Below are 72,089 nucleotides of genomic sequence, written 5' to 3'. Positions count from 1 at the left end.
ATTAAAAACGTAATATAATGCATGTATGAACACAATTATGCTTCCCTCGCCGCCCAGTTTCGATGTTAAAAAACAACATCGATTTATGTTGAAAAAACTATGGAAACCTGTAAGTCCGCAGCAATTGCGAGGTAAACAAACTAACGTAACGGTCATATATTATAATGTACAATTAATTGACTAGTTAAAGTAAAACCTATGCAAAATGAATGTAAGTTAGAACTATCTGTAAACACATTTCTACTAAATGTAGCTACTTTTTACCATTACACAACAATCTTACATTTATATCAAATTTTACATAAAATTATCTAAAGCGACTGAGCAAATTGTTTCCCATCTTTGACAAATAATCTGTTGTGTACAAAACTTTTAATTTTCTTGTAATGAAAACAATAACTTTCTTTATTAAACAAAATACAAGTAAAAGGGTGAAGTAATTAAGTAAGTAAGAGGGTGGGTAGGTGGGTGTGAATGTCGCAAAGCAAAACCTTCGAATGGGTTAAAACGTGATTAAAATGAATACCTGTTCACCTGTTCTACAGGTATCGACCTTTAAATACTGACCAATAGCTGTTGTCCCTTTTATTAGCACATAATAAACAAAAGCACGTGTTCCAGCTGGTACATATGATAAATAAATTAATCTTTACCAACAGAACTAGAAGAAGGTCTTCCGTTGGAAACGGAAGACCTTAAAAATGCACAATAATCATATCTTTTATATAAATAATGCATGGGCGTCGGAAGCAAATTGAAAGGGGGGGGGGGCTAAACAAATAAACTAAACAAGAAACAAACCGCTTCGATATGTGTAAAAAGGCATGCATCTAATTGATGGAAACGATAGTCGCAAATATTTTTAAAAACTTAAAGTCGGATAAAAATCAAAGAAAAACGATACCAGTTTAAACTTGATCAATTCCTCAAGTAAATGTTGGCTGCATAAAATATAAATTGAAGTAAGACACAAGCATCATTTATATTTAAAAATGTATTAATTTTCAATTTTAGAATATAAAACACGAACTGTGCAGAGTACGTTTTTATCTGAGAAGTAAAATTCGATCTTCTAAAAAAGGGACCTGTCGTTGTTTTGATAGTAAATGATAAGTAACTTTATATATTAAATATGAAAAACATACATATTTTTACAGATTCACTTTATAGAAGTAAATATATTATGTATCTCGTAATTTATAGACGGAACGAACATTCTGATTAACAATCTTTTCAATGTTTAGAAAACCTTTAATTCTACATAACTACTCCCACCCTAATCCCCATACACCAACACTTAAACTTATATGTATAGTGCAGCCCGGTCCTCCGGGCTGCAATAAATAAAAACTAGAGCAAAGTTCATTGTAAAGCAACGAGTAGGTCTTCCGTCCTGTTTGACCGGTAGTAACATTCATTTATAAAAAATGAGTAATTGCGTCAAAAATGGTTTGAATCCTTGAAATTTGTGTTAATTAATTTTGCTACTTCCGGTTTGACCGGAAGTGATGACGACTGACAGAAATTTAAGTTTTATGCTCCCAGTGACAGATGTTTCCGAAAAACGTGTCAAGATTGACAAAATTCGCATTTTCTGACTACTTCCAGTTTGACCGGAAGTGACGTCGCCGGACGATTTTTGACAACCTCAATAGATTAAGCTAGATATTTTGAACAACATTGTTTCTTTAATGTATTCAGCACTGGTTAGGCCTACTATGAGAAATCAACGGAAGATAGAAGTGCAAAAACAGGAATTATTTTTTAAAAACTAAATTTATTTTTATTCAGCTGTTTTAGTATCACAAAACTTAAATACTTATGGAAGTAGCATAGTATAACTTACTCAGTACTATATAAAGTTTGGTCTCATCGATGGTTAGTCACGTAATGAATGCATAGTACGTGTGCTGTGTTATAACGCGAAATGTAATAACAACGCGAAATGTAATAAACCTGAATTATTACATTTTGTGTTGTTACATCTTGCGTCGAAATCAACGCAGAATGTAATAACGCAAAATGTAACAATACACTTTTTAGGATTTTTTTCATTTTGCGTTATTACATTTTGCGTTATTACATTTTGCGTCAAGATCAAGACCATACTGTTCCATGCAAATCACCAGCATTGCAGACAAACAAAAACGAAATTATTTCTTTCTTCCCATCCAATAATAAAATGGATTGTTTCTGCATGTCCACAGTAATACAATAATAAACTTACGAATTTAACACTCCTCCCTTTCCTTACCCCTTCTTGCTTTACACACACATACACCTCTTATTTGTTAACCAAAGTTCACATGCCGAACATGCATTTCAAGAGCTTTCAATAAACCTAATTAAATATGTGTTATTGGTTAGAAATTTTATAAGACTATTAAAAAATATGACAATAAAAGTTAAATTAATACTTTATAATTAAGAACAGTGTATTTAAAATATAACTAAATTCAGAGTTAGAAAAAACGATACATTAAGATGTATTTATGTCTGTAAAACCCCTAACGTTGGTCACATTGTTCTAGTTCTAAATATTTTGAATAACGTGATTCCCATGTTGGCTACATATATATATTTGAATCAATTTCATGTTTTTTTGTTAAACTTAAAAAAATTTATTATATTTTATTTTATCACATATTGTTTTATTACGTTTTGCGTTGTCTTCAGAGTAAAAATAAAATAACGCAAAATGTAACAACGAAAAAAGCATGTAATTACATTTTGCGTTGATCTCGATGCAAAATGTAATAACACAAAATGTAATAATCAAAAAATTGTGATATTGAAATTTGTTAATGACTTATATTCAGCACTGTTATAACGCGAAATGTAATAACAACACAAAATAATAAATGTAATAATTCATGTTTTTTACATTTTGCATTGTTATTACATTTCGCGTTGTAACAGTGCTGAAAGTAAATCATTAACAAACAAATTTCAATATCGCAAGGGCATACCTTAGTTGAAATTAAAAAGTAAACCAAATAACATTTTTCATGTTCATCGCAAAAGATAAAGATCTCATAAAGACAGAAAAATCAAGAATTTGAATTGGTGAAAGACCATTTCTGAAATCCATTTACGTAATTTCTTTTAAAAATACATAAAGGCTTTTGATTTGTAATTTATCTTTAAAAAAGGATATTAATAATTTTTTCTTTGCTCAGTTAGAAAAATATTGAGTTAAGTAATAACAAAACAAAATGGTGAAAAAACTATACTTATTTTCAATATGCTAAATATATTCTTAGCCAATAATATCCACTTGTTTGAATGACTACATGTAGTTTGTCTCTTACGTCGTTTCCAACAAACATGTAAAACGTAAATTTTCAGTAAATTTTGATTTTATATCAAATAGTAAATCATTTAATTAGGCCAAGCTATTTTTTCCAATATTATTATTTGTTAGTGTGTTGTTAATTTTTGCGTCCTTGCCGTTTGCTTAATCTCGACGCAAAATGTAACAACGCAAAATATAATGATCCAAAATAATGTTATTACATCTTGTGTTATTACATTTTACGTTGATCTCGACGCAAAATGTAATAAACATTAAAGCGTAATGTTACATTTTGTGTTTTTACATTCTGCGTTGATTTCGACGCAAAATGTTATAACGCAAAATGTAATAATCCAGGTTCATTACATTTCGCGCTGTTATTACAATTCATGTTGTAACATGGCATTATGTGAATGAAAGAATCTGTGAAGTATCATCAAATTGTATTTAGTGGTTTAGAAAGACGTGTGGATAGTATAGAAAGGTACCCTTCAATATTAAAGAAAGAATGGTAATGTCCATGTTTTGTTATTGGAAGTTCAAAATATGTGTCGGATTAAAATAATTACGAGATAATTAAGTGCGCCTATACCTGTCAACTTGATATAATGTGATGACATAAGGTCATATTTATTTTGAGAAGTACTGGTTGCTCTTTATTTTATATTTAATTCCAAAAAGTTATGACTATTTTTTGACATGTTTTTAGTCATCTCTAAAAATCAATTTTCCCACTAGAAAGCATTTCTTAAACAAATGATGAATTTCAATATCACCACTGACTGACAATAGGATGCTTTTTAGGACGCTTAAAAAGAACAAGCACCGTCCATATTGCAGAGCAAGAAATAATGTGAAGACAAACGTGACGAAAAGAAAATTTAGGAAGCAAAAGAAAGCCTGGGAACATCAGTATGAAAGAAGCAATAAACAAAAGATGCGACGCACACAATGCACAACTTCTCCACTACACCACATCCACGCTGAGCCGATGGTTAGAATTCATTCCTAGGCTCCTACTCCATCATCTGTGAAAATTCCACCATATGCGCCAACATTGTCACTCTAAACAATGGACACAAACGCCCCCAAAGCCGGTGAGTCAGATTTAACCCAACCCCAGGTTGTCACGATTTCCCGGATTTACACGTCCCCAAAATTAAAACAAAACACTGGCGGCCAAAATTCAAAGATTTCTCACAGTTTATTGATTAACCGCTTGCGAATTTCAGGATTATTAAGTTTAAGGGTACTTTTAAGGCAAAGAACGGCGACTGTGCGTTTTAACACCCAAAAGCAATACCTTTCTCACGATTAATATGTGGACCTCCTCTTTAATCATTATTTTACAAACATAATGTTAGAGGAATTTCCTACACTGGCACAACCATTACTCAAGAATTTTACATACATAAGTATTGCTGCTGCTGCTCCGTTTTAGAATGACTAACCTATTCTGGTTATCGTAGGGCCATATTTATCAATCAAGGAGTGAGTACTGCAAAGCCCTAAGCCAACTTAGGTGATAGAATACTGATGAATACAATCCTGAATAAGTATGCGCTCTTTCGAAAATTGTCACAATTCTACTTACATAAACATTTTCGAAATTTAATCAAGATTGTTTGATTTTATATCAAATAGTAAATTATTAATTTAGGACAGGGTTTTTAATGTTTGGTAGTTGGGCCGAAGTGTACACAAGGTATTACATCAGGAATATACAAAGATGTATTACGAGTCAAACTGCGTACTAGTTAATCATAAATGTGCACCGGAAGTTATCCCCCTTTTCAAACCAGCAAATTGTTGAAACCAGACGCTTTTTTCTAGACTAAGTAATCAAAGGCCATCACGTCCACAGAACCGAAATTATGCCACCAGTTAGAACGTCAGTGACCAAAAGAGCGTCCAGGAAGCGGAGGGAGACTATAGGAACCCCATCGAGAGGCAGAGGGCACCGGTGCAGGCAAAGCACTAGGCCCAGGACAAATCTCTCGCCAACACGCCGGGCCCCGGCCGAGGCAACAGGCGCTGATGGAATTCCCGCACTTCCTCTGCCATCCGATACTATACAACCGACGTTGACACCACAAATAGAACAAAGCATCCCTGGAATCCCCAGTGGAAGCGGTGAGTCAAATTCAAATTTTTCAAGTCAACCACTACAAGATATCAGTTGTTATGATTCCGTAGGTTCACACGTCCCTCAGAAAATTAAAAAACAAATATGGGAGTGCAAATTTATAGATCTCTCACTGCTTACTAAAACAGCTTGTGAATTACAAGATTATGAATCACAAGGGGACATACAAATTAAAGAAGGGCGGCTATGCATTGTGAAACCAAAAACAAATACCATTCTCACAATCGATAAGTGGACATCGGCTTTTATTTATATTTACAAGCATAATGTTGGAGAAATTTCCAACACGGGCTCAAGAACTACTCAAGTATCTCAGAGATATCAGAATCGCTGCTACTAGGTCAAATAATTGGTTTAAATATGACGAGCAATTTCGTTTAAAAATGGCCAACCAGCCCCAGTTGTCATGGGGTCAAATTAATCAGGAATTTTGGCTTTTATACATATCTAACAAGGACGAAACTATTCAAACGTATAATCGAACCTCTTCTCAAAGTCAAAGTTCTTACCCAAGCAATCCAAACCGTACTTTGGCATTTTATTGTAATCATTTTAACAAGGGAGTAAGTTGCCCTTTCTTCCCTAAGTGCAAGTACAGACATGCATGCAGCAGGTGCGAAGCTAACCACCCAAGTATCGGGTGTTCAAAGTAATGGTTCAATATATTCTTTGGGTACAACACTAATCAAGTTACATTTGTACAAAATTTATGTAAACATTTAGTTGGATACTCTGATTGTGAATTCATATTCCAGGGTTTAAGTATGGTTTTAATCTTCAATATTTGGGCCTCAGGACAACCCACAATTCTTCTAACCTCCCTAGCCTCAAGGCTAATACTGCTGCTCCGTTTTAGAATGACTAACCTATTCTGGTTATCGTAGGGCCATATTTATCAATCAAGGAGTGAGTACTGCAAAGCCCTAAGCCAACTTAGGTGATAGAATACTGATGAATACAATCCTGAATAAGTATGCGCTCTTTCGAAAATTGTCACAATTCTACTTACATAAACATTTTCGAAATTTAATGCCGATCTAGTATGTATAAGAATTTGAAAGAACTTGGGTGAATAAAGCGGGTGAAGTGCCTATAGTGCAACAATCAGAAAAAAAGTGAAAATTTTAAATCTCCATTAAATGCATATAAAGATTTTCTTTGTTATTTTGATATTTCACCTTTCATTAAAATGTACTTTAGGTAAAATTTCTACAATTTTCAAAAATATCACAAAGACTGAAATTTTATGCTTCTGAGAAGCATTCAAACAGTACAAACGAAAAATATATATTTTAATAAAATTAAAAAATTACGAGGTTTTTTTTTCTTTTTTTTTTTTTTTGGTCTCAAAAGTTTTGTTAATAATAATTTTATACATTTGAAGAAATGGGGATTGAATTTGAATACATTATCACACATGGAATATTATCTTAGTACATTCAGAATGGCGTGTGGCTTTGTCATACCGGTATTCATGTTAACTCACTCTTTTGTTGATTGTATCAATGTTCATTGATGAACAGGATACTGTATACAGGTATACACCTTACTCTTTACTTGAAGTTCTTTACTTCATAAGATGTGACCGTTTTGTCAAGTGAACAAAAAAACATCCCAATCAATACCTTATACACTGTTCCTGAAAATTGATTTTATCATTTACTGTGCTATCTGGCAAAGTCGCTTCATTGCTTTTTAAAGAATATAGGCAGCCGGAGAAAAAGTGTCAAAGCCAAAACAATCAAACAATATTGAAGAAAATAATTTTGGAAGCCTATTGCATAGAGGGAGGCTCTTTTTGTCGATAAAAACAAAATTTTGGTCAACCTGCCATGCCTTTTTTTCAATTATCGGTGTGTATTTTAAATCATCAATTGATGCGTACATTTTTAGGTCACCTGAGTAAGCTTAGTGCGTCGTGCGTTAACATTTTTAGCTTCTTCTCTGCAACAATCCAACCAATTTCAACAAATTTTAGCGCAAAGCATCTTTGGGTGACGGGAAACAAAAAAAATGAATTTCATGGTCCCTGTCCCCATGAGGCCTGTTGGGGGGGATTAGGTTAGAGCTAAAACCACAAAATGCAATCTTTAAAAACTTTTTCTTTACTCCTAGACATCAAACAGTCAATTTGTTGGAATGATTGTAATCAGCATGGAGTCCTCTATCAAAATTGTGAAATTCGTGGCTACAGATTCAGGGATTCGAGTGCGAGGGCAGGGCTATATAGATTATATAGTGAAAATGCAATATTTCTTTGAAATTTTTCATCGCTGCCCCTTGGCATGATTTAAATTTACCAAGTGCATAGTTTTGTTGAATAAGGCTGCTTCATGGCCCCAGGGTCAGCGGTTCTAGTGTTATGGTGGGGCTCTATTGATTATATAGCAAAATGCTTTATTCTTTGTAAATCTTCTCGGCTCCTTAGTGTCAAACAACCTAACCAAGTACATAGCTATGATTAGCAAAATGTCTCTTCCAAAAATGTGAATTTCATGGCCCTTGGCTGGGGGTTTCAGGGTTAGGGTGGGGCTCTTATGTTTGTATAGTGAAAATGCATAAATTCTCTGAACATCTTCTCTGCTTTTTGGGTTTGTTTCATCAAAAGTCGTTCATTTAATACTTAAGGATTTCCATTCACCATTGTGTACAAACATGTATTTGTAGTACATGAACGTCAAAGTACAGAATAACACAATTAAATTAAACTTTGACGCCCCCAATTGTTGCACCATCCTACCCCTGGGGGTCACAATTTGAACAAACTTAAATCTGCACTACCTGAGAAGGATATGGAGATAACGTACAGTATTCAATCTCAAAGTCCATTAAACAATATACAAAATCAGAGCAGAGCAAACAAGGACCTCCGAAACATCAGAGGTGAGATCAGGTGCCATGGAGGAGTGAGCATCCCCTGCAGACCGGTCACACCCGCCGTGTGCTCGTTGTCATGATCAGGAAATAATGGAAAAATCCGTCGTCAATTCAGTGTGAGGATGCTTCCACACGGGTTTCGTCATTCCTGGCCTAGTGGTTCTGGAGAAGAAGATTTTTAAAGATGTTTCCTATGTATTCCTTTGTTATACTTTGAACCCTCCATCATGGCCTCACCATACCCCTGGGGGACATAATTTGAACAGACTTGTATCTGCACTACCGGAGGATGCTTTCACATGAGTTTTAACTTTCCAGTCCCAATGGTTCTGGAGAAGAAATTTTTAAAAGATGCTATTAATTTTTCATTAATTCATGAATATCTCCATAGGGCTTGGCCCTTCATTTGAAAAAAAAACTTGAATTACCTTCACCCATAGGTACCTTGTAGCAAGTTTATGTGAAATTAGCCCCGTGGTTCTTCGGAAGAAAATGAAAACGTGAAAAGTTTACAACGACGACGCCGACAACGACAACAACAACAACGACGACAGACAACGGACAAATTTTGATCAAAAAGCTAAAAAAGGTTACACCTGGATAGTTTTTTGATTCAGAACTACTTTCTCGACCAAGCTTCTAGGCTATTGTAAAAAAAAAATGAAAAAGGTAACGTCTAATTTGTTTAGCCAAATCATGATTACAAGAAACTTGAAATAAAATAAAAACAAAACTGTCGACAAACAGGACCGAAATAGATAATATTATGTTTATGTCACTGTCGTATCACGAGTGTGAATTTTTAAAATCGCCCGACGTTCGATCTAAAACGAAGCAAATGAGCTCATTTGGTATCGTTGTACAGGTACGTGAAAGGGCAAAGAAACGTACCTCAGACTCTTGCCTTAGAAGTATCAAATTCATTTTTTTACATCCTAGGCTTATATTTTTCCTCAATCTTTTAACAAACCAGAGTAAGCTGAGGACGTCTTCACTCTGCAATTTTCGCTTTGAACGTTGTCGTTAATGTCAACATGGCAATGGTCAAGGACGATTTATTCTGGAGTATACTCTTATTGACGATAGTTGTTGACCTAAACAACAATCGATGAGTTTTTATGTTTATTTATTGATTGTTTTGATAATTTAGTTGAATTTTATCGATATCCATCTCGATTACGTTTAATATTTCTTTACGGTATAAGTATTCTTATACGCAGTACATAAATAAGTGATTTAATGGAGGCCTCAAAGTGAAATAATTTTAATAATTTTTTAATAAATTCGTAATTGGAATTATAAGAATTAAACGTTCTTTTCAGAATTTTGCGATGTGTAAACTCATACCATTTTACTCACAAACTTTGTATAAAAGTGCTTCGCAGTTCGACGATGTATTGTCAATTAACAATGGTAATTTCCATTCCTTATTCGATACGATACATCCTGGTGAGCTTGATGAAAGATACCAATAACTCTGACACATCTGTTTCATACTTGGATATTTTACTTGAAAAAGATATTAATGGTAATCCAACAACCAAGCTCTAAGATAAACGTGATGGCTTTAACTTTTCTATCGTCAACTTTACTTACTTATGCAGCAATTTACCTTCATCACCTGCATACGGAGTTTACCTCTTTTAGTTGATTCGATACGCAAGAATGTGCTCAAGGTATGAACAATTTCTAAATGGAGGTAAATTATTGACAAACAAGTTAATGAAACAAGAATATAAGCAGTCTCGTTTGAAGTCATCATTTTGTAAGTTCTGTGGTCGACAATGACCTTGTAAACTAATACAATTTATCATTGAGTCAAATGCTGACTGACGCTTTTTATACTTATCGTTAGTCCATTATTTATACACTGAATTGACGACGGATTTTTTTCGTTATTTCCTGATCATAACAAGGAGCACTCGGTGAGTTTGACGGGTCGGCAGAGGATGCTCACTACTCCATGTCACCTGATCCAACCTCTAATATTTTGGAGATCCGTGTTTGCTCTGCTCCTACGTGTTTATTGTTTTACGGACTTTGATATTAAATACGATTCGTTATCTCCATACCCTTCCATTATGCCTGTGTGATTTTTTTATTCTTCTGAATGGTAAATTAACATTCAGATTATCAGATTCAGAATTCAATGCACAATTTTATATTGTATTTAAAATAATTGAAATTGTTAGAATTTATATCTGTACAAATTATGTTATTAAATCAATATCAGCAGATTGTATTTCCAAAAAATTACTCACACCATTTATATTCACAATAGGATTTTCCACCCAGTGTAAAATACGACAGTGTTCACAGTGCAACAGGGACGCAGGATTCTTTTGTACAGAGTGTAAACATGACTTTTGTTCACAGTGTAAAGAGAATCACGCGATTCATGTAGATTCTATATCCCATTATGTTGTGATTTACCGTGAGAAATATAAACACTTTTTCAAACAAGAAAAGTGTAAAAGGCATCCGCAAGAGTTCTATAAAACGTATTGTCACTCATGTCAACTTCCCGTCTGTGACCAATGCATACTACATAGAAAACATCAAATACTAGACATCAGAATAGCATATGAAACAAGCCGTCAACAACACAGAGAAATCATTCAAAACATAAGAAGTAAGAATCTCTCTGCCAGCCTTTTTATCCTGAAAGAAATCAAAGCTAATATAACGCTATGTCACACAGAGATTGCCAACTGTCGAACCAAGATGTCGACAAAAACGCAGAAAGTAATGAATCACATTTGCACTTTTGAGTATGCAAAAAGCAAATTCAAGATAGCCCTTGATAGTTTACAAGAACAGAAGAGACAAATGAACAATTACATTGCTTTTATAGAAAAGGTTGAGCATAAAATTGAACACTTAAGAAAGAGATCTAGACCGGTAATATTCCTTTTATTCCTGAAGAAAACAACTTTACCTTACGTAAAGAATTTCAATGATTCTGGCATCTTTGATGTTAAGACAAGTAATAAACATGATTGGATACATAGATCAAAAGAACTAATAAGAAAAATATACAGATTCTTCGCCAGAAAAGATGTCGATGAAAAGAAAATCTTTGTCCCCATGATGAAAAACACCCCTCATATTACACATCAGTCCTTACGTTTCCTGACTGAGGAAATCAAAATGGAGGATGTGAAAATGTTGATGTGTGAATTAACAATCACCATCAGTAAAAATAGAAAATTAAACAATGAAATTGTGCGAACAGCGATTTCTTCACCCCGGTTATACACACATTTCAGAGTTACAGATATTGAAAGTGTAAATCACATTTCCTTTGTCAAACCAGATCGGGTCTGGATAAGTGGAAAAAGTAATTTCATTTTGATAAACACTAAAGGAGAAAAACTAAATTATCTGCCAGATAAAGGTGCTGTATGGGGAGGACACACAGTGAACATTACTGGTGATCTTATATATATAGACAGGAAACTTAACATCTGCAAACAATCGAAAGATAATAAAACGAAGTCTACATTGGTACAGTTCACAAAGCCATGGGAACCACGCTGTGTGTTCTGCTCCCTCATCAATGCAAACTTGCTAGTCGGAATGTGTTATACTGTTGTACATACATACGCGAAGGTTACGAGATATAATGAATTTGGACATCTCATACAGACTATACAAAATACAACAGAGGGACAGAAACTGTATTGTAAACCTTTTTACATCACAGAAAATCGCAATGAAGATATTATTGTGTCAGATTTACACCTAAATGCCGTAGTGGTGACAGATCGTGAAGGAAGGCATCGATTCTCCTACAAAGGACATCCATCCGGATTTGAACCAGGAAATATCTGCACTGATGAGCTGTCACACATTCTGGTGTGTGATTGTTGGACCAGAACGGTACAGATGCTTGACAAAGATGGGGGATTTCTGACATTGATACCGATAGACCAAAAAGGAATAAAAATACCCGAGAGCGTGGTTTATGATAGCAAATCTCATCTTCTTTGGGTTGGGATAAAAAACAGCAATGAGGTATTTGTATACAGGTATTACATAAGAGGACAGCAGGCCAATCTAGAAGGTAATTTGATTAATAAATCAGAATATTTACTCAAATGTACAGACAGAATCTCTCTGAAATGCCTTTGTAATTAGATATGTAGATACCTGCGTTGATTTATATATATTTCCATGTCTAATTTTTTTCTCTGCGATAACTCTTTGAAAGTTGTCAGAGTTTATTTCTTGATAATTCTGCCGGAATGTAAATTAGGCAGGTCGATAAGTCAGGAGCTAAGGAGGCCTAAAATGCATACAAAACTCGTGCGCATCTGTCTCTGTGTCTGACGCTAAGGAGGCAAAATGTGCATGTAAATCTCGTGCGGCTGCCTAGGTGCTTGATGTCATTGGGTGAGGATTATTGAAATTGACATGGAAGTCCTCGTGTTATTTAAGTCTATGTATACATTTTTAAAGTTTAAATCTACCATTTTATGCAAATTATCCCATGTTTCCCACTATTGTTGATGCCCTGGCATACTCTCCTAACTAGATGATTCCTTAAGTACAGGAATAGGAGTATGTGATTAGTTATTCCTGAGAGTTAGGTATATGAGACAATTGTACATTTACTTTTTACACAATACAGGACTATATGGTTATCACTTCAGAAAGTCCAAATACAAAGACACACTATAATTTCAGTAAATTCACTGAAATTTATCAGATAGATAATTATATACATAACACAAAGATGCAAACAAGGGCTATCTGACAAGTATTATTATTTGTTTTAAAATAAATATAGCCAAATTAAAAATATATACTCGAACAAGACTCATTAAACATTTTTTGCTTTAGATAGAAAAAAATTCAAGTTTGCTTTTTTTTTTTCTAATTCACATTTGCAATATTTAACTGAAAATGTATTTTACATTTTCATTTGAGTTTTAATATCATTAATATCATTCATTGTAAACTCTTTAGAGGGGTGCGATAAGCAAGAAAATCCTAAAGACAACAACATTTCAACTTGGTGGAGTGAAGAAGAATACATATAAGAAAATACCTCCTTTAAACTACACAAAATGAAGATAAGAATATTGGCAAAAAAGAAAGAAAAGGTGAATTTTAATTTGTGAATCAAAAAATAAAAACAAAATTTAATATATAAATATATTTGAGAAGTGGGTCATTCAGTCTAAATCAACAAAAAAAAAAAAAAAAAAAAAAAAACAATGAAAACTATATTATGCTGTTACTAAGTATATTTCGATTCTTATATGTTATTGGGCCAATCTGGGTGTTGATGAGATTGGTAGGGTTTAAATCTAAATGATTTGATTCGCATTTCACATAATGGTCTATGGTAATGCTCCCTTTTGGTCCCTGATTCGGGGGGTCTTTTAAGATGATGCACAGTTTATCGATAAAACCTTGTTGTCACATCTGCCACAAAATGAGTAATTGACTCTAAATTATGGGTTACATAGAGATCCCAGGAAGGTGAGAAAATATGTCAATTTCGATTTTTTTTTTTTTTTTTTAATCAATTTTCTTTGATTTTACGGCATCTTTTGTTTCAGACAATATAGAGATTGCCTATTTACCTAATTTATATATTCTATATACATGTACAAGAATTAAATGCATCTTGTGTATAAATAATCTAAGATGGGCAAGATTGTGCTTTATGTTTTGCACAGTGAAAAGTACCTCAAATTTAACAGAATTCCACCAGAATTCAGGTAATTTGGGGTAAAGTCCCATTTATACACCCCCTTGTGGCCACCATTTAAGCTTTGGATCAAAACTGCTTGCCAATAAATACCTCAAATATTTCAAAATATAATATGGGGGAAAGTCAAATAAGTTCACATGAACACGAACGACTATTTATGGCACGCCACATTCACAAAAATGAGCAAAACCTAGTTTCACAATTGATCGTAAACTATAGTTAACGATTCGTTAAGTATAGTTTTCATCTGTAAAACTATATTTAACGGTCGTTAACTATAGTTTACGTATGCTAATCTAAGTTTATCTGTCTGAATAAAGCGTTAACAATAGATTTTGTTGATAAACATAGATTCACGTTTGTATCTATTTTTAATCGGTTAGTTGTATTTACTGTGCCTTAATTTTGTTCATCTCGGTAAATTGTGCATTATTATTCATTTAACTATAATCTCAGTAAAAGGTTTTTATGATTTAGTATACCTTTGCACTAATATTCAATTTCACTATTTATGATGCAATCTGTATTTTAAAAGTTATTGACATTTATGTAATACATGTATTGCTGAATATGTTAACATTTATTATGTTATGGGTAAAAAAATCCTTATGGTCCATGTTTTCCTATCTTGTTCAGTGTTAATCAAGAGTCACTTTTTATCAGCAATCTTACTTAACTGAATCTGCAGACGCTATTATTTTTTTTAGTACATGTACATCATAATTTTAGGATGTGTTATGTTTTATGTATAATATTATTTGAGGTATCATGTATTTAATTTATTAGTGTATTTTAGTATGTTTTATGTAGCAAAGTGCTATTCGTAATAAATCATTTGTTTTTCAACGTATTTCTACGTCACGTACCACTCATATCGTCATCCTCATCATTAAAATCATTTACAATGTGCGTTCTTTCCTTTGTCAGGCCCTAGGTCACGGCCAGGAACATGTTAAGTTCCAAGACAGTACCGTTGTCAGAAACCTTTAAAGTTAAGCACTGAAAATGGCTCGTTGTCATGAAAATACAGACAAGGTTATGATAATATCCGTCCGTTGTCATTACAAACATACAAATATTTATACAAAATGCATAAAATATGACATTTTTGACGAATTTCGAGGTTAAATTTACGTTTTAGGGAACAGATACAACATTCAGTATTCCACACAAAGATTAATGTATTTGATATCCATAATACATTTCGAGAAGTTTTGGTTGGCACTCACATACCGAATGTTGAAGTCATGATCGTCAGCTTGAAAATTAAATATTTATTATGTAAAATTTATCAAAATGGTCCTTTTGTTTTGAAATATGAAGAAAAACTTAATTTTACATGCGTTAAGCAACTGACAGCCTATTCTTGATAACAGACTTAAGAAATCGCAATTTATAAGCAAAACGTCCGTTGTAAGTACATGTTAAGTTTTTCTAGTCCGGTGTCTTTTTCTTAACATATAAGTTTATCAATAAAACAGTCTGAATAAAGCCAGTCCCCACTATTTCACTTTGTTAGAAGTGAAATAGTAAGGGCGGGTATTAGTCTGACTGATCAATAAAATACATATAACAAAACACTACTCCCAAGACGACCCCCAAAAAGTTTCAAAATTTATTGAAATATGCCTTCTCTTTCTTAAGAGTACATAAACATTTGATCATTTTTATAGAACATAATATTTGAACATATATTGTACTCCCGCTTACCGCAAAAGTGAACAAATTCAAAGGATTTTTTATATATATTTTTTTAGATAATTATATGAATTTTCATAGAACTTTTGAAAATTACAAATAACAAAACTTTTACTTTTGTTATCTGGGAAAGCAAAGAAAGATAACTATAAAAATTTAATAAAACTTGTGTTTTCTACAATGGAAATTAACGGAAAATACTTTTACCCCCCCCCGTGAAACAAAAATTCTTTTTCACAGGTAATATGGACTGTTATTTCAAAAATTCAAACCAAATCTTTTTGTGTTTCACGAGGGGGAGGGGGGGGGGGGTGGTGGTTATGTTTATACTTTATAGACAAAAACGACAAAAACAATATTTTCACAGATATTGCCTTTCACACGCTTATGTACATTTTTTATCCTGTTTTGTTTAAAATCAGGTGATCCCCCTTAATGGTTTGTTATTCATTTTACTTAGTGCCATTCGAGTAAATGACATAATCGACACAACTGCAGTTATGTGTTTGGTTATTTTTTACTGCACTGTCAGGCTGATATTTCTCATAGGAGGCATAAATGCTTATTTTTTCACCAATCAAAAGCAATGTACAACAGAACAATATATTTTATTAATTTATTTATTTATTATAATTTCTTTGCCTAAAACATAAGAAATGATACTAGTACTATTAGAGAACACCAAACACGCAACGAACGAACGTATCTCGACGATATTAACCGTATTACTAGTTTATAAATACCATCGCTTGCTTTATATTTGTAATTATTTTAAAGGTGGACCCAGCACCGGCGCGCCGGGCGTGCACACCCTTCCCCATTTAATTCTTTCATTTTGTTTGTATTATCTTCAAATCAACAAGAAAACACCTCTAATTTCTTATAGAGTTCCTCAGTTTCCAGGGGCTTTGCCCCTGGATCCCCACCAGGGCTTTGTCCTGGACCCACTGGGAGCTTAAAAGCAGCCCTCAGACTTCCAAGTCTTCTACATCGCCCCCCCCCCCATGTTTGTTTTGAAATTCCTGGATCCGCCGCTGAATAAATATTTAGACAGTTTAACTGCTTGTACATATTTCTCCACTTCCTAGTTAGATATGATCATCTATTGTTAAATTGTTCTCAGCTCTTTCAAAGCGTGGTATTGATAATTGTTACAACCTATAAGTATGGCACGCCAAATTCACAAAAATGAGCTAAACATAGTTTCACACTTCATAAACTAGATATATCAACTGTAAACTACAGTAAACAATTGGTTAACTATAGTTTTCATCTGTAAAACTATATTTAACAGTTGTTAACTTTAGTTTACGAATGCTAATCTAAGTTTATTTGTCTTTAAAAAAACGTTAACGATAGATTTTGTTGATAAACATAGATTCACGTCCGTAAACTATAATTTCAATCGTGAACTAAAAGTTGTTAATCATAGTTTCACAAATCGTGAAATTATAGTAATCAGATCGTGAACTATACTTAAGAGCTGTAAACCATAGTTTACAAATCGTGAAACTGTATTTATCAGATAATCTATGTTCTGCAACCGCAGATGATTGTTTTCAGTGTTTAGTTTACGATTTGTAAAACGTACATTATTGCGTAAACTATGGTTTACAGATGTAAAATATAGATTAACGTTCAACTTGTTAACTATAGTTTACAGTCCGTAAACTATAGTTTACAACCGATAAACCTAGTTTATCGACTGTGAAACTATTTGTAGCTTATTTTTGTGAATTTGGCGTGTCATATATAAAACATTTATAATTTATCGTAATAAAAAAAAGGGGGGGGGGTCCAGGTCGATGTACCCTGCACTCATGCATAGAGTCACACCATGGCCACTTCAAGTCCGTAGCTTCATTTATAAAAAAGAGGGGGGGGGGGCTCCAAAAATATTGACCAAAAAAAAAAAACAACATACAAACATAATCAAAACAAAAAAACATACAGGGGGGTAGAGGGGGCTTCGTGTCATTTTTCTGTTCGGTACATTACTTTCAATCTTGAATCTGCGTATTTTCCAGAAACAAAAAATGTGGAAGGAGCTTCCAAAAAAAATTTTTTTTTTTAACTGCAGCAAATGATTATTCTCAGAAAACATGAGCCCCCTCCTTCTGCATACTACAGAAACATTTTAACATTTATCTATATTGATTAAAAATATTTAATATGCATACTTCTAAAAGTTAGTTACTTCTGAAGATGGTCCAAAAATGGTATAGCCAGAGTTTGATGGAATCTTCCTTGCATGTTACTTGTGGATGTTAGGAGCCCTTCGACGGGGTTGTGAAGGTACACGGAGGAAAGCAAATAATCTACAGATCTAGCGAGCAGAAGAGACAGCGATTTTTTTTATCAAATGATCATGATGATTAGACGTATAAATATCTATTACAGAAAATCTATTTCTCTCTCTCTGTCTCCAAAAATAAGTGTGGGTTCAAACCCCCGGAACCCCCCTCTGGTCTGCCAATGCTTTAATATAATATGGATTAATTTTCATTCATTATAAGTTAATTAAAAGGAATCAATAAAAACACACCTGAACATATGCATATATTTATATCATACTGGTACATGTAACACAAAAACGTTTGTATTATCAAACTGACAAACAATTTTAGTTTATCTATACGTTTATTCATCCGTACGTTCCGTCAGTTACACAGCTAATCACAAGGTAAATAAGCTTACCGTTCGTTAAACCGATATGCGTTCGTTACGTGTTTGGTGTTCTCTATTAAGAACATTTAATCATATCCAAGACTATTTCATAAATATGGTGATCTTTTAATGGAGAATATCGTCTACCCCCTTCCCTTTTTTCAAGAGCTGGATAAAAAACCGATTTTATGGCCAAATTGCCATTAAGGTCAGACGACACGTTCCTCAAAAATATATAATTTTTCCTAAGGCTTTGTCTTTGGAGTATAGGTACTTAAACAATTTCCACACAAAAAATCAGGGTACCTTACCATGCATTTGGACAAGATACCACAGGGGCATACTTCTTATATAACTCTTATGGGTAATCTTCTGAATGCCCTAAATCACAATTTTTGGTGTATTTATGTTTAGAAACATTTTGAAAACAATGTAAAAATCGGAAGAGAATGACAAAGAATGGGTGGACTTAACGCCCTATTTTGGATCTTTTTGCGACTCCGCTACCAAGCTGTTAATGAAGTGAATCCAAAATATATAACGAGCAATGGAAAGAGCAACATATACTTGGTTATATTAGGTGGAACATTTGTACAAAAACAATGCCATGTTATCATGTATCAAAATTGAAGGAACGATACATGAGTATCGTCTTCCGGAATTCGACATGTACCCGGACTGGTTTTTATGTCACACAATCAATATTTATAGGAGGCGGAGTTATCGATCGGCGTCATTGTTGACATCTCTCTATCCCTCTCTCTCTCTCCATAGATTCGAATACGTGTTAAGCATATTACAGCGATGTCATTATTTTAAAAATGTGATGACACGCAAAATTAAAACAATACTTATTTTGCAAAATACGGAAAACGGCAACAAAACGCGCTCAAAGACATAATTTATATCGAGGTCAGGTTGAAGAATACAATGTAACTGTTTTCACGAGTACACTCGCAGGTGGACATCACGTGATGATATGTAATATTAAACAGGTCAATCGAAGACATAACAATGGAAGCTAGAAGTTTCTTTCGAACATGTTTTTTTGTTAAATTAGGTGTGAGCACACTTTTGTCGGCTCTTCTCCTTTTAATATAACATTATTCTGTTCAATATACAACTACAGTATTCTTAAGAACAGCCGACAAGCACGTGCTGACTATGTATTCATACGATGTAAAATGCGTGACCCTGATTATCTATTGATATTCAAGAAATCTTCAGGCACCATGCCTTCGATTTTCATTTAATTTACCACTAAAAAGCGTTTAAAATTCACATCCGTACCATGAATACACGGTTAAGATATCGGGAGTTTATGTGAATGGAAAAAAATAAACATTTTGTGAAACTTAAATTTACGGCATTTTTTCTGGCCAGTTAAGTCCACCCATTCTTTGAATATTTTTTATAAAATACCAAGGGATACAAAATGTATATTTGAGGAACGTGTCGTCTGACCTTAATATTGAATTAAATGGGTGCAAAATGTAGGCGGCAATCGAGATTTCGGGCGCATATTTCTTCTTTCACTTTGAAATTAATTTTTAAGGAAAAAGACCGAAGCCGTTATGTATGAAAAACAAAAGCTGAATACTATATGAAATATAGAAATAGCATACGTTTACAGTATCGTAGCATCGTTTTTGAAAGTGGGGGCCAGCCAGAGAAAATTTTTTTTTTACCTACCTGAAAAAGTTGACAACCCCCCCCCAAAAAAGGCAATTGTTGCCCAAAGTCGAAAATCCTATTTCGGGGGGGGGGTATACTTTTTCTCAATGTCAACTTCTTTCAGCACCAATTCTAATACTACATTTTTGGCATATTACTAAAAGTGTGTGTGGGGGGGGGGCAACCAGGCTTTCAATTAACATTTCCTGTAGTATAAGTAAGGTTGGGGAAAAAGTGGGGGGATGCCCCTGGTTTAGTTCCTTGTGACAAATAGTTCACCCATTTATTGAAGGCATGCTTAAAATTTATCAAAGCATAAAAAAACTAAAATCGACCTCCTTCATAGTGTATTCGTACAGTACAGTAGCGAAAACGGACCGATGACAACGGACTGAATTTTCGTATCTTGTTATGACAACGGACATAATAGTAATAAATCAAAATTTTCAGTTTTAAATTGTTCTATTTTTTTCTGTAAAGGCTTATAACATGCCTTGATACTGACTGCACCAATTGGTAAATATAATATTCTATTTACAAAAAATATAACATTTTAGAAGGAAAATGAATGAAATCCACGTTTGATTTCACCAGGGTTTAATATCGCTAACGCAAACTTCTCTTTTATTACTTCATTTTAACGGCTGAAATTCATACAACACCAAAAGGGGTGTCAGTCCTGTTCCCCATTGCAATTTCAGACATTGGTTGAAATGATTTAACTTAAAAAATTAAAAACTGCTCACGGCCTGCCTTCTAAAGGCATGACACCGGACGGATTTTGTCATAACCTCACCTGTAAATTCATGACAACGAAGCATTTTCAGTGCTTAACTTTAAAGGTTTCTGACAACGGTACTGTCTTGGAACTTAACATTTTTTTGCGGACAGACAGTCAACTAGAGGAACAGGGCAAAAACTACGATATGCCCCCCCCCTCCGAATTTTTGATTAAGGGGCATAAAAAACATTTATTGCTTTTTAAAATTTTCTTTTAAATTCTAACAATTCGAAGGTTTTATTTTGCTAGTCAAAAATCTGATATTAAAATGTTCTACGTGTAATGTAATTGGAGTTTAATATCATTGTTGCTAAACCAGATTGTCATTCTAAATAAAATTAAAAATATATTCAATATCTTATTTGTCTTTTAATTAATATTCGTAGGGCAGTTTAGATGACATTGTAAGTCAGTTACTAGTAGCCAGTTACTAGTAGCTACCTTTTCCACTTGTCGTATACAGTTAAGTATAGTAGCTAACTTACCGTCTTCTAGTAGCCAATCACTAGTACATGTACCTAACTTTATCTTTAAAAAAAGTTAAAGTTCTTTAAGGTATCAAAGATTGTGTACTGCATTTAAAAGTATTGCAGACATATATCAATCAGAAAAAAAATTAATGTATCAACTTACTTATCTTCTTCGTCCCCAATGGGATATAAGGCTTCAACAAGCTGTCGCCATCGTCCTCTCTGTCCTTTGCCATATGACATTAGACTGTCAAGAGCACTGATTTCTCATATTTTTCATACAATTGAAATTGTTTGTTTTCATGTTTCTAAGATTGTTTCAGGACAATTTTACCCTCTTTTAACTTGGTGTGACGCGAAATTTTGGCCTCAGGCGAAGTTCAACGTCACTTTCGATTTGGTTATATTTTGTTCAAAGCTTAATTTCAAATTGTGTTCAATTGGCGATGAAAATGACGCACAGTCTATAGAAAAATGTGTTTAAATGGGTTTTGATACCAGTTGTTAATTTTTAAATGTGATATTAAGGACAAATAAACATTAAAATAAAATTGAGTAAAACGTGGTGCAAGGATGGTCCAGATATTAACATTCCAACTGCTCTCCCTTCTATCTCAAAGGTCATTTTGACAATGTCTTTTTTTTTTAAAGTGAAACCAGTTTTTAAAATTTAATTATGATCAAAAAAATATTTTAATTACACAAAACACGTGCCGCAAAGTACAGATTTATTGTTTTTAAGCTTTGTCACGGAACATTGATATTCATCGGTGATATTTTATTTTCTTTTTACAATTATTGAGAAGACTCATTTGTTGTAATAATTTGAAAATATAGCATTCTATAAAGTAGTTTTTAAATAATCACATTTATTAAAGTGAAAACTTCGAAGTTTGGTTAATATACGAGTTGCATCTCGTATATTTCATTCCATGTTGGATTAGATTTTATTTGTGCCTTTATTATATTTTTTTATTCCAATTACTTACCTGTAACCGTTTAAGATGTTGTCCTGTCCATTTTTTTTTCATAAATGACTCGTTTTGTAAAAATTTATTTGACAGTTACAAATAACTTTTCGTGGGCTTTTCAAGAAGTAGAAAGTATTAAAAGAACCAGAAGTCTCTGGTGATATTATAGCTCTTGTGGTCTGTACGAACGACTGATTCTTAATGTAGTCTAATTATGTACCTTAGTGTAGTATATATACTCGCGTGCAAAATTATTTCAAAATCGGACTTAAACTAAAAGAGGGATTATTGCGTTTAAAAGGAATTTTAGAAAAAGTTCTTTTTTTTCAGTAAGAATGGCAACAACATTCATCTAAAGAAATAATTGATGCAATTGAATAAATAATTTCGTTTTATTTTATTCGACTGTATGTCAAAATATGTAGAAGGAGTAACGTTTTAAAGATTTTCACATATATTTCTATTTACATGTACTATGGAAACAACATTGAGCGAAATCAATTTTTTATAAAATGAAAGTATGCATTTTAGTTTAGTTTACTTGTTGTGCCAAGTTATATATTGAAATCAGATCAAACCTGTAGGATGAGTAGCATTTTAAAGGAATTTCTCAGAAATTTCTGTTTTAGTAAACACGAGAACATCGAAACCGAGGCACTTAATCATGTATTTCAGTGTATGCTGCTTGTATGCAAACTTAAATATATATTGAAATCAGGCTTTTAAAATAAAAATAAAAATGCCCTAAGTTACAAGTCTTCATTAATATACTCTACTTGTGTTCCAAGTTAAGTTAAAATGGACCAAAACTAGTACGATTAGCGATATAAGATTTTGTTGAAAGCCAGACATACGGACGACGGGCACCTATGACATAAGTACAAAGAGACTGCACAGTGAAATATTGGATTTTGATGAACGGTGTTGCCATGGATCTTAAAAGTAGAAATTTCATAGCATTCTTTCTTTTTAGAACGCTACTTCTCCTACAGTGTTGTATGAAATTTCTTCAAAATGATCCTCCTCCTATCATGGTTTTGATTTCAATATAATTAAAGTAAATGATAAAGTAGACTACACTATCATACTGTAGTGCGTTAGATTTTAAAATTAGTCAAACGTTGTTGCCGTGGATTTTATATATACAGAAAATATAATATAGAATTTTTTTATGAAACTCCTTTAAAATGCTAATCCTCCTTCTGTTTTAGTCTGATTTGATTGAGTCATTTGTTCGACAATACACCTTTAGTACTGTTTACAAAATATTTTGATTTTAATTCAAAATTAACATTTTCTGTACAGCCAACTGGTCTGAACAATGTGCTATACGACACAGGAAAAACGTTAAAATGGCTCCAATGACATGCTGTTTTTCGATTTTGTGAGAGCTGAAGAATGACACATGACTCGCTTGTATATTCAAAATGACCAAAGATATTATACTAAAAACTAATGACAGAACATCATGAGAAGCATAATAGCAAATTAAACAAGATTCAATATTTTATTTTTTGATATAACAAAGGTTAAAGTTCAGCATTTGTTATATCAAGTATAAACAAGTAGAGATAGCTAGAGTCTTATCAGAGACGTGTTTTTCTTAATCGGACACACTTTTGAAAATGTTACTCGATTGGCTTTTGAATTTTTAGTCAAAGGCCTAATTCATTGGAAATTCGATTAAAATGAAATAGAACCTATATGGGATGTGTACATAGTACATATATTTACTCTTATATATTTGGTCAATACTCTGCAGGATAGTAAATATATAATTTTAATGAGGATATACACAGGGTTACAATATTGACAGAACTTCAATTCACGGGTGAACACTCGATTAAAAAACAAAAGTTAACTGTTTGAAACATTACGCTGACTTCTTTATATATTTTATTTTCAGTTCACATCAATATTATAAATACGTGGACCACATAAGCTTAATCGTGTTAATTATAAATGAGTCTCTCAATAATCCCACATGTAGAATTAAAATACCAATGCAGTTAAGATTCTTCTATTTGTACAGTATTGACAAAAATATAATAAGAATTGCTTCCCGCAATGCTGTGGCATACATATTGCGAAAATAACTAGTGCTAATTGTAACGGGAACCGTTACAGATGTTCCCCAAACGCCCCCAAACTCCCTTTCGGTGCCATATTTCCTGTAAGCTTCATTAAATAAGACAAACTCTGTGCATTTTTGACTTTAACAACGTTTTCCCAGAAGGATACCAATTATATTCAATTTTTAGCATTGCACCCAAGCGCATGTGAATGCATGTGCGTTATGACCATATCATCTTGTCTACACTATTTATATATTTTAATATACTATATATTAAAGCATTCAGTCCAAAAGTAATAAAAATCACTCATTCAAGAGTATTTTTAAATATACTCGTTTCAAATGCACGCACGTGCGTGCACGTGCATGATGATCATACCTTCTTGTAGGAGTCCCTTACATCTATCTATGTTCTAAATCCCATCCTGTTTGGTTGAAAAACAAGGGAGTTATAGCCATTTAAAGTTTCAGCCAATCAGATTGCAGCACACATGCATGCGCGTAATTTCATGATTTTTTTTATATCATTTTGTAGGATATCCTAATGCATGACTATATTTTAAATTTCAAAGAATTTCGTCAAAAACAAAGGAGAAATAGCCATTTAAAGTTTCAGCCAATCAGATTGCAGCACACGTGCATGCGCGTGATTCCATGATTTTTGTTTTCTATATCATTTTGTAGGATATCCTAAAGCATGACTATATTTTAAATTTCAAAGAATTTCGTCAAAAAACAAAGGAGATATTGCCATTTAAATTTTCAGCCAATCAGCTTGCAGCACGCGCACATGCGCATGCTTTCATGAAAATTCTTATATATCATGCGGTAGATCTTCATAATGTAGGACTATGTTCAAAATTTCGAAGGATTATGACAAGAAACAAGAAAGTTATTGAGACTTTAGTTTCAGCCAATCAGAGCGAAGCGCACGTGCATGCGCGTGAGATCTTGCTATTTTGACCATGCTATCTTGTATATACTACTAATGTATCCTTACATTAAGAGTTTCAAAAAAATTCATCAAAAAATAGAAAAGTTACGGCAATATCCATTATATTGGTAATTTCACCTGTTGCACGTGCGCGCTCTTGCAAGCACGTGCACGCAAAATGACCTTTGTTTGGCAACTCTACATAACATGCCTACTGACCCTAAAAAGGTTTCACCTAAGTCGGATGTGTAGTTTACAAGATCACTCGTGGACAAAATTTTCCCAGGAAGAAGAAAAATAATAATAAGAATAATAATAATAAGAAACAGAGTAAAAACAATATGTTCCCCAACTTCGTTTGGGGAACATAATAATATATCCAAGAAATCAGGCCATACATAATATTCCAATGGACTCACGCGATCGGCGTCGACATCAGAGCTCGCTAAATCGCGCGACCATTGACTCCATCACAGGAAACAGCGGTACTTACCAAACACTTATACAGATGTAAATATTGCCGGAGGGAGAGGGGAACCTCATTCTGATCCGATATACTGACGATGATTACCCTGACGATGGAATGTCATCTGATCTTTCTCGTGACATTAATTGCGGTAAGTAATCATTATGTATGTGTTCTCAGAGATTCTTAATGAAAATAAACAATGTCTGATAAAGAAGCTAGGGTGCTATCATGCATGTCTTTGTGTCTCCCTCGCTGAGAAGGGAGGGGGCTGTAAAATTGCATGTACTCAGAAAAATAACTAGCAGTTAGGCATGTTTCTCAATCTTCCTCTAGCTGCTTGAATTATCATGATAATAAACATCTGAATAAAAACGCATTATTGGTATTTATGCTTTTGTATTATTTATATACATCACACAAATTCCTAAGGAATGATTTACAGTTAGAATTTGACATAAAAAAAATGACTCACATTATGGCTGAGGGGAATCAATCAATATTGAGAAGCAGCTAGTGCAGCCAGATTTATGTGGGGAATTCTACAGGGAGAGCATCATCAAATGCTGTTGGTTTTATTCTGTTACGATGCGACATTTCAGCTTGATTGAAATACAAAAAATGTTACGCGTAATGCTTATCTGCCAAGATAAACCTATTGAATAATCTTTGTGCATTGTTGTGCGAAGACATGCATGTTTATGCGTATTTCTTCATGTGTGTAGGAATAAACAACTATACATTGTGGTATCTTGTAATAAAGAACACGTTCAGTGTATCACACATGTTCTTGTTTTTCTAACACACTTTATATCAGCCTCATATACAAATTTTCTTTAAATTTGAGAATTTGACCTGGCCACTTAAAAAACTTCTGACCAGTATATTTTACATGGATGTAAGACTGCATTGATAAGACATACCACGGCAAGCTAGGATTGTGTGCTTTTTATTTTTGTCGTGTTCTGTTTTAAAAAATCTCTGGAGAAAAAAATTCCAACGCTTATCACATTATCCCATCTTTTCCCTTGCTTACGAAAACAACCAAACGCAGTAGTTACAATGTGTTTTAAAGTCAAACTAAATAAACAGGTCAACATGGAGATTTAAAGCCTTTTTCCACTTGGACCCTCTTTTATCATCTAATGACACTCTTGTGAGGATCTAAGATGTAGACACTCAAATCACTGAAATATATATGTCATTGCATCGGTAGGCTACAAAACATACATCATCGAGTGCAGAATTCAAATGTCAATCCAGATACATGAAACTACGAGCTCAGTGTACTGTTGGTTTTTAAAATACATATATATACCGTGTATCATGTATAAAAAGAGTATAGTATATGATATTTTCCTCTATTTCTTTTATTGGCATTCAACCTATATCCGTGTATCATTTATTAAGAAGAGTAAATTATATATTCTTCTCTTTTATTGGTATTCAATCGATACATTTAAGGAAGTATCGAATTGTCGACGAATTCTTACGTTATTTCACGATCATGACAGGGGGCACACGGCGGGTGTGACAGGTTGGTAGGGATGTTCACACCTGCATGGTACCTGATTCCACATTTGATGTTTTAAGGTCTGAACGTCTTTGCTCTGATCTTGATTTGTAATCTATTGTAGACGTTTGAGTTTGCCTTCAAATATTTTACTAATGCCCGTACTTTAGCCTACTCTTTATATAATTCTTAGATTTTGACTATACCTTGTATCTTTAAAATCGTATAAAATAATATTTGGTCATTAATTGTTCCAAGTTATTAGTATAATTGTTAACGCAACACAGATTGGCTAAATCTCCCTGGGTAAATTAAAAAGAAAATAATACTCAGCTTTAGTAGTAATTAACGGCTTGTTTTCTACGTTGTTTATTTTGGAATCGGAACAGCTTTAATAAGTAATGTATAGTATTTGTTCCATTCATTACAAAGGATGGTGGAGGAGAATTGAGAAACATTATAATGAGAGATATATATCGTTAGTTTCCGGATTAACAGCTTAATCTTCCGATAAGAACTCTATACCACTCGAATGTAACAACGCAAAATATGATCATTAAGTTAAACAAATCAAACATTGTCATTATTTTAAGGATTAATTACGAGGTTATTGAACCGCAGTGGTCAGACAGTTTTAATAATTGGACTTTTCCACTTTATATGTTACATGAGGGTTGTCTTTAAAGCTTGATTTTAAGTTATAAAAATTCAAGCAGAGAAAATTTTTTTTTTACTTACCTGAAAAAGTTCACAAGGAAAAAAAAAAAAAAAAAAAAAAAAAACCCAGGCTTTCAATTAACATTTCCTATAGTGTAATAGTGTAAGTTAGGTTGCCCCCCCCCCCCGGATACTACGCCCCTGCACAGAGGCAAAGACCCATGCAAACCTGGGAACAGACATAATGCTCAAATTTGCTGAAAATTTCAATTCATTATTAAAAACATGTATTACTTTCAGAATTTTTTTTTTCAGTATGAAATTTTGACATTAGTCTTTTTTCAGTTTTTCTTCTATATAACTTGGGTTTAAAAGACAAGCTAAAATCATCAGAGACATGTAGTGCCCCTGAGTCAGCGGCAAGCAACATTACGTGTTTACATGTACACAGGAAGTGGTTGTCCCCCTGATTCCAGTGGACACTCATGGCCACTTAGTGACCACACAATGAATAAAACCCTTAATGTGTCTGAACAAACAGCAATTTTAAAAGAGATTATGCGTGACATGAACAATGTCATTTTCATATCTTAAATCCTCTCTACTAATTATTTTAAGAAATAAAGATAAATTGCAACCTATTTGGGATTGTTTCTAAACAAGATGCCAGGCGTGTGTTTCTTGTCATGTTCGATGAAAAGACGGAAAAATCCGTTGGGAACTCAGTGTGTAAATAATGGACTAACAGTATGAGACAGCATTAGACTTAATGATGAATTGTATTTGCTGACAAGGTCATTGTATCAACCATAGAACTCACGAAATGATGACAGCAATGATGAAATGATGAATTCTAATGCAATTGTTTTGTAAAACACTCTTTGATTGGCTAATGCACTGATGTTTGAAGCAGTAAAACGAGCATTAACGAGCTTGAAAGTATTTTCATTGTGACGTCATAATAGAGCTACGCAAATTTCATGTAACAAAATTCAACAAAATAAGACGAAACAACAAACAAAATGCATGGATTGCATTAGAATGGGAATAACTAAACTTTTAATTTGGTATTTGCGACCGTTAATGCTGATTTAACGGTCGCAAACATCCGTTTTACCGGCTCCGCTTGCGCGTCGCCGGTAAAACTCAGTTTGCGACCGTTAAATCAGCATTAACGGTCGCAAATACCAAATTAGAAGATACTTAGATAGTTATTCCCTAAATTAAACGAGACAGTTGATATTCTAGTTTCATCGAATTGTTTCTCAATAACTTACCTCGTTTTAGAAATTCATGCATAAAACCTGCTCTTCCGTATCAATCAAATGAGAGATATAAAACCCATGTGAAGGTGATGACGGTGTATTGCTGCATAACTATAAAGGGAAATTGACAATTGAAAAATTAAAGCCATCTCGTTTTTCATAAAGATAATCATTAACGTCAGTTTCTAGTAAAAGATCCAGATATGAAGCAGCTGAGATTGGGATTGTACTTTTGCGGATCTGAATTCAGAAATCTGTTACAAAAATTAACTTTCACTCGTGTAACTGGATAATTTTCTGCTATATCTGTTTATATCAGTTCTAGCAAACAAAGGAAAAAGACATGACATATATTACTTTTCTCTGTATAAAATCATTGAAATAGGATTTAGTAGATGAAATATCGTATATTAATTAATATACTCAAGTATACATGAGTGTATGTTTAATTGATCATGTTGATAGAACAGCCTCTGCAAGAAATCTGTACATAGCACTTGAGGGACTTGCTCATCGGTGTTTACTGATTGATAAACGGCAATGGAACAGAAATATACTTTTCCGTTTATGTTAGAATTCAGAATTTTCCAATGTCTTCTTTTTTATCAAATGTACTTTATCTGTGGTGTATATTACTTTCTGCTGATGTGTAGGCTAGTGTGACGTCACAGATTAACCTGAGGTGCAGTGTGGGTAAACAATATCAAGTGTAGGAAGACCATTATATAACATTGAGAACTTTTAACTATTTTTACTCTGCTTAGAAAATAGGGAAGTCTCCTTTCTGAATAATCGAAATACGATCAATACATTTAACTTCCAAAAATATTTACAGTTATCAATTTGACATCCTGCACTAATCCTGTGACTGTCGATCCTTTTGAAATTGTCTAAAAAGACTTAAAGCTAAATGTGGCGTATTTGAGCTAAAAATAGAAATAAAAGAGCGTAGATTTACATGATTGCTATTTTACATTCAAATTAATTTTCTTTTACCATTTTGGAGCTTTATTACTCCCACTTAAATAGAAAGATTTTTTTTATTTCAGTAACAGTCTGAACTTATTAAAAGCAAATTAATATAACACTTGAATTTCGGCTTTAAAAGTGAAAAAAATTACATGTGATATAGGTATAAAAATGTGAATTGCTATGTCTGCCTTTTTTGTTTTTGCAACTAAATGTATTTTATGGGCAAGATTTATTAGCAAATCCTCTTTCCCATTTTTTCATCTGAATTTTTATCCCTGAAAAAATGATGTGTAGGCGACAGCCTTTTTGTTTAATATACAAAATATACTCTACGGTATATACTACAGCTATAATGAAATTACTGCAACATTTTATATTTTGTTGACAGCTATGTGAGGGGTCCGGACACATCTCTCTGACTATGGTGCGTTACTACAATCCAGGGGGTCGGGGGAGAAACGGACACCCGTGTGACGGGAAATTCTTCTTCAGCGGAAGTGACTGTGACCACAGATTTACCATCTGTCTGGACCAATCAAATGGGTGAGATGAAAATCAATGTACTGAAAGTACTGATATGCTCGATTACTGTACTGTCGAGTACACAAATGGGTGAGATGAAAAAAAACCATTTAGGTTTACTTGAAAAGACCATTAAATGCTGTAATGCATAACATAAGTTGTCTCTTCTTTTCTTCAATTAATATACGACATGGGCTGAATGGCAAAGAACACCAAAAAAGTTTTGCACAATATCAAAGAATTTTTGTTTTTGATTTTCAGTCTATACACAAATTGCTTCTAAAATAAATTCAACACAGTATATCATTTGCATTGATTGTATTGTAGACCCAACAATGTATACAGGTGTCCGTTTGGAAGGAAATCAACAGGCGAAGTTTCCAACAATAACAACAACTACTTCGGCGGAAATGTAGGAGGCGTGGCCAACCCAATGATATTTCCCTTTGCCTTATGGCCGGTAAGTCTTAATTATAAAATTATATACCTGTAATATTTAATGATGTATGTATTGGTGTGAATTAAATAACACCGTTTAGAATTTTTAATTATAAGTTCCTTTGCAGGGTGGCATTAAGATTAAGGTAGAAGTATGGGATGCTGACGATAACGACGATGATTACGTTGACTTTCTGGCTGCTATTTATAGAACTATTCCTGGTTTCAACGTCACTTCCGCTTCATTGATACCGTACACACTCGTCTCACGCACAACGTAAGCTTTTAAAAGTGCCTCCTTAGAATATGCGAACCATGTACATTTGTGATGATATACAACTGAAATGAAACAAAAAAACTTTTTTTGAATAGCTATACATCCCTAGTCTTGACATTTTTCAAAAGTTGTCGATCATTTGGCGGCCATCTTTGAGGAAAAACCGAAAGATAACTTGCAGTACCTTGAAAGGTTTTTGACAATGTCATTTGACATGAAAAACTTGACCTCTTGTTTATTTTTATTTTTTTTTTTTTTTTTGCAAAGTTTGGTTATGAAAAGATGGTTATTGATAATTTAGTATTATAAAACATCCTTAGAAAAGAAGGGGGATGGTAACTAGTTTTTATTTCTATTTTTGGGACTAATTCATGCGCAGATAAATGATAATGCAATATTTTGATTGAGACACTTATTTGATAATAAAGTAATAGCTGGCGGCCTATTTTCTCTCTCAAAACAAAAAAAAACCATCTCCACATTTTTAAATAAGTCAGATATATTCCATTGGAATTTAAATTTTATCAAATTAATCTTTCAATTGCAGGTTATGGTTAAGGTTGAAGGTTTACTGCGACCAGGACTATTATGGGGAATACTGTGCCACCTTCTGTCAGCCACGTGACAATCATTTTGGACACTATACCTGTGACCCCAACACGGGATCTAAAATATGTTTGAAAGGTAAATTATCTTTTTGTAGTACATGTACTTAGTGTAAGATACACGTAAGATACATGACAATATATAGCTTGAGTGAATGGGTTAACCCTTTAGCTCAATGGATACAGCACTTGTCTGGCAAGCTAGAGCCCTGAGTTCAACCCCCAGCAGAGGCACAAATGTGTCTCTGTTACATTTGGTGCCCACGTTGGGACCCTGGTTTTCTTTGACGAGTGAGAGTGATTGTCCCTAGAACTTTGTCCGAAAGGTGTCAGCACTCCAAACGATACTGAAAGCCACATCCCTAGGTTTAATCTCCTGCAGAGACACAAATTGTCTCTGTTACATTTGGGACCCGGGTGTTCTCTGGCAGGTGTACTGAAATGTGTTAAAAATGTAAATTCTGTTTTTTTCCGGGCCTCGAATAGTTCTTTCTCTCACCGAATGGACAGTTTTCGGACTTTACAGAGTAGACATCGGTTAACTTTTATCAATGAACACCGTGTGGTATTTGTATCATATTCGGGGTTGGCTATTGTTAAATAGATGACAACTATATTTGTTACAGGCTGGCAAGGGACATTGTGTCATGTCCAGATTGACAATTGTCAACGTTCACCTTGTCTTAATAGCGCCACCTGTGTCAACTCTCACGGAGGCTTTCTTTGTATCTGTGCAGACGGATTCAATGGTAAGTATATGTTATTATCATAGTACGATTCAATAATTAAAATGAACTTTAATTTGTATCATTAATTTTGCGAATGGAAATTTATGTGCAGAAAAATGTGTCTCCAATTTGCTATTAATCCATGTGTGTTATTATCTTAGTGAGGAGAAAAGAAAGATGGTAGTTCAAAATCATTTTGGTTCTCTTGGATATTAAAAATATTTAAAACTGGCATATGATTTTTAACTACCATATATCTATTGGATTCCCAAACTTCATAAGAATCCTTACAAACAAAGATACATTGCGGGTTCCAGAAAATGTTCAACCAAGCCTCTTTCGTTGATATTAACAGTAGTGAAGGAGAAACTTCAAGAGTACTGTACAACAATATATTCAAGAAGTGGTGTGAATTAGATGTGGGTACTAAAAATTCCAAAGAACTTTTGGACATGCAATTTGAAATAATCAGATTTTACCAAAATTAAGAGCTTAAAAGCTTTTCAACTTTATGCAAAACCATTCCCCACGATAAATTAAAGTCCAAGCCTTTTTTTTTTTAATATCATTGACAACTGCTTTTTCAATAAAAATTAGAAATTGTAAATTTACTTACTTTGCCATTGTTCTTTTGCAAAATTTTATTGTTAGAACATTAATTCCGATTGTAGACACAAGTACTCTGAAGTTGACCTAAAAATGCTTTTAAAAGTTTCTGATGACACGATAATATCTATGTTGTTTTTGGAGACCAGGTCTTCCAACAATCTATTGGAATTTGGGCCATGGGTGTCTATTGTGCCCTGTAATGCGCAGACCTTTTTACCGGCCGCCAGGAGGCGGTCGGTTATTTGAAGTCGCTGTGCGTTTCTGCGGAGTTCAAACAATTTTAAATAAAAATATTTAACATTAATAAAATAGTATATTAAAAAGAGCGTCTAAATGTTTAACAAGAACGCACAGTTAACATAAAATTATTTTTTTTAATTAAAGAATGAGGTAAATATTTCATCCAATCCTGATTGAGAAACTTAGACATGTTTGAGGTGCGGAGAAAATTAGGACATGTGTTGGGCATAGTCTAAAGCAAAGACCGCGTTATGTATATTGCACAACTTCCTCTATTTAAACAGGATTTGTTGTACGTATTTATTTTAAAATGACGTGTACACATGTACATATATAAAAATTTTCAAAAATATGGTTAAATGTTAATTCATCAAAAGACCTAGCAGGATACAGAATATTACGAGATGTTGCCCTAGCACACGAGGATAATTCACGTTTTACAATGTGCCAAGAATTTTCCCGCTCCAACTCAAAGAAACTGAAAAAAGAGAAGAAATGTAGTGGCGGATCTAAGGGTGCGCTCTTTTTTTGTGCGCAATAAATATACAGTTTTTTCAATGGGTGGCTCCGTAGCTCTCCGGTCTATCAATATATTTTTTCGGAGAGCTACAGATCTGCAGCTAATCTAGAGGAAGTTTAGTTTTTTCCTCTAAGAGAGAGCATATTTGTTGCGTTTTTATTAAATTAAAACTACACTGCATATCTAGTTGTAGATCACATTAAACTTTAGTTTTAAACTTTTAATGTAAATGCCTCTTAATTATACAGGCCCGCAGTTTGTTGACGCAGAGGACCAGGGGTACTTTGCGTATATATACATGTAATACTGGACATGCATTATATAATTAAGAAAATCATGCAATTTCGTGCACAAGCGTTTACTGCCACTAGGATATGTATTAACAGATAAATATAATATATTTTAAAACATATCACCATTTCAGTCTTCAGTTGCTTCATAAAAGGAACAATTAATTGGTTTGCGGTCGATTTTTGACTCTTGCGTCAATATGTTTCTTGTTTGTATTTATATGAAGCAGAATTAGTGCAAAATCTTATGCGTGAAAAGAAGAAAACATTTGATGTGGCCTTCAAATCGACATTAAGTTATATCGACGACGTATTGTCAATCAACAATGGTAATTTTCATTCTTATGTCGATACGATACATGTATATCCTGGAGAGCTTGAAATAAAAGATTAGCATTCAACTAATGGTCAACTGGCCGTTTTATGCAAATCATTTGATCGCTTTTCAGAAAAGCATTCAACTTCGAGTGGTCAACTGTTTTCGCATTATCAGTTGACGACTAGTTGACAGTCAACTACACATTTTCGTACCACAGAGTCTGACACAATCGTCTCATATTTGGATATTTTACTTGAAAAGATGTTAATGATAATCTAACAACCAAGTTCTTTAGTAAGCATGATAACTTAAACTTTTCTATCGTCAACTTCTCTTACTAATATGCAGCAAAATAACTTCATTCCCAGCATACGTAATTTATATATCTCAGTTGATTCGATACGCAAGAGAAATCACTACACATGAACAATTTGCAGAAGGAGGTAAATTATTGACAAACAAGTTGATGAAACATTTCAGAAGTCTCGTTTAAAGTCATCATTTCGTAAGTTCTATTGTCGATACAATGACCTTGTAAGGAAACACAATTTATCATTGAGTCAAATGCTGACTGACCTTTTTCATACTAACTGCTAGTCCATTATTTACACACTGAATTGACGACAGATTTTCCGTTATTTCCCGATCATGACAAGGAGCACACGGCGGGTGTGACCGATGCTCACTCCTCCATGGCACCTGATCCCACCTTTGATGTTTTGGAGGTCTTTGTTTGCTCTGCTCCTATTTTGTGATTTTTTTTTAATATTAAATACTTTCGTTATCTCCAAATGTTTAATTGAAATTATTCGAGTGTCCATTTGAACTAAAAGAAATGCAATTATCATTAAAAAAAAAAAAACATTTTTCAATTTTGCACAAGGATAGTTTGACAACCTTAATTTTGCACGTTTATCATAATTTTCATAATTCATCTTATTTAACGAGTTTTCGTTTGATCATTTTCATTTGAAATAAGTCATTTGTGTACCAAATAACTAAACCCCTCATTCATATGATATTCAAAAATAATTTTGCATTTTTTAAAAATATTTGTTTTACGTTGTTTGCATGGGATGTTGTTTATTTTAGGCACACGATGTGAGATTGATTTAGATGAGTGTCGATCCTCCCCTTGTCAAAATAATGCAACTTGCACAGACCTTATAAATGGATTTCATTGCACGTGTTTGAATGGATTTTCTGGAAGGACGTGTTTGGAAAATATAAACGATTGTTTGTTAACCCCTTGTAAAAATAATGCTACCTGTACAGATCTGATTGGAGGATTTGAATGTCAATGCAGAGGGGGTTGGTCAGGTATGCATTGTGACGTCAATATTGATGAATGTAGCAGCAGTCCATGTCATGGGAATGCAACATGTGTAGATGATATAGATAGCTTCCGGTGCATGTGTCCTCGAGGTATTACTGGCAGACTTTGTGATTCTGATGTAAATGAATGTCGCAATTTTTCATGTGGAAACGGAGGTACCTGTGTTAATACAGTCGGAAGCTTTTACTGCGCATGCCCTGTGGCATGGATTGGGGAAACCTGTGAGATAGATGTAAATGAGTGTGATGACAATCCTTGTATAAATGGAAAATGCACTAATTTAGAGGGAGATTTCTATTGTAATTGTTCCAAGGGGTGGATTGGTGCTTTATGTGATGTTGATGTTGATGAATGCGTGTCCTCCCCCTGCTTTGGATCTGCCACCTGTGTAAATAGTAATGGCAGCTTCTCTTGTGTCTGTCCACCAAGTTATTCTGGTAAAGTATGTGAACAAAATATTAATGAATGCAATTCCAATCCTTGCTTACATAATTCCACATGTAGCGACGGAGTGAACAATTTCCATTGTGCATGTCAGTCTGGTTTTTCTGGTAAACGTTGTGAGAATAACATTGATGAATGCATTTCCAATCCTTGCCAACATCAGTCCACGTGTATCGACACATTTGGGTCTTTTGAGTGTTTATGTCCGCAGGGCATTCAAGGAACTGTATGTGAGGTTGATGAAAACGAGTGTGAATCAAATCCATGCTTTGGATCCGCGACTTGTGTAGATGAGGTGGGTGGGTACAGCTGTGTGTGTCCTTCAGGAATGGAAGGTGATAACTGCCAAACTAACACCGACGATTGTGCTACGTCTCCCTGTGCTTCAAGCGCTACATGTGTGGATGGACTTGCTTCCTTTAGTTGCATTTGTGCAGAGGGATTCACCGGAGAGCGTTGTGATGTTGATATTGATGAATGTCAGTCTAACCCATGTCAGAACCTTTCCACTTGTGTGGACACGGTGAACGGATATCAATGTATCTGTCCCCGTGGAACGACTGGAACACTTTGTGAGAAAAACGTCAATGAATGTTCCTCTAGCCCATGTCTAAACGGAGCTACATGTATTGATGCTTTGGATGGTTACTTCTGCACATGCGCTGTAGGCTTCACGGGATTAAACTGTGAGTTAGACATTGATGAGTGCACCTCCAGTCCTTGTTTTAATAATGGGACGTGCATGGATGGAGAAGGGAGGTATATCTGTCAGTGTCCACCTGCTTTTACTGGAGGAAACTGCGAGGTTGAGATTAATGAATGTTCTTCAGATCCCTGTCATAATGGGGGCACTTGTCTTGATGGGCTTGGAGAATATACGTGTCTCTGTCCTCAGGGATACACAGGTTTTTACTGCAAAAGCGAAATTGACCATTGTTACCCTAATCCTTGTCTTCAGGAAGCAGAATGTCAGAATGCCATTATCGGATTCACTTGCAAATGTCTTGGTGGATATGAAGGGGAACTCTGTGATGAGGACATCGACGAGTGTGCTGAGTCTCCATGTGGAAAGCAAGGCCATTGTGAAAACTTTCCAGGAACATTCTCCTGCTCATGCCCTGAAGGACTTCAAGGTGAGCTGTGTGACGTAGATGTGGATGAATGTCAAGAGAATCTCTGCCAAGGAGACTCCACTTGTATCAATGAATTCGGATCCTTCCGATGTCAATGTGAAGTAAATCTGTCAGGTAAAGAAATCCACTTCTTTACTGTACTTGTATTACCTGATCACTTGGACACAAATCTCTCTCACATTTCACTCTTGAATAACAAGCAACTATTATTGCAGCGTTTTGACAATAACCTTTTGTGACTTTCAGTCATTGGTTCTAGTAGATTGACAATTATTAAATACTTTGCTGTCTTCTATTGTTACACTGTATCCGTTTTCTCCGCTTTGTTCTTCTCTGTTCTTTAGATCATATTTTGTCATCTTGACAATAACGATAACAGGAACTCATCTGAACATATCTATTTCCCACTTCGATGTATCACATTCACTGGTCTCTTTCAGCATTTTATCTTTGCATGTTTTAGTTTTTAATCATATATATATATAACCATTACGTTTGCACGTGCATATGATAACAAACGACTGTGTATCCAACACTTGCACCATTGACAGTACTGTAGCATTTACTCTCCTTTTAATTTGCTGTTCTCAAAGCTTTGGGAAGCATAAATTCACTTTATGGTCTCGACAGCTTTAAAGTGAAAGTTAAGCCATGCACTGTGTTTCAGGTACCTTGTGTGACGTTAAGAATGATTGCTATAGCAACCCCTGTCAGAACGGGGGCACGTGCAGCGTCTCTGAGGGAGAGGGTTACACGTGTCAGTGTATGGAAGGCTGGGTTGGGCCAACGTGTTCATTACAAATTACACCAGACTGCAGTGGCATAACAGGTAAATGGTCACACGAAAACACATTCCAGGATTTCTTGCTAGAACAAGCTTCGCGATGTTAAAACTACTTTTAATTATGTTACAGTAAAAGAAAATAGGGGAAAAATTGACCAGACATATTTTATGAAAAATTTAAAGAACTTATTATCGGAAGGATATAAGGTGCAGCAGTCCGAAGTCTATATATTGGTAAACAACTCAATGGAACAAAAAGGAAATAAGTAAGTATACCTATATATAGAAAACGATACAATGCTTCGATAATAGAGTCTGGTATCTTAAACAACTTAATGATGGTCATTTAAAACGAGAAATCTCTTAAAACAAATAAAACAGTGTATTTTTTTCGTTTTCTTGGCAGTTTATCCGATACATTGCTAACAGCGAGAGTTTTCATAAAAAGCCGAGCTGTGTGTTTAGGGGAGCTACAACCATTGTTAACAGAGATGAAGAATTCCCTCGTATCTGGGAGTCAACCACTTAGTAATGAGATCATACATAGCAAAAGCAATCAGGTAAAAGTAATGACATTCTACATACCAAAAGCAATCAGGTAAAAATATAAGTAACAAGGCCATATTAAGCAAAGACAACAAGTAGTCATTGGAACCGCCAGGCCATATGCAGCAAAGGATTTCAGTAGCAAAGTTTTGTACTTCTCAAATGGCTAAATTGTCTTATTGACAGAAAACGTATGATCCATTTTGGAATGCAATTTTTAATTTCAAAACCCCTGTACAGTTAAATATATTTAGAATTAAAATTGTTAGTATTACATACATGTACACGTTATATTTTATAGAGCTGGCTGTCCCTGAACTGGTATATTGTAGTGATAGCCGTGGTGTCCGCCATATTGATTCTGTCCATTATATTCTTTGTTCTTAAGAAGAGGAAGTAAGTATTCACAGCAAACTGTTTAATTCAATTTCATGTCTACGAGTCATTTTGCTATAATACTCACTTGTGTCAAATTCGTAGTCTACCCTATTCCTGCCATATAATAGAAGGAAACCTGGATCCTTTATGTTCAATCTTACTTTCGATAAGCATTACATGTAATATATTTAAAAGATGTTAAACTAAACCATTTTAGTAATGCGAGTTTATAAACTTTGTGATATATTACAGACAGCAAAAACACGTAATAAACGGAAGTCGTCGCTATAACAACGACTCTGACGTGGCTCATTTGGACGAGGCCAATGGCTTTATACCAATCACATTCGAAAACTCCCTGTACGCTACGGTCCAGCCCGAGGAACCTATCAGAGTGTCGACCAGATACGACTTCGATGACAGTTGATTCAGAGAGAGAGAGAGAGAGAAACAGTGAAAAGAGAGAGTAGGGCAATAGTGAGAGAGAGAAAGAAAAAGAAAGCAGTAAGAGAGAGAAAAAGGAATAAAGCAGAGAGAGAGAAAGAAAGCAGAGAGAGGCTGAGGCAGCAGAAAAAGAGATATAATCAGTGAGAGTGTGTGTGAGAGATCGAGAAACAGAGAGGGAAGGAGGCACTGCAAAGAGAGAGCACTGATGATTTTTTTTCTTCATTTTTTTGTGTCTAGAATGAAAAAGAGAAAATGAATTTAACATTTCATCACTACAAAAATACTCTTTATTAGTTGTCATTTGTAATAAATATTGGTTTATAAAAGAAGGCATTTTAGTTTTGTTTCTTTACTTGAGAATTGTGACTGGAAAAAAAACCAACCAATACACAGAAAACTGTCTAATCTTACACTATAAATTTGGATGTAGAATTTCTTTCAAATTTCACTACATGTATTTTTTTTCATGTTTTTACACTATGCAATTCAACACCCTGTCTATTCTGTCACCAATTTTGTCTCCCAGTGCACGTCAGATTAGACGGTTTCACTATAGGTACTCTCTCTCTTTGATCTGAATATGAACATAAAACTTAAGATGTTTTAAATGCGCAGTAAAAAAATTTAATCACTCATGAAGAGGCATTTATTTCATAAAAGCCTAGTCATTAGTCCAAGAAAGGACCTGTACATATGTTTTTGGCACTGCAAAGAGGTGTTTTCATTTACAGTAAATATTGGTTTAATACACTGTACATACAAACCTTAAGTTTATTCTAGCATAACGTAACAACTTGCAGTGTAATATTTTGTACTTCAAGACTGCAGTGAAGTTATTATACACTAAATAATTTTTTAAGAGTTTATATCCTAAATATTTCACGATGTTTTAACCTGGCTCTATGAGAATGGAGGACAGAACAAGCTTGGCTTTGTCATACACTCCTAGGAAAATGGCACCACCTAGTGTTATCCACAGCATCCTGGGTACCACCCCGGCAAATAGCCTGTTAATGGAGAAAAGATAAATACTAATAAGCCTGTCAATAGAAAAAAGAAAACTATTAATTTAATAACCAGAAAATGAGGATATTAGAAATCTTAAACACTTTTGACTTTTAACATAATTAATAACTCAGCACAAACTCAGCAATATCCTGTGCAAGGAGAACAGAAAACTAATTACAGTGAAATCTAATCCGACATCTGTGCAATTCGTCACACTGTAAATTCCAACGTTAAATTTCTTTTTCAAACTACTATTTTCCATGTCTTTTTACAGTTTGCAATGCAACACCCAGTCTATTCTGACACAAAATTTGTCACCCAGAGCAAGTCGGATTGAGCAGGTTTCACTGTATAATAAATAACTGAGATTCAGTACCTACCCCTTTGTTCCACTCTCCCTATACACAGCCCTGAGGGCAAAGGTTATGCTTCCCGTGGACAGCGCAGAACCAGTCTGGTAGAAAGATAGATTTAAATTTAAGTATCTAGTTTATAATTTCTCCAATTGATTTTTAAGAAGGAAAAACGTACTGACATGAGATGTAAGGATTTCTTATAGAAGATATGATGGATATCTTGGACAGGTGTGAAAATTTTATTTGCTTACATATTAGATATTGTTTCTCATAAGAGATATGAAAATCTTTTAGATATGTATATAATTTCTTTTTATAGTAGGACCTTGTTTATCCAGATGCTTGTGCTCCCTGACATGGATTATATAATTTGTACATGTAGGTATAAATTTTTTTTCTTAAAACCCTTCACTGATTAGAATGACTTTGTGTGTCTGTGGGGGGGGGGTGTTAATATCATGCCAACTAGTAAGGGTACACCTTTTGAACCAAACTCTATCCACCTCTGCTTTTGACTAATCAGAGTTAGCATATTTAATACAGAATACACAACAATAACATATAAACTTGGGTAAAAAAAATCAGGAAAACTTTACCTCTAAAACTGAGCCAAACCTTTCACTAAGTTATTTAACTTTAAAACAGTTTTGGGGGGAATAAAAGTGGCATCTACCGGTAGTTAGTTTTTTCAGTTAGTTTCAGGTTCAATACAACATAGTTTTTGATGAACTCATGCAAACTTTTATGAGGCAAATCATAGAGCACACTTTATAACCCCATCAAATTCAATTTATTCAGTCAAGGGTTTTGTGGAGCAGAGTAGATCATGATCAGAAACTCTTTTAATTGGGAAGATATCTGTTTTTGATATACAATTATCATACTATATCAGCTACATGTATTTTGTCAAATTTATAATACCTCTGCCAACATGATCCTAGTTTTAGCAACATCAAGTGGAGTAGTGATCCCTGCTGCTATACAGCCTGAAAAGAGACAGAACATCATTAGATTATTTATTAATATCAAACATTACAAGCTCTGAAGTGTGGACCATTTTCAAATAAACACAGGTACACTGAAGTGCACATACCAGAAGTAGCCCCACATATAGAGGATTGCCAAGGGTCCACAGGACTGCCTTGTATGGAAGACCAGGTTTTCTGTTGATAAATTCATAGCTACACAATTAAAATATGCTCATATACAGAAAACTTGTCTGTTAAAAAATTAGAAATGAATTAATGTCAATGATAATTATGCTTTCAAAAATTATCCCTTTCAATTAGACACCAACCCCTTCAATTTTTTTTTTCCAGCCTTTATAAAAGAGAGATAACTCTCAAAATTAACAATTACTTTAAAATTATTTACTTTTAAGGAGGCTAGGGGGTTAACAAACAAACCACCAGATATGACTTAAAGTTTTATATATGATATTTTAAGCTGTCAACTTTCAATTGGCAAAGAAGAACTTCATATATTTTAGTTTTAAATTTTGATCATTTTTGTATATCTTTCTATGGAGCTCTTTTTCTGAAGGAGATCAAAATAGTCTAAAAATGATCACCCAGCCCCTTTAATATAAAGCTCATGATATGTGCTCAATATGATATCCTTATATTAGTTGACTGATCTGCATTTTATGTGCAAAATAGCCTTCACTGCAGGAAAAAATCAATACCACGCTAGGTATATTGCTTAGCGAGGCACTCTGTTTAAAGCAATATGAGCTGCGTGTTTGACATCAGGAAAAAATGTTGCAAATTTGTAATTAACTATTTCAATGACAGAAAAATAGAACATTTATAAACTTCTGTTGTTCATGTTTGCCATTGAAGAACTTTTTATTAGCTTTGATTGAAGCAAATTTGAATTATTGTCGTACTGTACAATAATGATTTCTTATACAATACTGTATATTGGGTTATACAGAAATATTTCTTCTAAAACATTTTTAAACTTTATTTTGGTCTTGTTGATCATAAGGGTTAAGATTATATACAGATTAATCATAATAACACATGTTACCAGCAAAATAAAATTCTCAAAAATGCAGCTCATATTGCTTTAATAAACAAATAATAATCACTTCTCCTCAGAGATGATCAAGACATGAATTCAAATAAATAATAAGATGCCTACCTTAAAGTACTCCCAGAGTGGGAACTGTATGAAAGAGAAGGGGATTTCCCTCAGTACCGTACTAACGTACCCCCTGTATAAACCTCTCACACCCTGAACAAAAATGAAACAATTGGAAAATCATTTACTGTGTCATGTTTACATAATTTGTGAAAAAACACTGATTTTAGGGGATTTAACTGCATAGCTGTTAAACATTTTAACTAGTTTTTCATTGTTATATTTAATGAAAAAAATAAATATATTAATATCCTCACACTTTTAGATTTCTCCGCCGAAATATGGCTGAAATATTGCCGACTCGGCGTTAAAAAACAATAATCAATCGATCAATCATACCAGGAAAACAACAAAAATTAAACTCCAGTAAAAGGTTTTTATTTAAATATCAAAATGAAAACTATATTTTATTGACTTATTTTCAGAAAAATATCAAGAAAATTCAACATCAGATTTTAGAAAGCCTTTCATAAGAAGTGAAGTTTTGTTAAAATTCGGAGAGGAATTTAATATCAGATCATCACCATAAGCTGATCACCGTAATAAGATGATTGGTTATTTACCTCTGTCCTCAATGTCTCTCTAAGGACTGCTGAGGATGAGAACCGAGTCGCCTGAGCTCTTTGTTTGACCACTTCCACAGGAACTCGTATCAAACATGCTGTCTACACAGAATTAAATGACAAAAAATTAATGCATCATAATTAGCAAATTTCAAGTTACTAGCATTCTGAAATCTGTTGATGGTTGAATGCTAATGTAGTGATTCTTGAAAGATTTTTTTTTAAGTATAAAATAATTTCTTTTAAAAAATTTCTGTAATAGGAGTAGGGCCATCAGCTTTAATTACATTGTAAATGTTGACATTTTTTGATGCAAGTTTGCTCATGGATATATACTCAAGAACTTTCCCTGGTTATTCAATTTCTTAGATACATGTAAGACTGTAGAAACACAAGTTTTTGTGGGCATAAAATTTCGCTAATTTGTCATCTTAAAAGGTTTCATGGATATAACATGTTGTTGCAATATTAAGCCACTGCAAAATATATTCATATAATTAAAACAATTTTGTGTGGGATTTATTTTTGTTGATAATTGCTTCAACTACATAAATGAAATTTAATTCCCCAAGAAATATTTCTGCTTCTACAGTTATCACTTTATTTAGGTAAGACATTTCCCTTCACATTTTTTCACATAATTTTATTTTCATCCCCTGAACACAAACTTTTCACCTGCACTAGTTACTCTCTTCTCTAGATACCCACATCGTCCCCCAGCTTACCTCCCTCTTATGCAATATTTTTCTAAATACTCACAATTTCCCCTGCGGAGGCGGCTGTCATGTGAAGAACCGGCTCTAAGTCCTCCCGTAGGTATCTCCTGCCAAAAATTTTCACACCTTCATAGGTACAGAAAAACAGACCAGCTGAAAAAAAAATTATTAAAGAACATGGATTAGATGTAAATAAGATATATCTAAATTCTGTTTTAATTTATATAATTTATGGATTATATTGTAAGTATGTTCCATATATCTCCCGTAAATTAAAAAAACCTGTCTACCAATAAATGTATATCCAGGGTCTGCAAGTCTAATTTTGAGTTATGTAGCTATGATTTTGAGCTGTGTTGCTATAATTTTGGATATTTAGCTATGGTTTTGTGCTATGTAGCTATGATTTTGAGCTAGTCTACTTTTGAGCAGTCCGAAGTAAATTATGAGGTGTTAGCTAGTCTACTTTTGAGCTATAATGTAGCTATGATTTTGTATATACTTTTATTGGTAAAATTTGGTGGTATTACCAGTAGGTATTGATCCTGTGATTACTGACGTCAGTCCGGAGTAAATCCCGCGGAATCCCCCGGCCTGGACAAATCCTACCTCACTCTGAAGGCGTGTCTTCACCGTATCCAATGGAAACAAAGCAACATCTACTGACAATCCCGCACAACCCCCGGCCTGTAAACAATATCGTAGAAACCTTCACATGTAGACAGTTTAACATGTTTTATAAACCCAGTATATTTGTTTAAGTTATAAAAAAAATCAAAAATTTTTTAAGTTATCTAGTTACACTACTCAATAAATGTGAAGGTATCATTAATTATAATAACAGTATTATAACACCCTATAAATAATAATAAGAAATTACCAAGCCAGTGACCCACGCCTCCATTAAATCCATTCTCGTTAAATAAATGAAGGTCTACAGCTAACCTAAAATGTGACAAATAAAACTAATAAGAGATAAAGATGGTAATGATGAAGAAATTCGTTGTTGATAATTCTTTGTTTAGAAATGAAGGCTTTCATGAGAAATTACATCATCTTATATAATAATAATGTAGATAAATTTATAGGAAAGATTATAAATCTTGAATGAAATGGACATTTTTAATAGTCGGAATTTAATTTATTTCTCATTTTGATATAGAGCTATTTTGAAATGTCACACAGATAGGTGCAATTCATGTAATACTTTCAGTTTATAATCTGAAGTCAAGGTGTATGTATAACTTTCCATTGAGCAGAAAAATTCAATACGATACAATATAATATTTCATAAGGCGATATCCAATATATTTGATTCTTTAAAGGTGCATGGACACAGATTTGAAGTTAATATTTTCTGTATAATATCCATTCTTATATAATTTTATATTCTAATAGAATTTCACATAAGAATATATTAAAAATTTTATTTCATCTTAAAGTTATTGAAACTTCAAATTTTTGGATGGGTTTGATTGACACATCCTTGCACTCTCAAAAATTTTATTTTTATTCTTAATACTTAGGAAAAGTGGCAATCTTGTTATGTATTAATGAAAAATATTATAACTTTAATCCAGAAAAATAATTATATTCAGAGTAGAAATGTTCGAAATCAAAACACCTTCACATGTATTGTCATTCCGAGCCATGTGTTGTGTACAGAGTGTAGCAAATTGATCACATCCTTGAAACTTACATAGTTTTTGTAAACAGGGCAGGAGCTCTGTTTTTGTTCATGTTTACGATTCACTGGGAGCATTCAATTATTAAAGTCTGCTCACTACAACTGCACTGACTGACAATATACTGTGTATTTGTTTTGCTTTCGAACATTTCTACTCTGAATTTTCTGGATTATAGTTTTAATATTTTTTCATTTATACACAAGTCGGAAGATTGCCACTTTATTAAAATATTAATAATAAAATTAAAATTTGTGAGAGTGCAAGGATGTGTCAATCAAACCCGTCTAAAATATGTTTAATATATTTCTTGTGAAATGCTATTAAAATATATAAGTCGTAATATTATACAGAAAATATTAACTTTAAATCTGTGTCCATGCACCTTTAACAAGTCTATTTAAAAAGTCCTAAAATTCGATATATTGATCTGTGACATGTTGATACAGCCTTAGTCACATGGATTTTATAATTTCCCGTTGGATTTTGGCAGATACTAGTAACTACAGTATACACATTTCATAAAAATATGTACTACAGATGCGAAGAGCATTTAACAGTACAAGTCACTAGTTTAGTGCTGAATGGTAGACTTGTATTTAGTCCAGATCAGTGATCAGGACAAATAATCTATAACTAAATATCATTTTATTACCTGTTACATTCATGACTCTGTTTTGAACTCAATCATTCGGGCGTCTTCAAGAAAACTTGAACGTAGACAGTGACCTCATGGCAGAACGAATGCAATGTCATTAGAGTTATCCGCCCTTTGTTTACGGACACACGTGCTTCCGGTTTCGGTTCGTTGATACGATGTCAACATTAGAAGTTGATCTTTCGTCTTTTGATGAAGTCGCTTCGTGGTTTGGACAGAAATCATCAAAGAAAAGACAGTCAGAGGAAAGGTCTGCTACTGCTAGTTGTATTTAAAAAGATCCACTGTGATTTGATGTAACAATAAAGGGGGGGGGGGTGGTGAATAAAATGTAAAAGGTTTAAGTTTGATTTTAATGAACAGTGATGCCATAGCTGTTATCCTCAGTTACAAAAAAAGTGCATATGTCATGAAATGTATCTGAAATTTTTATCTCAAAACATGTATTTGTTGTTTGTGTCGCTATAATGTTAATATATATAAATTTATAAAATTGAAACTATCATATCATAATGTCTGAAAACATGATTTCATAAATATATATAAAGTTTTCCATTAACATTCACTTTTACAGTGATCACTGCAATAAGAGCAAGTGTAAAAAGTCAAAACAGATAACAGAAATTGAACAAGTATCAAGGTCAAATAGCTGTTCAGTGGCTTTCCAGTCACCCCAGGCCTCCACAACAATAGTACAGAGTACATCACAACAGACAGACACATCATCATTGTCAGCCTTTATACAGCAGAAAGTCAACAAGAAGCTCACCAAAGCCAGCCACAAGAAAAGGGAGAAAGGTTACTTTGTCAAAGGTATACCCTGATATAATAGAGAGAGTCGGAGCAACTAAAAATGAATTATCATTAACAAATGATTTACTCAAGCGCTCCACATCCTTAAAAATTTATGTTTATGTTTTTTGAATTTTTGTATATGTATGCTGAGATTCAAAAACTAGTAGTATTTCCAGAAATTCAAACATACATATGCATTTTTCAATCAAATTTTACACCGATGAATCAAAATGGATTTTGATAATTCAAATTTTGATACATTGCATCTATTCATTAGCATTTTTTATTTCTGTTTCATAGGGGTCAATGATGACAGAAAAGAAAGACCAGTACATTGTAACAGACCAAGTCCTGCTGATTCCTCAGGTGAAGACGAAACAAGGGATGCCATAATTTCAAAACAAGTCAAGGATTCCCAGACATCATCAAAAACTACACCAAAAAAGAAGAGGAAAAGAAAACGAAGGAGAAAATTAACAGAGACTTGATATAAAGGCTCATTTTCTCTGTAAGATCTGAAACAAACAAGAAAGGAATATTTTTATGTTTTATGTGAGATATTGACTGGTCACATGAAGCACATGTAATGTGCCAATGTGGATGTCTCTTTGATTTACATAACTCACTTGAAACTTAAAAAGCATTCCTTATCTTTACATTTTACATGTTTTAAAAACACATGTAGCAACAAAATACACTCATTGTTTGAACTTGGTTCCCTACGTTGTAACATTTTTATTACCATCTCTGTAGCCTCATTGTGACATCACTTAAGCTTTATCTCTGTCTCCATGTGCCTCAATTTATTTTTCTATGGTTGAGTATGCACAAAAATGGCATTCATAAACTATGACATACTTAGTGTAGTAGTAGTACAAAAGCACAAAAAATGTTAATACCTTAATATATTTGGTAAATTTTAGTGATCTTGTGAAAACAAAAATGCCTCTGGTAGCTGTAACCATTTTAGAAAAATACATGTTTTGAAAGTATCTTGTTAAAAATTAAACCTGTTTAAAACGTAATGTTTTTCTCATTTTTGAATTATTTCAACTACACAGACCTGGTAATGCACATGTGACACTATGAAATTATCACCTTCTTGACTGGGAACTTATTTTAGAATCTGTAATATACCACAATAAAGTACAAAATTAAACATTCACCCATTATGCAAATTATCCCATGTTTCCCACTATTGTTGATGCTCTGGCATCGTCTCCTAACTAGACAGTGATTCCTTAAACAACTGTTCTAGTTATGTATCTGCATATGATCACCAAAGGGTTTGATTAAAATATTATTTGAGAATGAATCTGTTCCAATATCTTTAATTTGAAAATGAATGCATCTGGTTAAAGACAGATCCAGTCTCATCAAGATCAAGATTGATTGTGTACACATTTGAATGCATTATTCATGCAAATTGATCCTTCAAGTGATTATAATTTAATCACTCAGGGATGAGATTGTTCCAATAATTTTATTTCGTTTACTCAGTAGGAAATTGCAGGTCACTTCCTGTAACTAAAGCAGGTTTGATTAGTATGCGTCCCAATGCATCAATCATACAAGTGTCGTCGACAGAAACCTGGTCAATACTGGCTGCAAATGCAGTGTATGAAATTTTACTGGTGCAACGATAGGTACTAGACACATCTTATCTACCATCATGATCAGTATAGGGAATAGATAATTTCTCCAAAGAGAGCCTTAAAAAATTCAAATTAATGAGTCTAGTATTACAAATTATCTTAAGGAATTTTCTGCTTAAAAAAGTAAATTTTGAAAAATAAAGATTTTTAAAGTTGCGTACTGGGCTGTCATCTACAATATTCCAAGGCTCAGTATTGTTATATAGTTTGTTACGCAGTGGCAAAGTTTCTGGTTAAAGTAATGCGTACACAAACGCAAATTACATGGATATAAATGGTGTTAAGGCTATTTAGTTGCATGTTCATTATCAAGTTGCAAGCCCAAACATTGAACGTTTCTTTCTTTAGTTAATATCATACTGTGGGGACCTTTTTCCTAATTATATAAAGGGAATTAATTTATATATATACTGCCAGGTTTTTTTAATGGTTTTGATCCAACCAATGACTTAGAATCGAATTAGATATTATAGGTTGATCTGTTTTAATTACTAATATATAATAATTAAAAAACACACATGATAACATAATATAAATTTATTCAAATAACAAAATCTGCAACAACAACATTTACAAATACTGTAATAGAGGGAGGTCCTGGGTTGATCTAAAAATGATTGCAATTAAAAAAAAATAATGATAATAACAGCACAACGCTAATAAATTCAGAGAGATTAGTAAAATAGAGATACTCTTTCCAGCTTATAAAAAAATAAACCGAAAATACGTACAATAAGCATATTCTATTACACACCACTGAAATAAATAGCAAATTTCTGCGCATGCTCTTTGTATGAACATTGAAAAAATTGATTCTACCAACCAAATTGGAATCAAGTCGTACTTCGGTATCGTGTATAAAATACTGCTTCATAAATAACTCCTAAGAAAACATTTATTACATATATATTGATTTGATCTGTTAAGAATATTACTTAAATGGATCGATGGTTAATTGAATGCATGACACCTAACTTCTATAATGTGAATCATTGTTAATTTATAATTGGTTAAGCAGGTTAAAGTTGACTTGTATTAATTGTCCCAGATATTTGACATCTACAGGTAGACATACGGAATAGTCAACAGACATATATCCTAACATCAAATTATTATTATCGTAATAAAGGCTTTATAACCCTGATATCCATTAACATGATCAATAATTCTTATACATTACCATTCTTATTAGTAATTCATATTAAAAATTCGGGTAAATTACTGCTCGAACTATATTCCTCAGAAATCAACTATTGAATTTAAAGGGGGAAAAATGTATAATTATATATTTGAAGAAATAAAACGCTCTCATTTATATTTATTGTACAAAAATACTGAAAATAATTTAATGTATATCTTTATACAGAGAAGGATTTAACTGGGTTCTTCAGATATACGAGTATTATGAAATTCAAATAGAAGCAAAATGGGATTTGAGAATATACAAGCATAATGTGCAGCATAAAAATCAGTCTTATAAAACAGCTGAACAGTATATTAACAGTAGATTATTAAAAAAATATCACATACATGTACACATGAATTATAATACAGCAACAAGAAAACACATTTCACACATAAAAATTCACTGAGAAGTCATAAATTTTCGCGTGGTAATTATGGATGGTTTCGTGAGAGGAGAGCCACGAATTAAGGTCCTCCCCACGAAAGAATATCACTGAGCTCAGTGTTAACACGTTTTCAACCTCCATATCATTCCCCAATAACTTTCTCAAACCTCACTAGAATAAATCACTATTGCAGTAAATATTGCTCAAAGTTTTAGAATTTAAAGTTCTTGGATACAAAATGTCAATAAAAAACTGACATAATGGAAATACGGATAAATCTCTATGTTATTATTAATGTGAAAACAGACAAAGGTTGAGTGATCAAAAGTTAGCAATAGAACGCTACTCGGTAAAATATCAGTATACAGTCATTATCTCATATCACAATGTTAAACAGGATCATCTGACTGCAACTGACGTCTCGCTAGGCTGGCCAGCTAGACTAGATCGGAAGCAATCTCAACCATATTGCAAAACATATCTACACATTTCAAAACTTGAAGTCTAAATACATTCTGCATCAATATTATATTGTATTTGATATACAAAGTCAAACACAACTTTACTCTTTATCAAAACAGCAGATATGTTTCAAAATGTGTCAACTACAAAATATAAATGGCACCAGGCAAAGAGTCGTTGTGTTTACATATATTAAACGTGACTTTTATTTCTTAAAAGTCAATTGATATTTAAAACAATGTCTCTTGCACTTCTATTTAAGAATAAACCTAAATCTCGTTAGATTCAAGATAAAAAACTACTTTAATTAGTAAATGGACGGTGTCACATGATCAGAACAGCGAGTCCTGATTGGTGGGATTCCTGATTGGTTGATCAGTAATTTGTTGCTGCGATCTCGCACAACTTCCAGTTGGCCCCATTCTCATTATTGGCTAAAAACACAATGACCTCCTCGCAGTGCGGGGCGTCAGGACAGCTGCACCGGAAGCCACATGTGGAGAAACTGTTAGGTACTGCATTGTCAGCTGTCAGGTTGCAGAATTGAATGTTGCCATGGAATTTGCCGACAGAACTGGATTCTGGGTAGGAAACCTGTAACGACGCGGGAGTAGTCACCTGCAGTAGATATGAATACTGTCAAAGATCACTCGTCAGAATTATGTCTTTATGGAAACTCATGGAAACACGATGTTTCTTTTCACTTGTTACTTTGTCTGAATGTGAATTATTCAAGATATTTTCTTTTTGAGTCTTGCATTAAAAAGTTACGTATTAACCAAAAATATTGGTATGGTTCAAGTTATACCATCAAAAGTTTATCAAATATATAAATATTTTATTTATCAAATATATAAACATAGAAAAATCTCATATCCTCTCCTTGTATAATAGGTCAATATTATTTACCCGAAGTACACTGTTGTTTCAGTAATTTACTTGAAGATCTCTGTTGATTAAGTAATTTACCTGAATAACTGTTACTTTCAAGTATTGGTTGAGTCATCAACCTGAAAACCCTTTAAAATCCGGTTGTTTGAATAATTTACCTGTCAAACCCTATTATTCACGTAATTAACATGTACATGTAGAATCCTTTTGTTTTAATTATTTACCTGTAAACCCTGTTGTTTATAAGTAATCTACATGTAAACCCTGTTGGTTAAGTGATTTACCTGTAAAACCCTGTTGATTAAGTAATTTTATTACCTGTAGAACCCTGTTGTTTGAGTAATTACCTGTAGCACCCTGTTGTTTGAGTGTCTTGCGCACGATATTCCTTCACCTGATATGACGATATCAAACTGTGAGGCGTTTATTCCAAGGACTACAGATGTATTCATCCGCGTCCAGAACAATGGCGGAGTTTCACCTTGTACGGGAAGATCAAAACAGGTGCCCGTATCTCCGTCCAGTGCATACGGAATTTTGGACTTCAGGTTCCCTGACTCGTCGTTAAAGATATCAAGGTACCCGTCAACTAAAACAAGAAACGAATACGATTTTAATCCGTATTGTCACTTGTACTATTTGGATTTCGAATTCTCAACGATAAGACTGAAAGAAGCTAAAATGATATTTGTACAGCATAACTTGATACATCTTGTAAAATGTTAATTGTTATTGATCAAAGTTTACGAGTTTACTAATTGAAATACTAAATAAGCTTCAACGACTCTTCTCTTAAATGAGATAACCAAAACTTCGATAAATTGGTTATTCTCTCTTTATAAAATTGTCAGATGCAAAATGTACTCTCTGTCAAATATTCCCCAACAAGATTTTTGCAGGAAGGGATGAACTGTAACAACTCCAAGTTTATGCCGAAGGACTAAGGTATTCTATTTTTACTCATGGGGAGAAGATACGTACGTTTAGTGACAACCATCTCATGGTTGACATAACAGCTTTGTTCGCATGACTTGTTGTGCAGGTTTGTTAATCCCACGTAGCTTGTGATGAAAGGTTTGTCGAAATTGTAAACGGAGGCATTGCCACCATCAGGCGTGAACTGAGTTTAGATAGAAAACAAAGTTATTCATTTCTCAGTCATTTCTAGTGAATTTAAACTAAATCAAGTTACGAGGTATTGAAGTTCTACTCACAGTTACTGGTTTGTCCTTAAACTCCACGCCGTCAAAGCTGTATTCGATTCCCCGCACTCCTGGAAAGACGCCGCCATCTTCTAAATCAGAGGAGTCAATAGCCACACCATGGATCTTAGCGAGATCTGCGTAGTAGTCCTAAATAAATGCAGACCAGAGAATAAACGTCATTTTTAAATCAAGATACAACTTTTTTTTAAAATTGTCAATTAGAAACGCAACGACTCTTATCACGTGACTTACTGGTGCCCGGATGCAGATCTTGTACTGCCCGACCCACACTTGAGTTGTGCTGTATCGAGATCCCAGACCGAACCACTCGTCCCGACTCGAGTCCACGGATGTGTCATTCCGGATTTTGACTGTCAACCGAATCCGGACCTTGTCTTCTTCTGTGTCGTTTACGATTCCAAGATTACACATCACCGGAAAAACAACGTTTACTTTGGAGTACGTTCCATCCGACAAACTGGAAGAGGAAATCAGTTTACCTTTTGTAAACAACAAACTAATAGCAACATAACATGACTGGATCTTTTATTTTGACATACATATTCTATTTTGAATATGCCACAAAGTATATACTTTACTTAGAATGCAATATTTGTATTCAAATAAAAAAAGCTATCTTGAGATGTGACGTCACGTTTTATTTACATGATGTTTGTAACCAATCAGTCTACTTTACTTAGAATGCAAATGTAAAGTCTCGCAAATGAACACACACAATTAAGTCTTATTTTTTTCTAGATATAAAGTAGGTTTTTGGCATGTTAGATATTTCTTTGTCTATCTAGCTTTACTTTTAGTTTAACCTTACACTGTCGTGTTGGTGGCTTCCATGATTGTAGCGTTGTTGATACACTTCAGGTTGGATCCGATCCTCTGTATGTCGTAGCCACAGATGACAAAGAAAGACTCGCTGTCATTGGTGGGCACAGCCAGCTCCACGTTCACCTGACCTGGATTCTTGTTCTTCTCTGTGGTGATGTCCAGGAAGAATTCGAACACAGATCCCCTCGTTAGACAGTTTTTGGTGCAGTTGTGGAAGAAGTTAAAGGAAAAGTCGACAGGTGCCTGCAGGTATTGTAGGTAGAAGAGTGAGAGTTGTATTTAGTCTGTGATATTTAGAACTAACAAACAAACAAAACAGAACCATGTCAGAATTTGTAATCAAAATAAAGAAAATAAGACGGATCTAGAAAAAAAAGGTTTGAAACACCGTCTTTTGAACTAATTTTAACAGGTACTTCACATAACAGTTGAGCTATCTGCGTGTGCATGATTTTATTCCGCCAAAGACGCAAACCAACACTGGCACGTTCATTATTACAGGTCAAATAAGGTAAAGAAAATGAATATTCATAAAATTGAGAAGACGACCTCGCTGAAAACATTAGAGGTGGGGTAAGGTGCACCCTTAGGAGGAATAAGAACCCACTGGAGGCGTAAGTTCTGGTTATATAAACGAAGCAATCAATGGAATGATAACAGTGACCTATTATTGGCATGCATGAAACAAGTCAAGCAAGCCTGATTATTATAACGTGCATAGAATTTGTGAACATTCACCGTAACCTCCTGAAAGCTCTTGTATAACTAACCCGTCTCATTTTAAATATTAATAACACATGATCTTTTCATAGGTATAACACGGCAAAATCAGTGAGAAGGCGGAGAATTTGAAGAAATAGAAATGACTTTAAAGGGAACTCTTGTTCTTCGGTGTAAGCAACTGAATCTAGTTAACGCCTGCGTGCCCATCTAAACCAAAACAAGTAAATGACAATAAAAACGAAGAAATTCTAAAGTATTATTTTATATACTTACATCTGGCGGATTTTCGCACACAATGTCCAGTTCATTTGTGTTATCATTCAAAGTTGTATGACCGCTGAGCCCGACTTTAATTGTATGTTTCTGTCCAGTTAACACGAATCCTGGTAACGGCACCAAATAAACCTTTACCGCAATCGTGTTATTTCCACCAATATGACTCATTGTCCCAAAATTACTGATGTTAAAGGTCATTGTGGCGGAGTTCTCCACTGCGGTGTTGGCGGTTGTGCTCTCTCTTGTCAAATTTGTTTCTGAGCAAAGTATATTTTGTCCGCTTTCGGTGACCTCCATGTGCGCCACCATTACCCCAGCAGGACGGGCGGTGTTTTCAACCACTTCCACTGTTAGAGAGAAAACTGTAATTCCTGTTTCTACTGTGGTGATGTTGACAATGAAATCCGTCACAGCACTGACACAGGCTGTACTGTTAACACCAGTAATCGCCATCGACATACTCTGCCATACAAAGAAAAAGGGAACGCTGGATAATTTTTTACTTGAAATATGTTTTTAAAATACTGGTAGTGTCTCTGAGTATTTTTCGGAAAACTTTACTCTCAAAATATTACAATGTCCAGAATTCTTTAAATAATGCAATGTAATACAAATGGAAAAGTGTTGCTTTATATACTAGTAAATAACCGAATAAGTTTGAGCCATAATCTCTTTAATTATTACAGTCTGAATTTCATCTGTCAGATTTCTTTTTTTTTTTTCATTTTTAATCTTACAAAAGTCTGAATGATAAAGAACTTGAAATTATTTATAGCTACAGTTAACTGTTGATGCCCTTATTCTAATGATAGATACATTATATGAAGTCAAGGGTATGTTGTTTGGAATGGATTTTGTTCCTAATTTCGAACTTTTTTTATTTCATGGCATTCAGTTATTTGAAATATTTATGAGCTATATCACAAATAATATTTGCAAAATGCTGTTTAAAAATGCATGACTGAAATATTTACTTTTTAATTGATATTGCAGGAAATGAAATGTGAAACGAATGAAAAATTCATATTTTTGTTCAATTTACTCTGCGTCACCATATATTGACTTGTTCTTGCATATTTTATATTGAAAATAATATTATAAAATTTGAATTTTAAAATTGATATTTAATTACAATTTGGTTATTTTATTCATTAACAATTTTTGATAACATAATATTGTCTGTATTTTACTTTATAAATTTCGCTTCATTCTATCTGAAACCTGAAAAAACTTCATACTTAAATAATTTTACTTGGGGTATTAGCAACATAAAAAACTTTTTTTTCGTTGAAGGATCCGCCCCACTGAATTACCGGTTGGGATCCACTAGCTGGGCCTGCTGTAAGGTTGAAGTAGGAGACCCAAACTTCCGCCGTGTCTACTTCAATTCCGAACCCGATCGGATATTCATCGCCTTCCACTGCATCTTCTGTCATCAATATAACAGCCTCGAATTCGATCCGGTCGTCGATCGTGGAGTTGGCGGGAGACGCCGAGCGTGACTCTATAACCGGAGAAAAGCAAATGTTTATCAAAGAGCCCCAAGCGATGTAAATCGATATGTACCTTTGTTGTGTAAATTTATACAGTAACCTTCCGTGAAATAGGATGGACTCATTAAAAATTCCATTATCTCATCGAACATTTTTTTGTTAGGTTTAGAGTCAGAAGAAGAGATGAATATCGATGTGTTTTTCTACTCTGTGTATTATTTGTGCATGATACAGAATGTGGGTTTTCGATTTTTCAAATAAGTATTATTTTAATCAAGCTTAGAAGAAAATCTTTCAATAAATATTTTTTCGATGCACCTTATAAAAGAGAATGTAATTATATAATGAATAAAAACAAAGTTACAAATCATAATAATATGATGCATAATTCTTTTTACTGTACACTTGATTTACTGTTCTCTGAGGTTTGCAATAAACTAAAGAAACCAGTTGTATCTACTGGAGAGATAGACGCCTCTACTTTGTTGAACTACCTGATATGATATAACTTTTCTTTTAACCATAAGGTAAGGTGAATCTCTGGATCAACCTCATTCCTCACACCTTATATCATTTCGAGCATCCCTTTATGTGTTTTTCATTTAATTGAAAGCAAACAAATAAATAATGAACTTCATGTCAAGCCAAAGTAAGGAATATTTTATGGAAATAATTCCAGGTGTCTATATTTTTTAATCTAGCTTTATTAACGTTTTTGAGCTCAATGACTTTGTGAAAACTTTGAAATTGCACATTGACCTTGGCTGGGTTAACTTGATATGTGTATTGATGATTGTTGTTTTGTTGTTTTTGGTAATGGTGTACTGTCAGACTTGAGAGTTTGCAACCTTAAAAATTTTAATATTTTTGTACAGCGAAGATCTGAAAGCCTTTAATTGTCTGTATGCTTTTTGTAATCAAGGGAAGCCTTGAAACGGCTTTATGTATACTGTTTAAGTCAATAGAAGAATTCAAATAGCTTTAGATATGCTAATTTAGCCACTGAAGCTTTAGATCTTCTCTCAATCTTTGTTCTTTTGGCCAATTATTCCGTTTGATTGTTTGTTTCATCACCAAAACCACAATGGTTTTAATATTTTTGTTGATTACGTCAAGTGCACACAGGACAACACTCTGAGATTCATTAAACTGATAAGTGACTGGAGGGTACCTGAAAGGTAACTAAAGGTACTGATAGGTGACTGGAGGGTACCTGAAAGGTAACTAAAGGTACTGATAGGTGACTGGAGGGTACCTGAAAGGTAACTAAAGGTGCTGATAGGTGACTGGAGGGTACCTGAAAGGTAACTAAAGGTGCTGATAGGTGACTGGAGGGTACCTGAAAGGTAACTAAAGGTACTGATAGGTGACTGGAGGGTACCCGAAAGGTAACTAAAGGTACTGATAGGTGACTGAAGGGTACCCGAAAGGTAACTAAAGGTACTGATAGGTGACTGGAGGGTACCTGAAAGGTAAGTAAAGGTACTGCTAGGTGACTGGAAGGTAACTGAAAGGTAACTAAAGGTACTGATAGGTGACTGGAAAGTAACTGAAAGGTAACTTAAGGTGGTGATATGTGACTGAAAGGTATTTGAAAGGTTATTAAAGGTACTGATAGGTGACTGGAAGGTAACTGGAAGGTACTTGAAAGGTAATTAAAGGTACTGATAGGTGACTGGAATGTCACTGAATGGCAGAACTTTGTCATCCAGTGACCTTTGTTGACCTTTCAGCCATCATTCAGTTGAGTAAATGCATGGTGTAGGTTTATCCTGTTGTGGACGATTGTTACAGTAGAAAGTTTTTAATTAGATTTAACTTTTTGTTTACCGGTATTTCATTACTTGAACTTCGTTTTTTATCCCCCAATGTCTAACATGGCTTAAACTCTTTTGAGCACTTCAGATCATAATTGATATAAAATTCCTCTTATTTATTTTTTGACAGATTACCTTATTTATTGGTAAAGAACCAATATACTAGTGGACAATTTAACCTCGCTTTGCAAAAGGTATTGGTTAACCTAAAACTTATATCTAACCTCTTCTAAGTGGATACAATCAGGAATGAAAGCAAGAGGTACAAATCATTGAACATTTTCCGTGACTAAACAATAAAGAAAAATTTCTGCCTTAGTTTTGTTTAAATTTTCGTCTTGTGAAATAATAAAAAATTTGTTTTTAGAGCTAATATTATATTATTATTATAGACATAGTAATTCAAGGATTTACATGTATACCGAAAGCATTTCTTGAAAATCATCAAGAAAAAGTTTTCAACGAAATATGGAAAACAAATATTTGTAGAAAATTTGTTAAAATAATGGCTACTTTTGCAAAGGAATCATAACAACCAAGGTTAAAAAAATTATACAAACGTACCGATAAAATACATACGTAAATATCTTGATGTATTGAATAGGTGATTGACATCATTTATGTTCATGGCTGAATATTTTGTACCTTGGATTAGATGTACAGGGTGTCCCATAATATATGATATCATTTTAAATTATTGTCGGAAACGCAGGTCTTGACCAATTTCTTTGAAATTTGTCTCCTTAAATATTTAAGTAAATACAAATTTTAGCAACAAATAATTTCATTTAAAATTTTTCACATAGCTGGAGTAATGTTGCCACATAATTATGTCAAAAAAGTTTTAAAAATTGCATTTGAGCCAAAATTGATTTATCAAATAAGCTGGGTACCCTAATTTCAAAACTGTAATTATCAAATCCAGTCTTAAGATATTGTTACTAAACCTAAATATAAATCTTTAATTAATCTAAAAAAAAGTATATATCCAATGAAAATCTAGATTATAACTAAAGAAAAATGCATTTTTCTTAAGTTATGGAATTTTGTGCAATGTCTAGACATGATTATTACCCAGATTGGATGTCATTTAGAGGACATTTGTTAACAACAGGATTTTTCAAAGTAAACTCAATTTGTCCAGTTCCTTTTATTGTCCATAAAATTTTGTGAATAAAATTGGACAACATATGCAATGTTTATAGTGCATTTGTTGTAATTCAATATTCATTACATTATATTTTATGTCTCCATGAAATGGTATCAAATATTATGGGACACCCTGTACCTTTATTTGTGAGAGTTGTTGGTAGAACCAGTCGAACACGTCTTGACCCCGTCCAGCTAGAGTTACATAAAACTGCCGACGACGTCGTTTTCTCTAAATCTACCTGCAGAAAAACAAAATATGTGCATTAAGCAGAGAGAACAAAAATTATAGGTAAACAGTCAACGAAAGAATGGAAAAACAACAATAACAACAACAACAAAAATGAAAATGATCAAAAAATGAAATGTGCATGAAACAACATTTTGGATCCCTTGAATTTTTTTTCTTTTAATACCGGTATATCCCAAAAGTTTATTTCAAAACTAAACATTAAAAGAGAGAAACCCTCTGTTAATTACTAAGGTATACTGGAACAAAAGTTGTACCTGTGGCGCTTCTGTTGTTCCGTCGAAGTTTCGACCCACTGACTTGACAACCAATGACACCACCTGGACGTCTCTGTTGGCAGTGTCGCTGTGGAGATTAATGGCCTCCGCTGCAATATCAGGGCTGGGATACGGCATCCACGTCTCAAACACCACCCTCAAAGTCTCCCCTTTGTTCAGAGTGGTGGCACTGGAGGGGCTAGTCAAGTTATATACGGGTGTCTTCGATACAGGCTATCAAAATAAAGGATGCTCATGTTTCATGCAGAAATATTGGATATATTAACTTTTATATTATCTTTGCTTGTCGATATCAATTCTTTCTGAATTTGGTCAAAGTTTCTCAAAATCTTCAATGTGTGTTTGATAGTGATACATGTGAGAGCAATTTCAATTTAGTCAAATACTGATGAGGGGCGGGGGGTGTTCAAAATAATATGGGTATAGAAGCGCCTTATTTTGGTTTGAGCTGAGGAGGTTAACACGTCGGACAGTTTTGAAGTCCAAAAAGGGTTAATCATCTATGTTCAAGGAACTGTTTGACAATGTTTATTGTAAAAAATTTAACTTTATATAACAGAATTTCAAAATGCGATTTACTAATATTAATTGTGTTGTTGAGGACTTACAGGGTTGGTGGCGGATCTCATGATGTAGGACACCTGACCAATCCACACGTTGTAGCTGTTGTTGTACTCAATTCCCGCGCTGACCCAGTGAGTGGCGCCATCTGTGATCCCGTCCAACGACACGACAAAGGCCTCGTAGTCAATCACAAGATCGTTATCCGCGTCCGTACCAGAAGTTTCCGAGTTAAATACGTCAGAAAAATTGTACACACCTCGGGTATAGATTTTAAAGGCAGTCTACAGAGTAATAAACAACACAATGTATGAAATCTGCTGAAAGAAATTCTTAGAGATTGACACTCGGATGTATTTTACAATTTCTTTAACGTTGATATGACAGGGAATGTACATGTACATAATAGGATATGGTAAGGATTATGGACAAATTGAATTAAGTTTAAATCGAAGCTCTAATGAAAGAACTTTTCATAAATAGACAGGATCTACACATTTTCAGAAGTGTTTTTTTTTATTGGTGCAATAATGCTTTGTAAATAGGTTTATGCACAATGTAACCAGATGAATATTTGCATTTTACAACAAACTATTTTCGAATGTTCATAATTATAAAATCTTCATAGGAAAGATTAAGTACAGTAACAACATGTTTCATATTAAAAAAGTAGTTAAAAAAACCCATACGCCACACTCACGTCTTTAGAGTCCTCGGTTGGGTGGTACACCATCTTCATGTTGGGGTCGATATCCAGATTGCTGCCTCTAGTCATGGTCACTTCCCCGACCGCCATCACCGTCACGTTCGTGGAGGGCAGGATCTCCACCACTACTCCCGAGGTAGTCCCCCCGGGAAATCCCACGGTTAGGGTGAACTCGACCTTTGACCCAATATACAGGTCAGTAACAGATGAGTAGGCAGCTTTGACAGCAACACTGGGAGTTAGTGTACTTGGAGCAGCTGTGAAACCTGTGTTAATCGAACACTCTTATTAAATTACAGTATGAATAGGATTCTTGTTTTATATGTCTTTGTTGTTGTTTTTTTTTTTTTTTTTTTTTTTTTTTTTTTTTTTTTTTTTTTTTTTTTGGTGTTTAATGTTTGATCAAAGAAATATGTTGTACATATCACATCTTCTTAGTTAATCTTGAACTCGATTTTTAAACTTGAATAAACAGTTTGCTCTGTAAAAAGTTTTTTTTTAAAATTGCAAATGTGTATATTTAAGAAGAAGAAAAAGATTCAAAAAGACATCCAGATTATGGTTAATAAAACAGTCTGGAAATAGATACATAAGACAATGTTTAAATGATTATTTGCCAGAATGGTTCGCTGATGTTGAATAAAAAATGAAATATTTATATACTTCATGTAAGTGTATCTAAAATTGATGTCTGATGTTTGAGTTAATACAAACATTTATTATTTATATTTTATTTTCATGTCCGCCTTTTAGGCTTTTTCTGTGAAATTTGTTTTTGTCATGTTACGCATATAGTCCACATCCCAATAGGCAAGAAAACACAGAACATACAGAGTAAATTAATATTGTATTTCTAAACCAATTCATCAAAACTTTAGTACATTAGACCTAGGTGTATAATGAATCATTTTAAGTTGCAGAATTTGTAATAAATTATTCAAAATTTTAAAAGAAATTATGTTTATGTTTGTGTGTGTGTGAACATAACATATTTTCTCCATTAGCATCTTTAATTTGACAAACAAAAAAAATCCTATAAATAAAACATATTTATTTGAATGCATTTTTCTTTCAAAAGCGTTTCAAATCATATTCGTTAGTTTTCTGCACAAAAGTCTAACCGGTTCCGATCTTACAGTAATAAAAGTAAATACTTTTAGGAAAACTTTAAGAATATTCATTTACATCAAACACTTTTTTTTACAAAAACATTCAGCTAACTGGCATGTGGTCATATTGACTGCAAAAATATATATCGGTATTCAAGGGATGGCCTTTTCGTTTGTTCGAGTAAGTTGCTACAGTTTATAAAAGAAAGGAACATTTAAATAATCCTTACAAATTATTACACTTATTTTACTGAATTAATAAGATAGAATATATGACACCTAAGAGATAATTTGATGTTTCAGGGCTTAGAATGAAATAATTAAAGTTGCAAATTTTGTGGTATTAATCATAAATTTGTGTTCAAATAGGTTTTCTATTAGTTGGGCTATTGCTTAATATACAAACTTTGAGTCAGTTCACTCTTCATTGCAGAGGGCTCAGAATGGAGATTGGTATGGGATACTGGCTCGTCATGGACACTGGATCCCTCCTTTTGTGTTTACAGGCGTATGTGATAACGTATATTGTACTTTTTTCATATATTTTGTCAAAGTATCAAACAAAAGGCGCGAAAAACCCAGGGACCCGTTTCACAAAACTATCTTATGACTAAAATCTGTCTTAAGACCGAAAATTATCGTAAGATTGCACCATAGCCGTTTCACAAAACTGTCATATCTTATGATAATCTTAAGATTTATCATAATCTTAAGACAACTACATACTTGTCTTAATTCTAAAGTGAAACTTGTGACAATATGTATTTTTGGCTAAACACGAAAGGATCTTTAAAGAAAACGGTTTTTAGAGATAGAACAATCCTTTGGACTATATCCGGCCAGTCAGAACAATAACCTCCCCCCCCCCCAATAATTTGCTAAAAAAAAATTATACGATAGAAAAACTAAAATGTATCTACTTTATGTTATCCACTTTATTAATTTAATTTCAAGACATTTTTCTTTGGTTTTGCCCCCTCCCAACTGAAATTGCCCCCCCCCCAAAAAAACAAATGCTTTTTAGGACCATGTGCATATTTATTGATTTGATAGGTCCACGAATTTTACTTTAATTCTTTTTGTTACTTTGTGGAAGACAATATATAAATGGTTATTTGTCTCTAATGGTGGTGATTTAATATCAAAGTAAATATTTTATTCAGTCGAACAAAATTAGATGAAAATCAAAAAGTTTAATTTCTGAGGTATCCTCATTAATCCATCGGAATGTGTATGACAATTCAATATACTGTAATATTTGATGCTGTATGTACATGCTTTCTTTATGTTTTTTTTATAATAGTATTGAAACCGTAAAAGAACTTTATTCGGTAATAACCAATATTTGCCCCCCAAATCAAACTTTGATGGAGATATATTTAATTAAGTTCTTAAACAGGGGAGTATATGCTGACTTCAAAACACTGAATATTTTCATAAGTAATGACGCCATATGTACGTAATGACGTCACAAACATGACGTAAATTTCAGTTTTAAATTATGAATTTTACAGAAAAATGTACATATTTCGTCGATATTTTGAGTAAAAGTCACCGAGCGCATGTGTGTTCAGGATCAATATTTTGATATAATGTGTAGAATGATAATATCAATGAAATATGTCAATATTGTTCCTGAACAAACTTGTGCTCTATAAATTTAAAAGCAAAAATTGTTGAAATTTTATCCATTTTGTCCTCTTTCTGAAAAAGGATATAAAATCAGACTAGTTTGTGACGTCATTAAAACAAAAATTGTGAATACACTGCTTTGACAATATAATATTTTGCGTTAATTTATATTTCTCATACAATTTATTGAATTCAGCACATTTTAGGAAGTTTTCAAAATTTGACTTTTATGGGGGCAAATATATGCAATATACCGCATATAGTTCTTTTGATTGAAATTTTTTCTTTCGTTTCTTTTGTCTTCATCTGTTAGCATTGATATTTTGTTGCAGTATAGTTGAAGCGTTTCAAAGACACCTGCATAGAATTAATTTTATGAAAGGGATTGGTGTTTTAAAAGAAGTCATTGTTAAAATCGTTTATTTGCAAAGCTTCAGATACACTAGTAGTTTTAATTAAAAATAATCACATGCATTTTGCAAGAAACTATTTCTTGAGCAAAAAACATTGTAACAAATCTAATTTATTAATTTTTTGTGATGAAATTAATTCAAATTTAATTTTAATGACCCTCTTCCCAACACACACACAAAGCTGGTGCAACAAAATGTTTTTCCGAGGGTATATCTGCAAAAGAAACTATACGAGACAAACATTATTTCAATATTTCAAAGAAAATTAAAGAAAGACTTTGTGAAAACATATTTTAAGAAAAAAACATCCCTGTGATATTGAAGAATGGAATTTGTCTTAAGACTTGTCTTAAGATTTCTTATACTTAAGATAGTTTTGTGAAACAGCAGTGAGAAATCTTATGATTGTCATAAGATTGATCTTAAGATTATCGTAAGATCTATCTTAGGACAAATCTTACGATAGTTTTGTGAAACGCGGCCCAGAAGTTTATCATATTTAGCTTTACGTACTTTTAGACCAACTTTTGAAGATAACAAAATTTTCATGAAGATGGACTAAAATAAATAAAGTGAAATAACAAAGTTCAACTTAAAATCCATTGATTAAAGCCTCAAAGAAAGAAACAGAAAACCTTTTAAAAAATAATAAGACAACCATTTATTACTCAAAAGTACTCTAATAGTTGTGAACGTAATGTTTAATTTCCCTTTCTTATGAGTACCTAAGGGCAAAATTATTGACTTCTGAATTAATTCAGTACATGTAGAAGTTCAGACAAAATTAGGAACAAACAGATGTATGTCAGAGAGGTATGGAAAAACAATACAATATTTTTTAGATTCTTTTCTTAGTTCATTTAAACAATACAAATCTAGAGCAGAGCAAACACTTCAGATATTTTTTTTTAATATACAAATAATAATATTGATTCACTCCATGCAATAGACACAATACATAGAATCAGCTGCATGGTTTACAAAAGTCCTTTTCTAGCTGCTGTCCTTTCTGACATAATTTATTTTCTCAAATAAACTCTAAAATAGTCATATTGCAGACTGAGTTGATTTGATAAAATAAATTATGTCAGAAAGGACACTATCTTTAATCTTAAATAAAAGAACAATTGTCAATTGGTTTTGTTCTCCATTTCCTCCTATAATATATGTTTTATATGTATTACGACAGATTTAAAAAAAAAAAGAGAGGAAAATTTTACAGCAGAAAATATACCCAGATTTATTATGTAAACAAAACGCTGTCTTTGAGAGGTATATTTTAAAGCAGTTGTTTGAAGTTCTGAATCTCATGTTTACACAAAACACAGACATGAGACTAAAACTGCGATCGCCTGGGTACCCTGTTATTGTACAGACCGGCAGCGATCGAACCGAGATGAATATATTTATTGTTTAGAATGAACAATAATAAGGCATTGATTTCTAAGAAAAATATGAAACAAAATATCGATTGTAGGGAATGAGCGCCAAGACTTAATCGTTACTTGATCTCAAAAATATCGGAGATAAAAAAAATTTCAGAGAAATAAATGAAAATAACTTAATTAAAGGATAGTTATAAAAATCCTACCTGGTTGGAAAAGGAAGTAAAATATCACAGTCGATGTAAGGAGATTTAGGAGGGACATTTTAGGACCGTAGTCACCCCCACTGATCCGCTGTCGTCTGTTATAGCTTCTGTCGTCGGCCGCTAATTCTGAATCTCGCTTATGAATTATACATGTAGCTCTGGAAAAGTTTTAAATCCTAAGAAATCAATAAAACTGATCAATTGGAAAAAAATATAAAATGGTTATTTGCTATTTATCCGAGGGAGATCCGTAATCATTATTGGAGACCTAGTGCGGTAGGTGTATAGGACTGCATCGCTGTTGTCAATATCGATATACAATGTATTGTACGCCGTCCTCTTCATTTAATTTGGTAACAATCGTAAACTATTTGAAAAGAGAAGAAATCAAGTGATTGTCCAATTTTTTTCTGACTTAAAGATTTCTGCGCAATGGTATTTTTTTTTTTTTATGAAAATGCATTTCACTATATTTGTATCAATTTCCTGATTTTCTGTCTGCTTTAAATACTGCGCAAGTATTGATTACATTTTTGAAATAATTTCTCTATGTTCATTCAATGATACAATGAACCAATAATTAAGATCCATTACCTTGCTTCTTCTTTTAAAAAATGAAATTCTGAAAGAACCAGGAACGATGACCATTATATTGTTTTTTTATTATGATATATATCAATATCATTATACATGTATATTATTGTAAAATTAGTTTAATATATATTTTCATATATGACAAAGATTATTTTTTATTATTATATATAAAAAATATTTATTTTCAAGCATAGCATCAAATAATATACTTAAAAAATGTATTTAATAAAAAGGCAATACATTTGTTAAATATATTATTTGATTTTATGTTGTTTTTTTTTTCAATTAAATGAAAAGGCAATAATAGACCTTGGTTTCCATTCAATTTTACTTGTGTATAAAATAAAAAAAATTCTAAAAATGACATAAAACCAAAGAATATACTTGAACTGATGCAATTTGCACGAGGCAAAAACAAACGTGACACTTATATGACTAATGAAGGTCAACAGTAATTTGTTGAATGAATCAGAATATAGAAATGAACATAATGTGTATTTTATATTCAGAAAAAGTGAATTATTCTGCAATTTGTATGAAATTGTTCTACGCAGGAAGAGCTGTAAGGTTTCCTTCAAGGTTAACTATGTTTTGTATGCAAAATGTTATATGTTTGTATGCATTAGTCATTGACCAATTGTGTTTCTGTTATGTAAATTGTTGTTAAATATTCTTTGGTAAGCTTGCTTAGATATACTTAATCTTTCATACATCCGTGGCATCTGATCCAACCTCTGATGTTTAGGAATTCCGTGTTTACTCTGCTCCTATTTTGTATTGTTTTATGGATTGTTGGTCTTAAACACTGTTCGTTATCTCCATATGTTTCATTACTTATATTTCAAACATCCTACAATTCAGAGATAGAAAAAGAGATTATGAAACTCATGTTTATGCCTAAATAGCACAATCAATTATTTTTCAGAAATTAACCAAATACTAGCATATGTAAGCAACATTTAATACAAATTTTTGTAAAAAAAAAATGTGTCAAAGTCGCATATTTGAACATCAAAGCTATCCAATGATTTCATTTATAATTATGATATATACAAATAACAGATTTTGTTTAACTTTAAAAGCCAGGAATAAACAAACATGTTTCTACAGAAGAAACAATAAGTTGCCAGTAGAATGAAAATTAAGTATATTATCGGTACGATCAATCACTGTTGTTTCTTCTGGAGGCATCTGGGACAAACTTCATAATTTGTATGCGTCTTCCTGTAATTTTGAAGATCAAAGAGGAAAGCTGTAGACGATTCAGTATGAAAATTATGACCTAACAAATTATATGAAAATTACCAGTCAGACATTTAAAAAAAATAGTTTCTTTTTTTTACTTTCTTTCTACATATCAATAACGTACATGCATATTAATAAACTAAGACCCATGTACCTGTGTAATTGTTGACAAATGTTTATATCCCACATGATATTTTTTTAATCAACTTTTATCGTCGGCTAAAACAATTAAGCAAATACACTTTGAAACATCACAGCATCAGCTCTATACTAATATTGTGTTAAGTACATTGTCAACTATCTAAGATAATTCTGAGTGTTTCCTTTTTAAAAATCAACTAGCAATATTGACCAAAAATGATTAAATTCTCTTGTCTAGTATTAATCATATTGACCGGTCGGCAGGGGATGCTCACTTCTCCATGACATCTGATCCCACCTCTGATGTTTTGAACGTCGATCCGTGTTTGCTCTGCTCCTATTTTGTATTGTTTCATGGACCTTAGATCTGAATTTCTGTGGATTATCTTCATATGTTTCTTTATGATGGTTGTTCATTTATAAATCTGTGCTAATTGTTGACAAGTGCTTATACCCCACGTGATTTTTTTTATATAGTCATGTGATCAACTGTCGTCGTCGGTGACAACACATACACTGTGGTACAGAACCTATATATTATGTTAAGCACATTGGTTACCCCTCAAATGCAGCACATTGTTAACAATAAAATATTTATTGTTTCTCCTTTCATAAATAAATGAAAAGGAAATGGAGAGTGAAATAGACACGACGTACCGACCATGGCATTTCAGAGGGATTTTAAATATTTTACGTATACACTATTAGTAGAGCTTTTAAACGAAACATTTACATGATAGACCAAAAGATCATATAGACGAATTAACTTTTTCTCCCTTCCTTTTTATAATTTTTTAAAATCAATATTTAACAGTAATGTCAACGGAATGACTTTCTATTGATCTAGTGTCAAGCGCATGGAAGGTTTTTAAAGTACTCACACATAGGTGCATACTTCTTGATTATTTGTTAACGTTACAATGTTACATGCATACAATTGACTCCATCCTTTTTGTAAAGACTAATTTCTTAATTTGTTTAAAGAGGATAACCAACCATGGCCGATTGCACGTTACATGTTAATGTTTTTATGTTTATTTAATCGTTCATCAATCAATTGTTCAGGAAGTTATTATTGCAACTATCGATTCTGCTTGAACTTGACTGTTTTTGATTAGACTTTGTGAGCGAGGTTTCATTTTTGTGGGTTTTGGGGGTTTTTGTTTATTTGTTTGTTTGTTTTGTTTTATTTGTTGTTGCTTGTTTGTTTGTTGTATTTTTTGCTTGTTTGTTTGTTTGTTTTATTTGGTTTAACGCCCCCATTTTCTTTTCCCCTTATATTCTCTATAAATGAAGACATCGGATTATAATTAAGTGAAGCACATTATAGGCTCGGCAATCAGAGCTAGAGAATTGTGAAGGATCTTTTCATTGCTTAATGAGACACGGTAACACGTACTGAAGGGCCAGTTTCTACGCCTCGAAGTGGTAATCCTCGACACAAGCATCACTTCCTATCCCCGCGACTTCAGAGCAAAACCTTTAACCATTGCACTACGCAGGCAACAGGAGAATTAGTAAACTTCTATTTGCGTGATACACTATACTAGTATTTCAAAATCCTGACTATTCACTTGCGAAACTGCAGATGATTTTGAAAAAGAATAATTACCGATAATCAAAGAGTCCATATTCCGTAGCTTACTAAGCAGTTGCTACCTGTTAATCGATATCTTCCCATTACAGATTGTTTAGCTCTTTGATTTTCTTTCCACTTGTGTTTACTTGGAAACCTATGCCTATTACGGAGTATACTGACACGATACTATAACTAATCATATCATTTAAAAATGGATATTTACAATGTATTTTTCATACCCATCACTTGAAAAGTGGGAGGGTATATAGTGATCGGGATGTCTGTCCTATCGTTACGATTTGGAGTATCAATCTCCTATTCCCAACTCCTCTAATACCACTGAATGTAATTTAATGAGACTTTCACAGATTCTTTATAACATTGTGCCAGTATGCACTTCGTTATTTACCATTTGATCAGAAACATATTTCGGGTTTCCCATAGCGAAACACTGACACTGCCATTTTTTCTATAATATTGAAGGGTACCCATCTCTTATCCGCAACTCCTCCTATACCACTGAATAAATTTTAATAATACTCTCACAAATTTTTAATTTGAAAATGCCATTTTGTACGTTCTATTTCAATTACTCATCTGACACTTGTATTGGGTCTCCCAGAACAAAACATGGGCTTCATCATTATAATCATATGGGAGGCGGGGGTATCATTAAGTGAGCACAGTGCTCACAGTACCTCTAGTTTGTGCTATGTTTAATATCTCCTTGAAAAACCATTTTAGTTTAATAGATAACTTTTTCTGGTATGCTAAAATCTTGTTTTTCTTTTTTGAATTTTGTATTTTGTTTAACTTTGCTTTGAAATACGATATTAATTGATTGTTACATGGTGTCATCGGGAACTTACTTATTTAATTATTTTTTTTTTTTATCGGAAACATATTACGGGTTTCCCCTAGCAAAACATTGACACTGCCATATTTTCTATATCATTGGATGGTACCATCCGCAACTCGTCTACTGGATGAAATTGTATATACTTTCTCAAATTCTTTATTACATAATGCCATTTTGCACTTCCTATTTAACGTTTTGATCTACCACTTATTTTGAGTCTCCCAGAGCAAAACATGGGAGGCGGGGGTATCATTTGGGGTATCAGTGTGCTCAGTGCTCACATTATCACTAGTTTTTCTTGCATACAAACACTTCTGCTTGTTTAAAAATCTAAAATCAGTTTTTTTTTCTGCCAGCGCAGGGGATTGTAAAGGAATAGGTTCCTAATTGTATTTCAAAGAATTTCTTTGTACTGAGTCCAATTTAACGCTGATACAGAAAAGCAAGTCTAGAGTTGCAGCTGTGACATAATTTTCTATGTATTATGTGTCTTAAATTGTTCGCATGAGTATCCAGGTTAGCATCCTTAGTTATATTCCAACGGAATTAATAATTCTATATTAATCAAATGTTTACAATTGATGTGAAATCTCAATTACAAGTAAATAAGGAAGATTGTATGCAGTTTTTTTTGTCAAATTAGAGAAATTTCACTCATAAAGTGACAAATGCCAGTGAAAGACTTAAAATTTACACACAGGATACTGGGCTTCTGAGCAGTAAGGGATCCGTAATAAGGCAAGGTTAACCCTCACATGGAATCCTTGTTTTGTTTTAAGAGGAATCGAAGCAAAGTCTTAAGCTGAAATAAAATGTCATGTATTTCTCAACATATTTTGCATATTACTAATTAAGTCCCACATTATATATCCATAGACTGTTTGTATTATGTTTTTTTTTATAGAAATTCATTGACAAATATTATTGTCTTATGAAACTTTTAACTCCCAGTGATTACGGTCCGATTATAAATTCTCATTATATAATGAACTCATGCACCTGAGAGCGATCAAGTGATTCAAGAATGGTAGGATGTCACATACACTCCTGTTTTGTAACAAAGGATTGGGCTTTACCAGATCTTTCAATTTATATGCGTTTCTGATGCAAAAGATGTACATTATTTGTCACCTCAGTCCTGAGTTGTTTCATTTCTGGAGAGAAATATTTTAGAGTTATCCTTCTTAGAAAGAGAATAATCTGCCAACTGTAGCAACATTTTCCCCAAAACATTCATTGCAATTCATTCTTAATACTTAACTGAAACAAATCAACACAATGAAATAGATTTAACATAACGTAGATTTAACATTTTTGTG

The 72,089-nt window shown here is 33.4% G+C and overlaps 5 protein-coding genes across 6 annotated transcripts; 3 read left to right on the top strand and 2 right to left on the bottom strand.

Moving 5' to 3' along the window:
* The first annotated feature begins 11,761 nt into the window (after positions 1 to 11,761).
* On the top strand, positions 11,762 to 13,445 carry LOC134277542 (uncharacterized). The gene is made up of 2 exons (XM_062759867.1): positions 11,762 to 12,384; positions 13,290 to 13,445. Exons 1-2 carry the CDS (start codon positions 11,898 to 11,900, stop codon positions 13,361 to 13,363), a joined length of 561 nt encoding a protein of 186 aa, XP_062615851.1. The 5' UTR covers positions 11,762 to 11,897; the 3' UTR covers positions 13,364 to 13,445.
* A 12,268-nt stretch (positions 13,446 to 25,713) lies between these two features.
* Positions 25,714 to 40,131, top strand: LOC134277551 (fibropellin-1-like). The gene is made up of 12 exons (XM_062759877.1): positions 25,714 to 25,929; positions 30,574 to 30,728; positions 31,035 to 31,167; positions 31,274 to 31,422; positions 31,970 to 32,106; positions 32,654 to 32,776; positions 35,826 to 37,760; positions 38,314 to 38,475; positions 38,561 to 38,696; positions 38,837 to 38,990; positions 39,278 to 39,372; positions 39,607 to 40,131. Exons 1-12 carry the CDS (start codon positions 25,876 to 25,878, stop codon positions 39,779 to 39,781), a joined length of 3,408 nt encoding a protein of 1,135 aa, XP_062615861.1. The 5' UTR covers positions 25,714 to 25,875; the 3' UTR covers positions 39,782 to 40,131.
* A 271-nt stretch (positions 40,132 to 40,402) lies between these two features.
* LOC134277553 (mitochondrial S-adenosylmethionine carrier protein-like) lies at positions 40,403 to 47,041 on the bottom strand. The gene is made up of 10 exons (XM_062759880.1): positions 46,930 to 47,041; positions 45,470 to 45,534; positions 45,120 to 45,276; positions 44,633 to 44,742; positions 43,874 to 43,975; positions 43,311 to 43,403; positions 42,259 to 42,328; positions 42,087 to 42,151; positions 41,190 to 41,263; positions 40,403 to 40,808 (listed from the first exon to the last, which is right to left on the bottom strand). The coding sequence occupies exons 2-10, from the start codon at positions 45,500 to 45,502 to the stop codon at positions 40,691 to 40,693; spliced, it is 822 nt and encodes a 273-aa protein (XP_062615864.1). The 5' UTR covers positions 45,503 to 45,534; positions 46,930 to 47,041; the 3' UTR covers positions 40,403 to 40,690.
* Positions 47,042 to 47,067: 26 nt separating this feature from the next.
* On the top strand, positions 47,068 to 48,930 carry LOC134277554 (uncharacterized). Its single transcript, XM_062759882.1, has 3 exons — positions 47,068 to 47,182; positions 47,507 to 47,745; positions 48,028 to 48,930. The coding sequence occupies exons 1-3, from the start codon at positions 47,091 to 47,093 to the stop codon at positions 48,213 to 48,215; spliced, it is 519 nt and encodes a 172-aa protein (XP_062615866.1). The 5' UTR covers positions 47,068 to 47,090; the 3' UTR covers positions 48,216 to 48,930.
* A 974-nt stretch (positions 48,931 to 49,904) lies between these two features.
* On the bottom strand, positions 49,905 to 66,566 carry LOC134277552 (uncharacterized). 2 transcript variants are annotated; one of them, XM_062759879.1, is made up of 13 exons: positions 66,353 to 66,566; positions 61,602 to 61,873; positions 60,949 to 61,185; positions 60,320 to 60,553; positions 59,952 to 60,054; positions 56,667 to 56,857; positions 55,351 to 55,815; positions 54,341 to 54,597; positions 53,764 to 53,989; positions 53,521 to 53,658; positions 53,288 to 53,426; positions 52,654 to 52,895; positions 49,905 to 52,009 (listed from the first exon to the last, which is right to left on the bottom strand). In XM_062759879.1, exons 1-13 carry the CDS (start codon positions 66,408 to 66,410, stop codon positions 51,791 to 51,793), a joined length of 2,781 nt encoding a protein of 926 aa, XP_062615863.1. In that variant the 5' UTR covers positions 66,411 to 66,566; the 3' UTR covers positions 49,905 to 51,790. The 2 variants fall into 2 exon arrangements, with proteins under 2 accessions (XP_062615863.1, XP_062615862.1); XM_062759878.1 differs by having other exon boundaries at positions 49,905 to 52,033; positions 66,353 to 66,564.
* Between the last annotated feature and the right edge of the window lie 5,523 nt (positions 66,567 to 72,089).

Source organism: Saccostrea cucullata, unplaced genomic scaffold (genome assembly GCF_032062105.1).
Source record: "Saccostrea cucullata isolate Sc308-1 unplaced genomic scaffold, CSIRO_AGI_Scuc_v1 ctg955, whole genome shotgun sequence".
In the NCBI taxonomy this organism is placed as follows: domain Eukaryota; kingdom Metazoa; phylum Mollusca; class Bivalvia; order Ostreida; family Ostreidae; genus Saccostrea; species Saccostrea cuccullata.
The sequence above is the reverse complement of the archived record's forward strand: the minus strand, read 5'-3'. Positions and strand labels throughout refer to the sequence as shown.

Bases quoted from the DNA above. Each gene is read 5' to 3' on its own strand.
- LOC134277542 (XM_062759867.1), top strand. From the start codon at position 11,898: ATGTGTTATACTGTTGTACATACATACGCGAAGGTTACGAGATATAAT. The intron at 12,385-13,289 runs GTAATTTGATTA...TAAACTCTTTAG, and splicing joins ACAGCAGGCCAATCTAGAAG to AGGGGTGCGATAAGCAAGAA.
- LOC134277551 (XM_062759877.1), top strand. From the start codon at position 25,876: ATGATTACCCTGACGATGGAATGTCATCTGATCTTTCTCGTGACATTA. The intron at 30,729-31,034 runs GTGAGATGAAAA...ATTGTATTGTAG, and splicing joins TGTCTGGACCAATCAAATGG to ACCCAACAATGTATACAGGT. The intron at 38,991-39,277 runs GTAAAAGTAATG...TATATTTTATAG, and splicing joins TACATAGCAAAAGCAATCAG to AGCTGGCTGTCCCTGAACTG.
- LOC134277553 (XM_062759880.1), bottom strand. From the start codon at position 45,502: ATGGATTTAATGGAGGCGTGGGTCACTGGCTTG. The intron at 44,743-45,119 runs GTAATACCACCA...TTTTTTTTTCAG, and splicing joins CACAGGATCAATACCTACTG to CTGGTCTGTTTTTCTGTACC. The intron at 42,152-42,258 runs GTATGTGCACTT...GTCTCTTTTCAG, and splicing joins TATATGTGGGGCTACTTCTG to GCTGTATAGCAGCAGGGATC.
- LOC134277554 (XM_062759882.1), top strand. From the start codon at position 47,091: ATGTCAACATTAGAAGTTGATCTTTCGTCTTTTGATGAAGTCGCTTCG. The intron at 47,183-47,506 runs GTCTGCTACTGC...TCACTTTTACAG, and splicing joins AAAAGACAGTCAGAGGAAAG to TGATCACTGCAATAAGAGCA. The intron at 47,746-48,027 runs GTATACCCTGAT...TCTGTTTCATAG, and splicing joins GAAAGGTTACTTTGTCAAAG to GGGTCAATGATGACAGAAAA.
- LOC134277552 (XM_062759878.1), bottom strand. From the start codon at position 66,410: ATGTCCCTCCTAAATCTCCTTACATCGACTGTGATATTTTACTTCCTT. The intron at 53,990-54,340 runs GTAAGGTTAAAC...TTCCTCTTCCAG, and splicing joins GAAGCCACCAACACGACAGT to TTTGTCGGATGGAACGTACT. The intron at 53,427-53,520 runs GTGAGTAGAACT...ATCTAAACTCAG, and splicing joins TTAAGGACAAACCAGTAACT to TTCACGCCTGATGGTGGCAA.